The following is a 72089-nucleotide window of genomic DNA, read 5'->3' on the forward strand; positions in this document are numbered from 1 at the left end:
GGTTTACTTGAAAAAGTCTAAAGCAAAAATGTTTGGAAGACAAAAACTGATTAAAAAGCAAAATAAATAAGGAAAGCAGCGATAGCAAGCGGAGCGAGCAAAAAAGCATGTGCACTCTTCGGAAGCAGGATATATTGCACCGCGTGTCGTCTCTTTGTCGGCGCCATCGCATGTCCGTGTGCCACGTGTCGTTTCTTTGAGGGCGCCATCGCATGCCCGTGTGCCACGTGTCGTCTCTTTGAGGGCGCCATCGCATGCCTGTGTGCCACGTGTCGTCTCTTTGTGGACGCCATCGCATGCCTGTGTACCGCGTGTCGTCTCTTTGTCGGCGCCATCGCATGCCCGTGTGCCACGTGTCGTCTCTTTGAGGGCGCCATTGCATGCCCGTGTGCAGCGTGTCGTCTCTTTGTGGGCGCCATCGCATGCCCGTGTACCGCGCGTCGTCTCTTTGTGGACGCCATCGCAGGATTCCTCCACATCTGACGCCGAGGTTCTCAAGCAGACAGAATAGAGCATTGACGGTGATGAATGCCGGAGAGATGGAGCGAGGCGACGAGCGGCTGCAGTGCGCCGCAGAAGATGAAAATGAGCGAGAGCCGCCGAGGCCGAGTTGAAAAGAGTTCTTATCTGCAGCACCGTGATCGAAAGCTACAATCACCGAGAGAGGGCCGTTTATAGCAGGATCCTTCAAAGGAGCAGAGGATGTGACAACAGCAGGGGAGGCCATGGGAGCACTCTGGAGAACGCTTGAGTAAATTGGACTGGATTTTAAGTAAAATAAGTTATTTTAAGAGGATTATTTCAGATCAAAATGGCACAAAAAGGCATATGAATTTGAAATATCCCATTTGCAGACGATACGAAACAATTATTCCTGGTCATTATAGGGTTCATATTGGATTAAGTTTAGGAATGATCAAAATGTTCATGAAATATAGTAGAAAGACAAATTTGCCCTGTTTCCATGCCTAATAATTTGGTAATTTAAATCATTAGTACCAATTTTAGTCATTTGTAACACTTTTGATCATGCTCTTTCCCATAAACAAGTTGTTTAAGCATTTTTGAGTCGCAAAAAGTTGAGTAAAGTAAGAAAAAGAGATAAAAATAGTAAATACAATCAAAATAGTAAACAAAAATTGTACATTTTGATGAGCTGCTCATTTAAAACAAGAATCATCACGTTCAGAACATGTTTGTAAAGACCAAAACCACAGTATCAGCTGGTTTTATTTATTTTTTACATCGCAATTGAACTTATTTGAATAACATCTTTAAAACTCGCTCGTGTCCATTCGACTGGTCCAACCTCGCCCACATATTTCTTCTTTCAACCCTCTAAAACTACCAACCCTTAATGAGAGTACCGGGACTCGGAAACCCAGCTGGTGCGTAAAATCTTCTAATTTCCTTGAACATTCTTCCTCGCAGACACTTTAGCACCTGCGATCGTCTGGCATCTGTTTGCGTTATGCCCGTCGCCGCCGCCGCCACGCACCGTTCACTCAGCTGTGGAAAACATGATGGCATCTCCAAAAGCGCTCCGGGACCAACAGGCCGACCTCCCATCGGGACCCTCCGTAACCTACTTTTAACTGCCCCCCGGCCCCTCGCAAACACACACTGGAGCTAGGTGTGTTTGTTTGCCACCTCTCCAGCTGTAAGGCGCCCACACCCCGGCGGTTGGAGAACATTTGTTTGACTAACGCCGTCTCCAGATGCTCCGCAAAGCCGTTTCTGCCGTATCAGCTCACTAGTCAGCGATAAACCCACATCGTGAAAGCGAAAGAGCCGGTCGCCGTGACAGCCGTGCCCTTTGAAAACGGTTTTGTGACACGGCGAACGAGCAGGTAAATGATGAGGGAGCGCCGTGGCGTGGAGCTCGTCGTTTAGCAGACGGCGGAGAGGGTTATTTGTCTTTGCTGATGTGTTTATGAGTCAATGAACATCAGATAAGTTGACTTTTCAGAACATCGTGCTTCAAGTTTAGACAGTTAGCCTTTTCTTACCTGATCGATGCATTGTAGGGAAAAATGGTGGGTTGCTTGGTAATGAGCTAGCTTTTTACGACTCATGTTTCGTCGATGAAATACTGCTACATGGAGTACTTGTAATGATATGAAATACTTCTACATATTAGTGGCTGCCTAATGCCTGGAGAAACGGCCTCTACTTAATATGGACGGTTCTTCATCTGCCTCGAAATGTTTTTAAAATGTTTATAACTTGGCCTGATTTTGTCACCCGCTTGTCTTCATGGAGTTTTACCGTATTTTCCGGAGTATAAGTCGCACCTTTTTTCATAGTTTTGGCCAGGGTGCGACTTTTACTTATACTCCGGAGCGACTTATATGTGATATTATTTGTTATTTTCACACTTGCAAGCGCATTTCATACTCCAGTGCGACTTATATATGTTTTTTTCTTCTCTATTATGCATTTTTTTGGCTAGTGCGACTTATACTCCAGTGCGACTTATATATGTTTTTTTCTTCTCTATTATGCATTTTTTTGGCTAGTGCGACTTATACTCCAGTGCGACTTATTATGTTTTTTTCTTCTCTATTATGCATTTTTTTGGCTAGTGCGACTTATACTCCAGTGCGACTTATATATGTTTTTTTCTTCTCTATTATGCATTTTTTGGCTGGTGCGACTTATACTCCAGTGCGACTTATATATGTTTTTTTCTTCTCTATTATGCATTTTTTTGGCTAGTGCGACTTATACTCCAGTGCGACTTATATATGTTTTTTTCTTCTCTATTATGCATTTTTTGGCTGGTGCGACTTATACTCCAGTGCGACTTATATATGTTTTTTTCTTCTCTATTATGCATTTTTTGGCTGGTGCGACTTATACTCCAGTGCGACTTATATATGTTTTTTTCTTCTCTATTATGCATTTTTAGCTGGTGCGACTTATACTCCAGTGCGACTTATATATGTTTTTTTCTTCTCTATTATGCATTTTTTGGCTGGTGCGACTTATACTCCAGTGCGATTTTTCTATGTTTTTTTCTTCTCTATTATGCATTTTTTGGCTGGTGCGACTTATACTCCAGTGCGACTTATATATGTTTTTTTCTTCTCTATTATGCATTTTTAGCTGGTGCGACTTATACTCCAGTGCGACTTATATATGTTTTTTTCTTCTCTATTATGCATTTTTAGCTGGTGCGACTTATACTCCAGTGTAACTTATAGCCGGAAAATACTGTACAGTTCAATGCCATACTGTGGAACATTCTTGGTAAAACAACCCTACAGACACGCACACGTGGCAGAAAAGTTACTCAAAAATTACAATCATTTCATTCCAAAGCGCCACAGCGGAAACCAACCATGACTCCAAGTGGCTCATATGTTTACTGGCAGCGGACATATTTTCACTATTAGCATATTGAACGCTCATACGACGTGAACGGGCAGCGTTTCCTTTGCGGAGAGCGGCCCGTATAATCGTCCACATGTGTTTTACTGCAGCGTAAATCTCAGAACGCGCATCCTTCATTACGCCGGGCCCTTTCCCTCATGACGTCCCCGCTCATTTACTTTATTACAGCCCATAATTTTATCATCTCTCCATCCTGTTGTTAGGCCTGGGCATTAACGTCCTCGGCGCGCAGACACAAGGTTTTTAGTGTACAGCCGGGGGTAACTGCATATCACTATAAAAACAGATAGCTGGCTTCGTTTCAAGCTCTCTATCGCATCCAGGTTGGTCTTTGTAGTCGCCGCTTTGTAGTGCACTTCAATGCGCGCTGCTAAATATTAAACACGATACGGGTTTGATGAATACTGTAATAAAAGTGAGGAACAGAGGGATGAAGTCAGGAGGACGAGCAAGCGGATTTTATAGCACTAGAGTCGAGTAGATGTTAAATGTTACTAAATTATACAGAGGTTGGAAGTGGTCAGGGTACAAGAGTTATGCAGTAGGGGAGTACATGGTGGGTTTTGGGGGTTCTCATCTGGTGAATATCTGGAGGTCTTTGGAGTTGAACTAAAAAGCATCAATAATGGACTATTAACAGTAACAAAATATACAGAATTATGAAACATGCAGAAAATAAGCAAAAAATAACTGTGGATATGTTTTTAGTTATCAATGTTTTCAATGTTCATTTATTTTAATTTATTGAATTCGTTGAATTTATTTATTGAATTTATTGAATGTATTTATTAGTTTTATTTATTTATTTCATTTATTGACATGGAACTAGAGATCTAAAAGCTCATTTTCATTTGTAGTCCTTGGGCAGAGACAAAGTGAAAGCAGATTCACAGAGTGCAGGTAATCCATGAAAATACATTTAAAAAAGACAAAGAAATACCAATCACCATCCACCACCATCCAACTCACTTTCAGAACTATATGTATTCGGGCCTCAAAACTCCTGCCATGGACAAAATAAATGAATACTTTTGGAACCTACATCTGGCGACTGGGAAAAAGCAAATAACAAGAAAATGGACGACACAAACTGCACCGCCAACAAAGCACTGGACTGACACTAAAACTGGAAAGAAAACCCACAGACTCAAACTGGAAATGAACACATTTGAAAGAAACTGGACTAAATTGAACTTTTATTTTGAACCTTGTGTCCCTTAAACCTTTCTTTTCCTTAGATGCTTATTTTTCTCAACTCTTACTTTCAAATTTTACCCATTTCATGTATTTTATTACATAATCTGGGAAGGATCAGGGTCAGGTTGTACTCAAAAACCCACACCCACAAAAAAGTCCCTGATCCCTCATTTTAGTGATATTGGCTCTGAAAAAGGAATCGTCAAAACCCAACAGATGTTCAGTTTACTGTACTTTCTGTCCGTCCAAACCTCCCAACAGCAGCTTTTACTTCTACTACTTACATTTGTCCCTCAAAAAAAATCAGAGTGTTCTTACATCAGATGCCAAAAGAGTCTCAGCTTCATACAGAGCCCAGCCGTCTGTTTATTCTCCAAAGGATTCAGAAACAGCTTCAGCTTGAATCGAAGGTCATTTTAGTCATGCTTTTTATGGAAAATCAGACAGAATGCAGTTTTGCTAAGGCCAAAACTACGCTTTTGTTTGAATTCAGCCTGGAAGACCATCCCGTGGCCGCACCCACACATCCATCTTCGAGCTCACCTGCCCCTCGGCCATGCGTTCACCTTGTTTCCCCCTTCGCCCAGGTTTTTTCGCCAAAGCCTTTTCCTCATCTCCCCTCGACTTATCCTCTACCTACCACACTAACCCGGGGGGAAGTCGTCTCTTCAGTGTCTAATCTGCCCTTGCCCATCATCGCAAAGTCTGCTAATAAAGCTCTTCTGAAGCTTTATATCAGAGGTTCTTCAGGTCTAATGTAGGCTACGGTAAAGGTGTCGCTATTTTCTATTTTCATCAAATTACAAAGCAAAATCGTAACAACCGCTCGCTGCGCGCCGACCCAGACCGGCAGGCGTTTTGCATAATGATAGTGATTTTGATTTTAGCTCAAAATTGCCCGTCGATGGAGCAAACGTATCTGAAGCGCGTTCAAGTCTAGTGTGAGAGTTTGACCTACTAAAGTTGTCCAACACTCGAGACCGTTTTGAGAGTAACGACGGCGCTTTTGAGCAGCTTCTCTCCCGGGGCTGTGGAGGTCAAGGTCCTACAAGTCCAAAGGGGTTATGGGAAATTAAGTGTCTGGTTTTTGAAGCAGTTTGCACGGACTATAGTTCCTAACTTTCTCTGAATAAAAGAAGTATGAATTCTCTTTTTTACATGTTTTTGAATGTTTACAAATGTTAAAATGGCTGGAATGCAGGATTTTCTGGATTACAAAATGCACCTTTTTTCATAGTTTTGGCCGGGGTGCGACTTATACTTGATATTATTTGTTATTTTCACACTGGCGACCACAAGAGGGCGCTCTAAGCGACGCAGAAGAAGAATCTGCACTTCCTCTTCCTCTGGAGTTTGTGGAGTTGTTTAGAAGTGACACAGAGGAAGAAGAATTCAATGGATTCAGTGATTTGGGGTCAAACTGATGCTTTGGTAAACTTGTTAGCATGTTCTTTATGCTATAGTTATCTGAATAACTGTTCATATGTTACGTTAACATACCAGACACTTACCACAGTTCTGTCTGTGCCTCATGTAGCTGAAGGTGTTGGCGTTAGCATACGTACACCTATTCACCATGTTCTCTACCATGTTATTATTTTAAACTGCATTTCAAGATTAAATGTCTGTTCTTGGTCTTGGACTTTATCAAATCCATTTCCCCCAAACTTCTACTGCATTTCATACTCCAGTGTGACTTATATATATTTTTTTTCTTCTCTATTATGATTTTTTTGGCTGGTGCGATTTATAATCTGGAAAATACGCTACTTGAATTGAGTTGTTTTGACTATTTTTGATCAACTTAAATCATTGTAGCTGCTTTGTTTGATCATCTGCTGTAAGACAATTGCTCTTTAAAAAAAATTCTAAATCCTCTGTAAAATTGCATTGATTAGTTAAAACTACTCAAGATTTCGAAGTATTTTTGAGTATTTTTGACTGGACATTTTCTTACAAACCTGGCTCTCGTGACCACATGTTCCCACTTACACATCCCGCTCAGGTGTGGAGGTGCCCGGCTGTAGATGCACTGGCTCTGGACCGTGTTTAGCCTTCCATTCAAACATTCCCCTCATGTTTGTGCTCCTGAGGGGTCCAGATGGGAACGGGCTGTTATTTTTACGTGCACAGGTCCAGCTGGGGTCCACCGCAGACCCCCGCACCATCCCCGGGGTCAAGTACAAGGGCGTGGATTCTGTTATCCTGCACAGAACGGGATGGCTTTAGCACCGCGGCAAAACAAGCATTCCTCTGCCCCTTTGAAGCGCCGGGGGGGCACGTTCACCCACGGTTAAGGGTGGAGCGTCTGACAACACAGAGTTCTGGAAGAAGAAATGAAAGAGGTTTATCTAACTTGTGTTTTTTTTACCCATTAGAAGTGCAAAGTCTAAAAAAAGAAAATAATTGCCAACATAAATGTGCCGGTCAAAACATACAAACTGAACAAAGATGTTAAAATCGTAAAATCGTAAACTGGTTGGCTCATGACCAAAGTCTGTCTGAGATTCAAGGGCTGGATAACAAAAGGTATAAAAGTGTGTTTAGTTTTTTTTTGCCGGATTGTAAAATAGAATGAAATGAAAAGCTTTGATATGTTGAAGGAATTATTATAACCAAGAAATGAAACAAAGCAATGACCACTTTAACCCTCTGACTGAAATCTGTATTATTAATGCTTATCAATTACAACTAACAATAGGAGTAATATCTAAATTAAATCAATGAATTAATGATCAGGAAAATATATGCAAATCTCGGACCACAAATCACACGCTTGGAAGGGATTCTGTTGGACAAATGTGTCACGTTTCTTTATAACACCACGTCAAAGTGCTCAGTGTTCACAGGGATCTGATAACTGCTGGTGACACTGTGGCTGGAACGTCTAAAGAATAAAGTCCAAAGTTTAAGACGTACAACTAAAGTAGGTGGCGGTAATGTAACACTTGGATACCAACTGCCTTAAAACACCAAAGAAGAAGAAGACACTGGTTGTCAAGTGGCTCATCGTTATGGGACTGTCCTAATGTTCTCAAGTTCTGGACTGAGATTATGAGGTGCTGCTGATTGTCTTGGACACCGATTTTCCATTTGACTTTATAACAATGTATCGCGGACGTAGAACTCCAGCGATGGAGATGGTTCATGGTTCATGGTTCATGGATACATGTGGAGTGTGCTTATAGCTGCAGCAAAAATGGCAGAAACAAAGAAATAGATGGGCCGACTGTCGAGGACGGGACTGAGACAACGTTGGACATTTATGTTTTATAAATGTCCACCGTTGTCTCAGTCCCGTCCTCTATCAGACATTGGGGCAGGAAATGTGCATGTAACATTTTATTTCTTATTTCTTTTTGATTTATTATTTCACACTCTGGTATTGTTTTGTATGTTTTGCTGTTTTGATCTTATAATAATATATGTATAGAAAATAAAAAAAAATAACTTGACTTGAGTTGATCAACTTGACACTGCCACCACATAATCCAGTCATTTTCACCTTTTACAACATACATATACATACACATACACATACATATACATATACATACAAAACCATCTTTACAATACAATAATACTGTTCTGTGGCAAGAAAAACAAACTCGGCCAAAGCGCCTTTAATGCCACATGAATTAGGGATAAACACAAACCGAAGCAAAAAGGCAAAAAACCTGTACAACACCAAATAAAGATGAATAAGTCTAGTTCAGAATTATAACACACTTGACAAGCTCATTCAAGCCTTTTTCATGAGTCCTTTATTTTCTGTCTTATTGTCTCACTGACACTGCTTTATTATAAGAGGTGTGGCCTCCATTTTGTGCCAAAAACAAACACATTCGCCGTGTCTTGCCCATGAACACAACATCGGCGTGTTATTCCGGTGAATGAATCCTTCTACCATCTGCTGAGTAAACACAGATTTCTTTTGGGAAAACCCCCTGCAAACGTAACCGTCTTACCCCTAAAAACCCTCTGCACTTTTGTCTCCATTTCTGTTGACACAAGCACTACGAGAGCCTCGTATCACTCCGGACATGCTACATCACGTCTTTTTGGGGAACAGCTGCCAGGACCGAGCCCCGACACGACTCCAGATGTCGTCGGCATTACCTCAGTGACAGGCGGTCGAGAGAGGAAAGTCCAAACTCTTTTATTGAACGTAAAGGGAACGTACAGGGCGCTGGCTTCGAATGTGCGCGTATACGTTCACCATGATGTCATAGCCTTACCCAAAAGTCCCAATTCGGCTGTTACACTTTACTCCTTACAAGCTTTTTAAATCTCTGCCGCTGCACACGCGCTATTAAAGTTCCATCTCATTTCATCGCTTTGTGTAAATACAAAGTGTAAAGCCTTGAAATTCCAAGTAATGGTACGTTTATGGGTCGTTAGCGTGTTAGCGTGTGGGGTTTGGATTTGTCCGAGTTTATTGTCAAAGTCTCGTTGGAGAGAAGGAGAATTTCACAGTTGCAATTAAGCACGTCACACCCTCTTACGACTGACCAGGATATGGACTGTTAAAGGTTTATCTGCTCGTGTTTTACAATATGCACCTGTAAAGTGTCCGGCACCACCCGCGCACTAAAGAGCTGCTGGATTCAGAGGGGAACTGCTGTAGACTCTGAACATCCATCCGTGAAATACGTTTAACGCTGGAAATGTTTGCGTGGAAAACACCTGGTTTTATTCCTTGTGTCAGTTTGATTTTTAACACTTCAGACCTGGTTTGGTGAATTGTTGCAATGCAAACATCCATAAGACTTTATAATAACTACACTTTTGATTTAATAACATGTAGTTTGTTGAGAATGTTTCAGAGTTAGAGAAACACCTTAACTCCTGACACGTTAATTCATTGTTTTTAAGCCTGAATCATGCTTAATAAACTGTTTGTTCGATTTTTTTGGCATTAATTTCAGTCTTATTTCCTCGTGGACTGCCGATTAGTCCTGCCACGTGTCAATCATAAAACGCACCTATCGCTCACCTGCAGCCGCGTCAGGCTCGTCCCCACGTTTCCGCGTGCCTAAGCGCATGGATCTATCATAATATAGTTCCCTCAGTGTACGGGACAAAATGAAGACGGAGAAAGACAGTTCGAGCTGACGCAGAAGTGGACAGAAATCTACGGGAGACGAGCGATGTGATGCGCTCCGTTGCGCTAATAAACAAACGCACATGTGTGTTGTATCAGTCCGCACGGGGGAGTGGCATGTGCACGGGGGAGTGGCATGTGCACGGGGGAGTGGCATGTGCACGGGGGAGTGGCATGTGCACGGGGGAGTGGCATGTGCACGGGGGAGTGGCATGCACACTTCCGCCTGCGTTCTCAAATCACCGAAAAATCGTCCATTGCGCCTTTAAGACTTTGTCCATGCTTTATTAAGTCATTATTAAGTCATTATTAAGTCATTATGCCATGTTTCTCTATCTCATACCTACTGACCACACCTATGAGGAGAGGGAAGTTTAATTCCCATCCAATTTATTTATGTAAAGCACCAAAATTGCAGCAGAGATTCTCAAAATTGTCGATTTTACCCACAGAAAGTTAGAAAATGAACGATAAAGCTGTCAATAATAGGCAAGGCAAGGCAAGGCAAGTTTATTTGTAGAGCACATTTCATACACAAGGCAATTCAAAGTGCTTCACACAGCAGGAAAAATGCATTCAAATCACAAAGAAATTACAGAAATACAATAAAATTAACTAAATTAAAAATTATCAATCCAACTGATTTTCTAAACTAATAAAATCACAAACAAAAGAGAAGAGTGCAAAGAAAAAATCCTTTCAGTCATATGCGCAGCTAAACAAAACTGTTTTTAGCTTAGATTTGAACATTGTCAGAGTAGAAGCCTGTCTCACATCTTCAGGAAGACTGTTCCAGATTTTAGCTGCATAAAACTGAAACGCAGATTCCCCATGTTTTGTCCTGACTCTGGGCACCCGCAGGAGGCCGGTCCCTGAGGTCCTCAGAGTCCGAGATGGTTCATATGGCACTAACATATCCAAGATGTACTTTGGTGCTAGGCCATGGAGAGACTTGTACACAAGCAGAGCTGCTTTAAAGTCTATTCTCTGAGCCACAGGGAGCCAGTGCAGAGACCTGAGAACAGGACTAATGTGATCATACTTCCTGGTTCTAGTCAGGACCCGAGCAGCAGCGTTCTGGATGTACTGCAGCTGTTTTACAGCTCGTTTGGAGAGGCCAGTGAGCAGGCCGTTACAGTAGTCTAATCTACTGGAGACAAACGCATGGATAAGTCTCTCTAAATCTGGTTTTGACACTATATTTTTGATTTTGGCAATGTTTTTTAGATGGTAAAAAGCTGCTGATGTTATTGATTTGACGTGGCTATTAAAGTTCAAGTCTGAGTCCATTATTACCCCCAGATTTCTAATTTGGTTTGTAGGTTTTAGAGCGAGACTCTGGAGGTGACCACTAACACTTTCTCTTTGTTTCTGTGGGCCAAAAACGATTATTTCAGTCTTGTCTGAGTTCAGCTGGAGAAAGTTGTTTTGCATCCACACACTGATCTGTTGGAGGCAGTGACAGAGTGAATCTACTGGTCCATAGTCACCTGCCGATAGTGAAACATAGATCTGAGTGTCGTCTGCATAATTGTGATAGGACACATTTTCACTGCGTATCAACTGACCTAACGGCAGCATGTAGAGGTTGAACAGAAGGGGACCCAGGACTGACCCTTGGGGCACTCCACAGGTCAGGGTCATGTGGTCTGAGACACAGCTACCAATTTCAACAAAGTACTTCCTGTCTTCCAGATAGGACCTTAACCAGTTTAGGGCAGTGCCAGTGATGCCCACCCAGTCCTCTAGTCTCTGTAAGAGGATCCCATGATCGACAGTGTCAAAAGCAGCACTCAGATCTAACAGAATTAAGACTGAGGCTTTGCCCGTGTCAGTGTTCAGGCGGATGTCATTTGTCACCTTGACAAGAGCAGTCTCAGTGCTGTGATGAGGTCTAAAACCTGACTGAAAAACATCAAATGAGTTGTTTATTAAGAGGAAATCTGTGAGCTGTTGGTAAACAACCTTTTCAAGGACTTTGCCCCAAAATGGCAGATTAGAGATGGGCCGGTAATGACTCAGTACTGCGGCATCAAGACTGCTCTTCTTTAGGAGAGGCTTTATGACCGCAGTTTTCAAAGACATTGGGAAAGTTCCAGATTGAAGCGACATGTTAACTATGTGAGTGAATGGTGCTAACAAACTGTTCAGCACAGACTTTAGAAATCTGGTGGGTAACACATCAAGGCAGCATGTAGATGAACTCAGACTGGTGATGATCTCATGGACAGTTTTGTCAGTTACTGGTGCAAAGTGTGTTAGCTCTAAGTGTCTTGGTGGTTTTAGGGCAAGTTTTTGCATTGTGGGATTTATAGCATTTTTAATGCCCTGAACTTTGTCATTAAAGAATAATGCAAACTCATTACACTTGGATGTGGAAATGAGTTCTAACAGCAGCTGAGCTGGAGGGTTTGTTCATCTGTTTACTGTGGCAAACAGGACACGCGAGTTGTTACTGCAGCTTCCAATTATTTCAGAAAAATATCTTTCCCTAGTTCTACATAAAATTAGGTTGTACATGTTCAGCTTTTCTTTGTAAATCTCTTTTTGAACCTGGAGCTTTGACTTGCGCCATTTCCGTTCGGCCCTGCGGCACTCCCTTTTCTGTGCCCTGACCGAATCATCATTTCTCCACGGCGCCTTCTGCTTATTTTTAACCATTTTAGCCTTTATAGGGGCGATGGTGTCTAGAACATTCAAAACACTAGATGTAACAGAGTTCAACAAATCATTTACATTAGAACATGAGACATTTTCAAAGTTTATCATTTCCATAAACAGTGCACCTGTGCCATCACTTATGTGTCTCCTCTGAACAACTGCAGGACCAACCGGTGGTTTGGGAGAAACAGACAGGTCAAAGAAGACACAGAAATGATCAGACAGAGCAACATCGATCACATTAACATTTGAAATATTTACCCCCTTTGTAATTATGAGATCTAGAGTGTGTCCTTTGCTGTGGGTGGGGCCTCTCACATGCTGAGTAAGACTGAAGGTTTCAAGGACAGCATCAAGCTCTTTAGCGTTATTGACACAAATATTATCAACATGCACATTGAAATCACCTGTAATGACCAAACCATCAAAGTCTGTGCATATGACTGAAAGCATCTCAGTAAAATCATCAATAAAACTTTGGCAGTGCTGGGGAGGCTTGTATAAAACAATGAAGAGAATGGATGGAGACCGTTTTAGCTCCATTTTAAAGGATACATACTCAAATGATGAAAACACCCCAAAAGACAACCTGCGGGTAATTATTTCATCTCTAAAGACAGCACAGACTCCACCCCCTTTTTTGTTTTCTCGTGTTTCAGATTCAAACTTAAAGTTGGGTGGAGCAGATTCTATCAGAACTACATTTCCTGTGTTTTTGTCAAGCCATGTTTCAGTTAAAAACATAAAATCAAGATTATAAGAAGAAATAAAATTATTAATTAAGAGAGATTTGTTACATAAGGATCTGACATTTAGCACAGCAAGTTTCAGACTAGTTTCAGTGGGACTGGGCTTTATCTTTTCACAGGGAATATGAATCACATTTCTCAGATTGGGCCTGACTCGCATTTTGTTTTTCCATCTCTGTGATGATGTGACTACAGAAATAGCACTAGGGGGGGCTCTTTTTACATAGGGCCCCGGGTTGGTTTGATTTTTAATGTGACAATAAGTCCCGGCAACGCTGAGACCCAGTGCATCCTAGCTATGGGAGATACCAGGTGAAAGGCGAGGTTGGATGGGTGGTGGGGCTTTTGTAGCCAAGGAGAGTTTGGGACCAGGTGAGAGGCGAGGGGGGATGGGTGGTGGGGCTTTTGTTGGTGTAGTCGGTACTGACATAGCCCTTGCTATATTGGGCGTGAGTGGAGCCATCTTAATGCCTGATTTGATCAGACTTTCAAAATGCCTGGGAAGGCCCATGGGTGAGAGTGGAGATGAGAAGGAGAATGATGAATCTTTAGTGGGAGTAGATGTTGCAGGGGGAACCCAGGGCTGGTGTGAAGGCAGGGGCGATGACAGGGATGTTGTTGGGCTTGTCACAGATGGGTCCAAGGCTTTTGAAGATTGTTCCTTTGCTGGAGGCGGTGGAGGTGAATGTGGAGCAGCTGGAGCTGAATCCTTTGCTGGTGGTGGTGGAGCAGCTGCTGATGAATCCTTTGGTGGAGGCTGAGGTTGTGGTGCTTTTGATGTTGAAACATTGGCTCGGTCTCTGGCTGATGGAGCAGGAATTCTTCTCTCATTCCTCTCTTCTCTAACTATCTGCCCAGGACCCTGTCCAGGCCCAGTCCAATGCCTCAGGGCGTGGAGCAGGTTCTCTGTCAGCACCCTCACTCCACCTCTGCATAGGTGGGGGCCATTTCTCTTAAACAGGTCCTCTCGTTTCCAGAATAGATAGAAGTTCTCAATGTAGTGTAGTCCTCTAGGGGTACACTCTTTGGACAGCCATGTGTTCAGCTGAAGAAGCCGGCTAAACTTGTTTATCCTCCTGTCGATGTTTGGAAGAGGTCCACTTATGAAAGTTTTGATTTCCATTTTATCAAGCACGTCGAATAACTTCAAGAAGTCTTTTTTCAAAACTTCAGTCTGTTCCCGCCGCATGTCCACTGCACCCACGTGCACAATCAGCTGTTTAGCTCCTCCATGCTTAGCCATAATATTTGGAAGGAGTGACGTTATCTCAGAAACAGTGGCGCTTGGAAAAGAATGTGTGTTTATCTTTTCATGCGTCACGTGACTTATCGCGTCGTAATAGAGAAGCAGATTAACCAATGTTGACAGGGAATATGCAAATGGGTCGCTGTCCCAGAGCATCCTCTGTCCTCACACTGTCCCCACACTGTCCCGGAGCATCCCCTGTCCTCACACTGTCCCCACACTGTCCCGGAGCATCCCCTGTCCTCACACTGTCCCCACACTGTCCCGGAGCATCCTCTGTCCTCACACTGTCCCCACACTGTCCCGGAGCATCCCCTGTCCTCACACTGTCCCCACACTGTCCCGGAGCATCCCCTGTCCTCACACTGTCCCCACACTGTCCCGGAGCATCCTCTGTCCTCACACTGACCTCACACTGTCCCCACACTGTCCCAGTGCATCCCCTGTCCTCACACTGTCCCCACACTGTCCCAAAGCATCCTCTGTCCTCACACTGTCCCCACACTGTCCCGGAGCATCCTCTGTCCTCACACTGTCCCCACACTGTCCCAGAGCATCCCCTGTCCTCACACTGTCTTCACACTGTCCTCACACTGTCCCGGAGCATCCTGTCCTCACACTATCCCCACACTGTCCCGGAGCATCCTCTGTCCTCACACTGTCCCGGAGCATCCTCTGTCCTCACACTGTCCCCACACTGTCCCAGAGCATCCCCTGTCCTCACACTGTCCCAGAGCATCCCCTGTCCTCACACTGTCCCGGAGCATCCCCTGTCCTCACACTGTCCCCACACTGTCCCAGAGCATCCCCTGTCCTCACACTGTCCCGGAGCATCCTCTGTCCTCACACTGTCCCGGAGCATCCTCTGTCCTCACACTGTCCCCACACTGTCCCAGAGCATCCTCTGTCCTCACACTGTCCCAGAGCATCCTCTGTCACATCCCCTGTGTGAAGGGGTGAGTGAAGGGGTGAGTGAAGGGGCGAGTGAAGGGGCGAGTGAAGGGGCGAGTGAAGGGGCGAGTGAAGGAGTGAGTGAAGGGGTGAGTGAAGGGGTGAGTGAAGGGGTGAGTGAAGAGGTGAGTGAAGGGGGGAGTGAAGGGGCGAGTGAAGGGGCGAGTGAAGGGGCGAGTGAAGGAGCGAGTGAAGGAGTGTGTGAAGGAGTGTGTGAAGGAGTGAGTGAAGGAGTGTGAAGGGGTGAGTGAAGGGGTGAGTGAAGGGGTGAGTGAAGAGGTGAGTGAAGGGGGGAGTGAAGGGGTGAGTGAAGGAGTGAGTGAAGGAGTGAGTGAAGGGGTGAGTGAAGGAGTGAGTGAAGGAGTGTGTGAAGGAGTGTGTGAAGGGGCGAGTGAAGGGGCGAGTGAAGGGGCGAGTGAAGGAGTGAGTGAAGGAGTGAGTGAAGGAGTGAGTGAAGGAGCGAGTGAAGGGGCGAGTGAAGGGGCGAGTGAAGGGGCGAGTGAAGGGGTGAGTGAAGGGGTGAGTGAAGGAGTGAGTGAAGGGGTGAGTGAAGGAGTGAGTGAAGGAGTGAGTGAAGGGGTGAGTGAAGGGGTGAGTGAAGGGGGGAGTGAAGGGGTGAGTGAAGGGGCGAGTGAAGGGGTGAGTGAAGGGGGGAGTGAAGGGGTGAGTGAAGGGGTGAGTGAAGGGGGGAGTGAAGGAGTGTGTGAAGGAGTGAGTGAAGGAGTGTGAAGGGGTGAGTGAAGGGGTGAGTGAAGGGGTGAGTGAAGAGGTAAGTGAAGGGGGGAGTGAAGGGGTGAGTGAAGGAGTGAGTGAAGGAGTGAGTGAAGGGGTGAGTGAAGGAGTGAGTGAAGGAGTGTGTGAAGGAGTGTGTGAAGGGGCGAGTGAAGGGGCGAGTGAAGGGGCGAGTGAAGGGGCGAGTGAAGGAGCGAGTGAAGGAGTGAGTGAAGGAGTGAGTGAAGGAGCGAGTGAAGGGGCGAGTGAAGGGGCGAGTGAAGGGGCGAGTGAAGGGGTGAGTGAAGGGGTGAGTGAAGGAGTGAGTGAAGGGGTGAGTGAAGGAGTGAGTGAAGGAGTGAGTGAAGGGGTGAGTGAAGGGGTGAGTGAAGGGGGGAGTGAAGGGGTGAGTGAAGGGGCGAGTGAAGGGGTGAGTGAAGGGGCGAGTGAAGGGGTGAGTGAAGGGGCGAGTGAAGGGGTGAGTGAAGGGGGGAGTGAAGGGGTGAGTGAAGGGGTGAGTGAAGGGGTGAGTGGTCCGCTTTGAGTGACTCGAAGGTGGAAAATGTGACCACTGATACTCCTGAATATAAACAGCTAGTTTGTGTTAGTCTCAGTGAAGTTAGCTCCATGTCAGTGACTCAGAGGAACTGAAGAAGCGACGAGTGGAAACATTTATTCACTTTTGTTCTTTTCCTTTTTAAGTAAGGTGTAGTTATTATAAAGTGGTTCCCAAACACAACAAAATCTGACTTACTTTACACGAGGTGGGCAGCTGTCTGACAGTGGGGGTCCCGGGCCATGTGGTCCGTCAGGGGCCTCGTCCATGTTATCTGGGATCTGGTTTACATGAGCGAGCAGCCGGCCCCTCATTATGACAGCTTGAGATAAGTTTTAACGGGGGTAATGTCTTTATAATGAGTGTGATTTTCACATTCTGAGATCTTGTGTGTTCTACTGATTAGAATCCTGACTCAAGATCCTGCAGAAAGGTCTGTGAGTGGTGCATTGTGGTCGCTACAGGAACATGTGATTTATTTATACATATTTTTTCCACACGTTTACACAAAAAAAAGCGTGGTCTTAAGGAGAAGCTGCAGTTCAACAATGATAACGACAATATTACCATGTTCTACCGCTGCTTTATTGAATCGGTCTTCTCCTTCAGCCTGGTGTCTTGGTTCAGCAACCTACCCCTAAAAAATAAGAACTCCCTCAACCAAATTGTGATGTGGGCTAGGCAGCTGAACCCAGAATCCCTCCTCACTGGGCAGCTACAAAGGCTCGTTGGGTCCATCTTAGAAGACGGATCCCATCCACTAAATGGTGAATTTCAGCTTCTTCCATCCGGCCGCAGGTACATAATGCCTCTGTGCAAAACGAAGAGATACAGGGGCAGTTTTGTTCCCTCAGCTATTAAAATACTAAATAGCCAGACTGCACAGACTTCTTAATCTATTTATTTATTTATTTATTCTGGACTAGTTGTTTGTATCTATGATGGCTGTATACGTGTTATCCATGTCTCTATGTCTGGAGCACTAGTCGTCTCTGTTGTGTCACTGTCCGTTTTCTGTCAATGTCATTAATGTTGTCTATGTGTGTGTGAGCAGCCCACTCTGTTGTACCTGCAACCAAATCTACCCTCGGGTACAAATAAAGTTACCTCACCTTAGCTCGAAATTGTGACCTGAACCGTTTCTTTTCTCGTTCTCACAGACCCAATCTCATGTTTCGTTTCATCGTGTAAGAATTGCGTCCTGCGTCGTGACCCATTCCTGCACCTTCTAGTCGCAAACGTGGGACGAGTCAAATACCCTGGACAATATCCCGTTCAGTTCTACTTTTACTCAGCAACCTTCAAAGTAAAAGCTTAAAAAACCCCTCATTCCACATCGCCCGCGGACCAGTTTCACTCCTCATGCTTGTACTGAGCTCAACCTGGTGACCAATTACCGCATGACTCCATTAAATTCTTACCTCGCAGCACGTTAACAACGCAGGGAAATGCCCCACAGGTGTTTCACTGCGAAGGTGTTCCCAAAACAGGTGGTAAACTGCGGCGCATTCTGCAAGCCATTACCCTACGTTCATTCACTGTACGCGATGGTGCCAAATGCTTGAAAAGTCAGTTATTTATAAGCGCAAAGAGAAGACTGTGAATAATTACTTGACTCTGCAGGGTTTGCAGAGTGATAAGTGCAACGTATAGGTTTAACAAGCCATCAAACACTGTCGCGCAGCGGGCCGACGGTATATAAAGAGCGCGTGTAAATTAAACAGCGAGATTAGCGGGAATGGCATTTGCGAAACATCACGCGCAAGCACGATATCGCTATTAAAGTTGTTTGTTTTTACGAAGCGCGCCGAGGTATGGCCGAGGCGGGATAATGGTTGACAGCAACGAGCAAAAAAGTAGGTCAATGTTGAGTGTGTTTGCGCAATCGGGTTTGGGGGAACACAGGGCGCGCCCGGGAGAATTAAATGTGTTTCGACAATATTATAAATAATCCATCAGCTTTGACACGAGAGACTAGCAAAGCGATGGGAAACGGTAATGCGGAGGAATGGCTAACGGACTTATTTGTGTCGTGTTGTTGTGTAAGAAGGAAAAACCTGAATCTGCCACAGGCTACTTGGTTTTTTGGGGACTTCAATGCAAGGATTTTTTGGCCCGCTGGTTTTAAATGACAGGACAGTGAAGTGTGAAATGGGAAACAGAGATAATGTATTTGATCTTATTTCTGAAACGGTTCCTGCATCTTCGCCAAATAATGTATTTATTTCATATAAATTGAAGCGACAGCTCGTCCAACAACAGGACAGAGGTCAGAGCGTTGGTGATCGGAGGGACGGGTGGCGCAGACTGGCAGCCTCGCTTCTGCCAGGGCAGCTGTGGCTACACAAGCACCAGCAGTAGCACTAGGAGCCTGGAGAAGCCTGTAAAGTGCATTAGAAGTGTAAGGCATTATCTATTATTACAATTATGGCAGTTGAAGGTGTAATTGAGGCTTTAAGTGAATTTCCTGAACACATCTGCCTCAAAACAGACTTGCCCAGAACAAGTAAAATGTTTAAATCAATTACTGCCTAGATATGTATACCATAATGAAATAGATAAGGGGAAAAAAGAAAAACTAGTGGCATAGCTGAGATTGTACGAGATTCGTCCTTCAGCCAAAGTGGTACATGCAGTGCATATGTGTCCTTGAGCAAGACGTTTCGCTAAAAAAACTGTAGCGGTATTATGGTTTTATATTTCTTTATATGACACAGACCACATATAGGGACATAATGCAGACCATCAAATAACACGAGGCTTAAAAGGCACTATCCAGTACCGCTTTTTGCATGGGCGTTTCACATATTTATTTCCACACAACTCATCCAGATTTTATTTGGCAAGTGCGATGTCTCTGGTCTCCTGCTCTGACACCTGCAACACATACAATATACAGTATGTATATTATTGTCTTCAGTTTGAACCCTGTTAATTGATTATACTAATGCCATGGATACGTTTTATGCTATATTGTGGAATATTGGCTCCTCTAGACTAAGAAAGAGTCAGGTTTGTGGAGATGCTCTAAGTAAAGACAAGGTTTTATGTTCCCCCAAAAAACACACGTTATTTTTGTCTAATTCTTTATATTTTTGCCTAGTTGTAAATTGCACCAACAAATATCCAATCGCCTTAATGGAAGTCACTAATTGTGGAAGGCCGTGCTACATATTCCAATGACGCCTCCTGTACGTGTCCACATTTTAAAAAACTTTACAAACAAAAAAAAAAAAAAGCATCGAATAAGAAACCCGGCGCTCTCCTCGCCCATTTGTCTCACACATAAAACTATCAGGCCTGTATTTATGGGTGTAATGTCAATGCTTCGCTTCCTCCATCGCTCATGTGGCTTCCTGGCACCCGGCCAAAGTCCCCTCCCATTGGCCGGCCGGTCCCGTGTGAGACAGGAAGTGGGATGACCTCAGCGCAGGAAGCCGCTGGAGTGTGGACACACAGTAGATGTGTGCGCGGCCGCTCTCTTTGTTTGAACGGAGACGATTGTGCTGCGGTTGCAATAAGAAAAGGAAAACGCCACTTTTGGAAATGTTTTAGATTTTTTTTTGTTTTTAATGTGTACATGTCCAGCATGGCTCGTTAACACACTCAACTAGAGGTGATCACACAACACAAATGTATAAAATCTTAAATCTTCTACGCCAAAAAAAAATGGAATGTTACAAACAAAACCAACGAATCAAGTTCAGAAAGAATAAAATGCACAAAATCAACCAAAATAAGACAAATCAATACACAAAAAAAACACCTCTCTTCATTAATTGTTGCTTTTTCCCCCCCCGAAATGGGATAAAATCTAAAATAAGCATAACTCGAGTCGTTCAAGAGAGCACTGTGTGAGATGCAATAAGTTAGACACTTGAATGCCGGTGCTCACTCAAGTTTGTTAAATTAAAAAAATATACACTCGATTCTAGGCCGTCTACCTCTACTGTAGCTGCAGTTAATGGATAGACAGTGTTTTGTCGGCAGTTCCGCTCGACAGCTTTCCCACCGTTTGTCTTTTAGTCACACGAAAGTCACGGCAGAATGAGCGCTCGCCGGCGATAGGTCCGAAAAGTCACTCGCTCGCTCCGTTTATCGAGATTCCGACGTGTGTGAAAAGTGAGTGGTTCTCCAGAGGGCTCAGTATAAGCACGGACGGTGAGATGCACTGTGGGAAACGTAGGCAGAGAATCCACGGTCTATTGTTGAAGGTCGTTGCAGTGTCGCAGATGTGAAACTCAAACAGTCCCGAGTTTTGTCCAACTCTCGTTTCCTCGTTCGTTTTTTGTCGCTGTTCGATGCAATTACCGTGTTTTCTGTCTTTTTTTTGTTTTTGGCAGTGTCGTTGGTACATGTATAACTCCAAAATATGAGCAACAAAGATCAAAACATGTGTCGTACTTGGCGATACGGTGAAGTGACCACACCCGATCGTAGCGTTAGCTGAGGACCAACATTATATTGTCTTCAAATACAGCTGTGTACTTGAAAAAGTGAAAATATCGAACCGATATTACCAATTTGCCCAACAATGCAAGGCAGCGGCACAGATTGAACATTATGATAGTTTAGGGTTGATTTAGTCACATACTTAAACAATGACATCACTTTTGACAGAGCATCATAATGATCGAGTGCAGTTATTGTGTTACCGAGCACGTTTCTTCCCCCCCGAACTCAAAACGACAACTTTATAACCACTGAAAACAAACTAGGAAGGCAGAAAGTGAGTATTTAGGAGGCTTAAGTTTATGGGAACGCAATCTGGCAGAGATGAAAGCCTCCGACAAGCTGAGCGATGCCTTAACCTTGCCAAATTCTTCAGGCATGAGGGCACAAAGAAGATGAAGAAGGGGGAAAAGGAACAAAAAATCTACCTCTGCAGCTTTAAACGTAAAAAGTGTCACGCTGTCTGCTTTTTTCAGCTGAGACGGTTCTGAAGTGGCTAGACTTCGTCCTGCGGAGGCGGGAGACGGAGGGGGAGGGGCTGAGGTGAGGCCGAGGGAAGACAATAAAATGTTTGTGTGTTTGAGAATGAGGGGGAGGAGGGAGAAAGGCCATTGTTGGTGTTATGATGCCCCCGGGCGCTCGGAGGGGCCGGTCCCAGGTCTGCGTATGCGCCGGGAGATTTACTGTCTGAAAGGATCGCTGACAGAGAGAGAGAGGGAGGGAGAGGGAGGGGCTTGATTAAGTGATTGGCGGCTGTCGGTTTGTGTTCATCACCAAGCGCTCAATCAACTCAAGGAGATCACTTAGCAGAGACTGATTTTTGGGAGTAAATTCCAAGTTGTAATGGATTTTTTCCTCTGAAGCCTTTAGCGGTTCTACAGTTGTGGCACAGATGCAACGTTTGACGCATTTGATTCACATTTAATTTGTGTGATTGTTACAGTTGTTTTTTTGTTCTGTTTTAAACGCCAGAAAGAAAAAAAGAACAAAAGAAGCTAACCTTGCGGGAAATTACAAAGATTTTAATCAGGAATTGATTGTGTGACGTAAAGTTTTCCACGAGTTTTAAGGCATTTCTGGTTTCGCTTAAAAAAAGAAAGAAAATAAAATGCATTTGTTCATGGGGATAGTCACATTTTCTCATCCAATCGGCAAAATATTTCGTGAAGGATTGAATTAAACATTGAAACAAGTCAGAAATCTTTTGAAACAAGCCAAAATAATCCAGGCGCATCAAGTACATAAATTGCAATTGGGCAAAACTTCTTCTAAAATAATGTTCCTGGTTCACACCTTGTTTAGTGACAGAACAATATGGATTTATGCCTACATTTCACCTCTTCTAGGTTAGATTTGGAAAGCCACATGGCACTTTGGCGTTAACAGTTTGAAATCGATCAAAACAACTTGGTAAAAAGGGGGTTTTCCGCATAGGTTTAGTCTTGTTTTGCTGTCAGTTAACTTGATGAATTAAAACCACGTAAAGGAAGAATGGCTGAGTCTGTTCATCTGTCTCTAAATGCCGTTGAATAACCCGCCATTGTCCGGGACACACCCTGCTCCAGGCTAAAGGAACAGGCAGTACCAGCACCTTCTCATTTCAGCACTACACAAGCCTCCATTGATTATCCTCCTCTTCATTCTCAATATATATAATCAGGAGTGACAAAAACAGCTGCTGCTTTGGGCTAAAACATGAGATAAGATAAAGAACTTTATTAATGATACAGGGGACAGTCTTAGTCGCCTGGTTAATGGCGGGGCCCATTGATTCACATGATTCAACTTCTTTTGCCTGAGGATGCTCCAATTATAACTCTATATAGGTTGTGTGGCTAATTACTTTCATTGATTGTTCATATTTGTGTCTGCAAAGCCCTTTACTCAGAAGTTTAACTCATGAAACTAGAAAAGCACCAAATGAACTATCCAGAGCTGAACTTAAAGGACACATATTAGACATTGTTTGTATTGTTATTAGCATTTAAACATGCTCTAGCGTACCTGTTTTGGCATGTTTAGAACTACTAAACTACTAAAAGCATACGTTAGTTTATATCTGCGAGGCGATCCCGCAGCAAAATCTGTGTCAGAACTCAGAGTGAATTACCATGAGGAAATAAACTAAAGCTAGCTTGCCCTTGACATGCTAGCTTTAAATGAACACAATTTGATTGAGTCTGGTGATGATTTATGGCCACCGCGCTACATCACAACACTGCGAAATGTGAGTTTTTGCTGAGGCTCAGAGGAGAGGACTTAAAGCTTTCTATAAGTTATCTGTTTTTTTTACTTCTGTTGCAACACTGAAATTGCCCCATTGTGTGGACAAATAAAGGCTTATCTTATCTTACGAAACAGGACTCATCGAACAAGCGTGAATGCAGCTAAACACAACTCCAGGCATGTTTTTGATGAAGGAAGAATGGTACAATATGGTTAAAACCTAAAAAAAAAGAAGTATATTTAGCCTTATATGTGTCCTTTAACATTTGTTTTGAACCTGCAGATCCGCTTCACTTCCAAGCCTGCGGCGCGCTTAGGTAATGCTTTAAGTGGTAACCTGAGCTGGGAAACCTAACCTCCCTGTAGCCTTTAGCGTTCACCCACTGGAGACGCCTGACAATGCCGTATGAGTCGACATTTTCCCCCTGAGCTTGTCCAGACACAAAGCTGTCCAAGCACTGATGTTCCAACAGCGGGAGATAACACCGGACCACGTGGGGGCCGGGGAGCTTTTAACGCTGATTAGCCGACTCTACCCGCCCCCCACCCAGCCTCCACTCCCATCACCCCACACCACCGGGGCGCAGATGTGGACGAGGCGAGTGATGGACGCCGGACACAGTTTCCCGGCAACCATTATCGACTGCGCTGGCCGGGATCAATGGCCAGACAGCTTGTGATGGGCGATTATGCGTTAGCTCCTCATCCTTTCACGTACTTTTCCTGTCTTGTTTGGAGTGTTGGCTGTGCGGCGGGCGGCCATGGCCCGTCTTCGCCCGCCAGAGTGGAATACATTACCAAACATAAGCTGTCTTAAGCCACTTTCGATGACTTAACCTCTCAGTGAATGACTATAGACTTGTCGTGCTGTATAAATGAAGTTAGAAATATTACGGAAGAACTTTGCCCTCCAAGACACGTGTACTATCTCTTGTAATATAAAAATAGCCCTGACCTGAAAAACAAATACCGATACCGTATTTTCCGGAGTATAAGTCGCACCAGCCCAAAAAATGCATAATAGAGAAGAAAAAAACATATATAAGTCGCACTGGAGTATGAAATGCAGTTGCAAGTGTGAGAATAACAAATAATATCACATATAAGTCGCTCGGGAGTATAAGTAAACAAGTATAAATGTAAGTAAAAGTAGCACCAAAGTCGGGCAAAAATATATATGAAAAAAGGTGCAACTTATAGTCCAGAAAATACAGTATCTTTAAAATAGTGATAAATACAGAGATTCCGTTGTGTAAAACAAGTTTACACAGTTTCCTTTCAACATATTGTCGATGTAAAGAAAAGTTCCACATCTACTCTATGGTCCATTGTTTCTTCCTACACAAACGGAGTGTGGGAACCTTGAAGTGAACTCCTTTCCAGTCACTAGATATTCAAACACCACTTCAAAATCGTCTTAATCGTTAGCGCACTATAGTAATTAGCAAGTGGCTTCAAACACACAGCCCTCAGACAATAGACGACCGAGTATCGTGCAACTCGATCGCTACGTAGGACGTTAAAAAGGTGTAACACGGTAAGTGCGGCTCATAAAGGAGGCCTGTCACCTACTGTTAGCTTAGGTTTCTTTTTTGGCCCGCGCTGTTGCTAAGCTAACAACAGAATCTGGGTCAAATGGGCCGCTGCCAGTTCCAGCTCCAGCCATCAAAGCCCGCTGGTTCTCCCCGAGTTTCCCACCCCTCCTTATTCCTCAGCAGCCGTCGTCACCGTGCCAGCGCTGGGACGGAGGGGTCAGTCCTTCCTCTAACCCCCCCTCGCTCTCTTTGTGGTCGTCTGAGCTTCAGGAAATGCGACTTCTCCTCACATCCGTCCACATGTGTGTAACGTGAGCTTGGCCGGCCTGACCTGCTCTGGCCAGGCTGGCAGCTCACATTGTTTATGCCGGAGCAGATAGAACTTTCTCTGGCATTGATTTCCTATTGACCCCTCCACGCTTTCAAATTGGGCAAATCTGCACGAACAACCGTAATCCGAGTGAATCCAAGTAAAACATATCGTACTGTCACTGACAGAGCTGGGCGAATATCAAATTACTAGTGTGAATTTTGTTTTGAAGATATCGTATTTTCTGGATTATAAATTGTACCTTTTTTCATAGTTTGGCCGATTTATATGTGATATTATTCGTTATTGTTGATGTTACATGTTGATTACTTTCACATGACAACAGCAAGAGGGCGCTCTAGGCTCTAAGCGACGCAGAAGAAGAATCTGCACTTCCTCTTCCTCTGGAGTTTGTGGAGTTGTTTAGAAGTGACACAGAGGAAGAAGAATTCAATGGATTTAGTAATTTGGGGTAAAACTGATGCTTTGGTAAACTTGTTAGCATGTTCTTTATGCTATAGTTATCTGAATAACTGTTCATATGTTACGTTAACATACCAGACACTTACCACAGTTCTGTCTGTGCGTCATGTAGCTGAAGGTGTTAGCGTTAGCATACGTACACCAATTATTTTAACTTGTACTTAAAGATTAAATGTCTGCTCTTGGATTTGATCAAATAAATTTCTCCCAAAAATGCAACTTATATTCCAGTGCGACTTATATACGTTTTTTTCTTCTCTATTTAGCATTTTTGGTGATTGATACTCCTGAGCCACTTATAATCCGGAAAATACGTTATATTCAGGACATTTCTGACCACAGAGGCAAGCCTATTGTACATGTTTTTAGTGTTAGAGGAAACCAAAGTACTCAACATACGCCGACATGGAGAGAAGATGCAAACTCTAAACAGAAAGGCACTGCACCGCTTAAGTCATGTTTTGGCCCATTTCTGTTGGATTTCCTGAATATCTTCCTGTTATTGTAATTGGAATATACCTTTTTGTCACTACCACCCACTCTTAGTTACTGATATCAACCAAAATGCCTAATAACTAATCGGCTAAATCAATCCGTATTATTGCAATCCTCTCAAAAGGATGTTTAAAAGTCTCTACAATGTGCGGATGAGCCCAATCCGAGAAACTCAAGACACAGTCACAAGAAACAATCCCGAATGATTGCCCAAGTGTGGTCACACATTTCACGCTGCAGTAAAAGCCCCGTCAGTGCCTGCACAACAGTGGACTCAATGGTGAAGACTTTCGGACACTAAACATGTGTGTCCGAAATTAATGTCCACTAGACTCCACAAAAAGAGCTCATTGTGCCTGGATCCCTGCAGCCATCAGCAAAACCATTATATTCTAATACAAACTATGTGACCACAATGTATCATGGGAAACTGCAGAAACTACATAGAACATGGGAGGAAATAAGGAATTGTTTTGGGTTCAGTGTTTGCGAATCCATCGGAGTTTGTGAAAAGGCCCGACACAAACTGAAAATCACATAAAGTGGGCTTTTAGAGAGAGAATTTAAATCAGAAATAGATTGTTTTTTACTCTTGTGGTTATGAGTATTGATCCTTTTGTTGCGTTCCAAGCCACTGAGAGCTCTGTTATTTCCCACTTGAGCGTTCCAGCTGAAGTAATTCTCATGTAAACAATATCATGCTAAACCACAGGCTAAATAACAGAATATTGTCATTTCTCTGGCAATTACATTGTTGTTACTATTTCGGGACGTTCTGAGATCACAAGTAGGAATAACCAGTTCGAGCTCCAATGCATTTTCTCAACTGGGAGGTGGGAAGAACCTCAGTTAGCAGTTGTCTGGAACGCACCGTTAGCTTCAAATCGCGACGACATAAGTTTGACGATGAGTTAGATTTGTTTATTTTCTTTTTTTGAATCAAATCATCTGGATTCTTCCTTTATCCCCAAAACAACACTTCAAATATGTGTTTTAAATGTTTCAGAAACCCTACTCTTCTCTTCTGAAACTTCTTTAATTAAAGCGAAGCCTACAAACAGTGGCTAATCTCCTGCGCGGCTAATGCAGACATAGCACACTCCCTTTCATCCTTCCTCTGGCCCGTGAGATAAAAAAGAAACAGGGAGTTTTTAGTTCCTCCCGAGTTCAAGGTTTGCTTTCGGGGGTCGCGGGGGTCAACGGCATTTGCGCACACCTGCTGTTTTTTAATGAAGCGGATTAGCTTTAGCCCACACCAATTTAGCCTCCATCCTGCCCCGCTAGGACATCACACAGCCACGGGTCACGGGTGAGGTCACTGGAAATGTAACTTAAAAAACATGAGCAGTAAAAAGTCCATTAGTCGCTGCACGCTACATTAGCCGCTTCGGTATCTTTAGTTTTTTCTTTTACCCTAGGAGGAGATGAATGGGATTTCACATTTTGAGCTAGCTTCTTAAATGAACTATTAGCCCGAGCTGTGCAAAACAAAACGGATCTAAACGTCGCCGTGACGGAAGTATGCAAAGAATCAGTCGGTTAATGGAACGAGTTCTTGTGATATCGGTTTACTTTACCCGTCAAAGAGCTTCGGAATGGGTTGCCAAATAAGGGAAGGAAAGAAAACTTTGCTGTCGACGTTTTGACGGCCATTAACTACACGCATGAAAGTAGAATATAGTACTTTTTAGATCGTTTAGTCTGTGAATAGCAGTAAATAGCTTGGCCAGCCAAACCGAACACACTTTGCAAAGTAAAACGGCAGCTAATTCTGACTCATTTTAACACTGGATGAAGCTTTTTGACCAATTTGAACATGTTATGCTACATTAGAGGGGCAATCGCTCATTTTTAATTGCTGTGAGTGAAATAATTGAACTAATCTGTAATCAAAATGCGTATTCAAGCCTATAAGGATTGTGCACACTACTGTAAGTTTCTTTGGAGAGTCACTTCTCTCTCGCTGGGGTAAAATGACCCAACGAATGACATGAAACTGCTAGAAGATGCAACATTTCTGCAGCGCCCCGAGGGATCAAGAGTGTACTCAATTTGTAGAGATAGGAAAGAGACAGTGGATAAGATAATAAGGTTTACAGTATCGCTCAGCTCCTCGAATTCCCTCATTTCTCTACAACGTGTAATATTATACGCCTCTGTTGAGATTGGAGAATGCATGTGGGGCGGGGGAAATCATCCAATAAAATAAAAATAAAATAACAAAGCGATCACGCAAGACAAAGAAAAGAAACATGTGCAAACGGCTCTCACGTACAGTAAATAGACTGTGTTGTAGCACCATGAAATATGAGAGTGTGTGTTTTTGATTGGTATTTGCACGGATCAGCTACCACGTTTATGAAATGTTGAGCCACTGAACAGAGATTGGTGTGGACCACTGCGAGGAAATCTGATTAGGCAAGTGCGCAGGGCGGGGCTGTGTTCGTTTGAAGGTTTGAACGTTGTATAAATGTGGTTGTATGAGGTACTTACGGTATTTACAGGTCTTTTAACTGTTTGATAACTATAACAAATATTTTAATTATCTTTATGTCATCAGCATATTTTATTTTACTTTTTAGGAGGAAGTCTGACCCCTTACAGCTCATTGAAAAAAAATAAAATAATAATAATAGTTTTTGGGGAAATTTTAGTCAACAAGAGCCTGACTAATGAATATGTAAAAAAAAGAAAGAAAGAATTTGCTTAATATTTTAATATACGTTATCTTTATGTCATCTGCACATTTTCTTATTTTTTAGGAGTAGGTCCTTACTTAGCTCATTGAAAAAAAACATAATAATAATAATATTTTTTGGGGCAATATTGTCAACAAGAGCCTGACTAATTATGTAAAAAAAGAAAAAAAAATAATAATAATTTGGATGAGTGTTCAGGCCAACATTAAAGTGCCTGCTTAAATATTTGAATGTATGGAAAAAACACTATATTTCTTGGTTATATGAGGCTGGGGTCAGAATTCCATGGTAAAATTCACTGTTTAACCTTCAGATTGCAGATTTGTCGACCTGATGTATCTTCGTAATGACTGATCCTATCCACATGAAACAAAAACTGGCACAAAGTTCCGCATCTTCCCTGTCCAGCGCAACCAAACGACACATTCTAGAACGTGGACGCGCAACTTTCTACCGTTCCAAAGTAGCTCGTAAAACCACATTTACACAACGCCGCACCCTTTTCCGAGTCCGCCGCCCGCCGGGTCCCAGCGGTCAGACCCAGTCCTGTAGCGAGCGCTTGCAGTGGACCAGCAGGCGCGGCGCTCCTTTGCTCTGTAGCGTGTTGATGATGGCGTAGATGAGTCCCAGGATGCACAGCACCAGCACCAGGGGAATAGTCACCATGAGGATATTCATGGTCCGCTGCTCACTGTCGTCCACCTTCAGAACCACGTCCACCTCGTTCGTCTCCTCTTCCCGTCCCTCCCGCTCCTCCTCCCCTCTGTCCTTATCCGTTCCCCGTCCCGCGTCCTTCTCCTTGTCCGGCCGGTCGCGGTCCTTGCCCTTGTCCCCGTCCCGGCCCCCGTCCGGGTTGAAGGGCGGCCGGTTCACGTCGGGGTGCTTGCGCTCGGTGTCGGCGTCCGTGGTTCTGTCCGGGTCCAGGTCCACGCTGCAGCCCATGAAGTCCCGCAGGATGGACTTGGGGAAGCCGGGCTCGCTCTTCATCCGGTGGTTGTCGAACTTCCAGTACTTTGAGCCCTTGTAGAAGTAGGTGTAGGCTGCGGACAGACGAGGAAGGAGGGAAAATAAGGTGTTAGATAGAAATAAAGTGTATTGTATAGTATTTGCCCCAAAATTCTGCAGTGAAATCGAGTGTCTTCTTGACAAATTACATTCATTATTACGTCAATAAAACAAACTAAACAATTTGGAGAGTAATTTAAACCTGGACACATTGAAGCAAAAGAGAAAATAGAGAGAAATGAAGCCGTGTTCAAGGGTTTTTCTTATTCTTTTTGGGTTTAATATCTTTCTGCACCTTTCCGTTAATCAATAATTTAATTAGAATAACAAAACTGATGTATAATAGATACCGATCTTATAATAAATATCATAAAAAATTCCCTTTAATACAATTTCGAAGTAATTCCAAAAATGTTCTATTCTTAATACATCAATAACTTGTTATCTAAGGCCACTTTTTTCACCCTGGTACACATTTTTTTCCAGTAGTTCTTTTCCCAACACTGCTACTTTTAAACAATACGCAGCCACTAAAGCTACAAACCATTAAACTAAAATTGCTTAATCCGTCTGCTTGAAATCTTTATTAAGTCACTCAAGACGCACAATGCAACAACACTCTCTCCTCGCAATCAATATTTTGGCAGCGCAAAACAGTTGTCACGGCCGCTTTGCGCGTTCCGTTTTCTCTAATCAGCTCGTATTTCCGTCTTTATTATGACATTTCCGAACCTCAATGTACCGTAACTTCAAACCATTTCAGAGTCCCACGGCTACGATACAAGAAACGAGCTCTGATATCCAACAAAAACCGTCTCGGGAACTGGAAATCCAAACAAAACGCCTCGTCTGTTTCACATCTCTCCACCGGCTCATCTCCAAACCCCCATTTCCCCCCCCGACGGAGCCGACAGCCACGCCCGTATCCTTTTGTTTCACGGCCCCAACCTCCCGCGCATCACGGCTCACCTCCATCATCGCTGAGGAAGGCCCCCTTGGGAGACTGGGGCACGGACGAGCCCCACACGCTGATGGGTTTCGGGTAGCCGCTGTCGGCCGCTCGGCTCTGCTCGTTGAAGCGCCAGTACCTGTGGCAGAAGGAGACGGTTATTTTTTGGGAGTTTATTTTGTCCCGAACTCGCACGACACAAAGCAATTTCTCTCGCGGCCTTCGTAAACCTTTGAACGACATCATGTGGAAAACACGCACAACTTTGTGGATAAAGTGAAACATCTCCAACTGGACCCAGATGACCTCATGGTTTCATATGATGTTGTGTCCCTGTTCACCTGCATCCCGACCTCTGATGCAGTAGCAGCAGTGAGGATCAGACTGCAGGAAGACACCACCTACAGGAAAGGACCAAACTGACACCTGAACACATATGTAAACTGTTGGACATCTGTCTGAACACCACTTACTTTCAATTCCGGGGACAATTTTACAGACAGATTCATGGCTGTGCCATGGGCTCGCCCGTCTCTCCCATAGTGGCCAACCTGTACATGGAGCACTTTGAGAAGAAGGCACTGTCCTCATTCTCAGGCATAGCTCCAAAACTGTGGCTCCGCTATGTCGATGATACTTTTGTAACAATCAAGAAACAAGAGCTGGAAACCTTCTCTGATCACATCAATGCTGTGGACCCACATATTAGGTTTACAAGAGAAGACGCTAAGGAGAATCGCTTGGCCTTTCTTGATTGTTCCACGATCAGAGGAGAGGACGGGAAACTCCAAATAGAAGTATATAGGAAACCTACACACACGGACCAGTATCTGCTCTTTGGTTCCAACCACCCACTACAGCACAAGCTGGGTGTGATCAGAACCTTACAACACAGAGCTCAAGGTGTGCCCACCAGCTCAGAGGGCAAGAAGAAAGAGGAAAAACATGTCCGAAATGCCCTCTCAGCCTGTGGTTACCCCGCTTGGGCCCTCAACAGAGTGAAGAGAACCAAGAAGCAGGACAAAAGGGAAACTGAACAGAGAAGGAAGGGTGTTTCTATCCCTTATGTGTCTGGCCTGTCGGAAAAACTGCAGAGAATTTTTAGACAACACGAAGTCCCTGTTTATTTTAAACCAGGAAACACTTTAAGACAAAAACTGGTTCACCCAAAGGACAAGTTGCCGACTCAAAAACAGAGCAATGTAGTTTATTCGATCCAATGCAGTGAAGAAAGTTGTAAAGAACGGTACATAGGTGAGACGAAACAGCCTCTACACAAGAGGCTTTATCAGCACAGAAGAAATACTAGTTCAGGACCTCAGAGTGCCGTGCATCTCCATCTTGAAGCCTCTAATCACTCGTTTGAAGACGGTGAGGTGAAGGTTTTAAGCAGGGAGAAAAGATGGTTTGAAAGAGGAGTCAAGGAAGCTATTTTTGTTAAAAAAGAAAGACCTTCTTTAAACAGAAATGGAGGGCTTAGGTTTCATCTTCCTGTTATTTATAATGGGATTCTGAACCCCTGGAAAGGTAAAGGACATTCAGATGCTAATCAGGTACTCAGGGTGGTTGAGCCAGGGTCTCACAAAGACAAAGAGGATTCTAATAGCCCATTAAGATTCTGAATAGGCTAGCTCGGTAGATACAAGGGGGAGTTTCTGTTGAAACAAACAACTCTTTCTACTTCAGGAAGGCTCCGCCCAATGGGCGGGTCTTACCACAGAACAGTATTAATATCGGAGTTCTCGATCTAAATTATTTTATTGACAATGACTCTTGGATGAGAGTCGAAACGTCTATTTTTTCAAACTGAGTCCAGATGACTACAACTGAAGCTTTTTCTACTATGGAACACGCCTGGACGAATGAGGGATTACACCGACCTTTGAACGATACAAACGAATAAATTCAAATGGAGTTGGAGCTCGCTCACCTCATTTCTTTCAGTCTGTTTATTCGTATATTTATGTCAGCTCAGATTTGCGGCAGTGTAAATATTGTTTAATGAGTTTTGTTCGCAGCGTGAAACACACGGCGTACTGCATTCTCCAGCTATATTTTTATAGTCTGATATGAATTGGCCTGTGAATAACTTCCAGCGCTTGTTGTTGGAGTCTGTAAGTTTCCAGAGATTGGCTCGTGCAGTCCGACTCCAACCATAAATAATGTAACTAACAGAGTGACCTTTGCTGTTTCCATTGTATTTAAAAATAACTTGTGTGTATTTTTCTATGTACATATACTGGGATAATGGGCATTTGGAGGTGTAATGGCTTATTTTTTGCGGTGCGATTTAAAAAAAAGTCAGTTCTCCAACACATTTCACAAACACTACGTAATTTAGTGTGAAGCTATTTTACTTTGAGATATTTTATGTTAATATTATAAATGGCCGGTTTAATGATTATGTAAATGTCCCATCTTAAGTGAATTTTTTAACTATTAGAATGCTATTTTTGTAAGGAAATAAAGCAGTCACACCGCATCAGTCAAACACATCTTCACAGTTTTCAGAAAAGTTGGATTTTTGATAATATTATAATTTTGACCTGTAGCTTAAACCCTGAACCCCATTACTATTTTTTCTGTGCATTTTTGTGTATTTTTTGCATCACACCCATTAGATTACAGCATTTTTTATTATTTAAAGTAGATATAAAGGTGTGATTTTTACTGTTTACATTCTTATTGTCATGCCAACACATTTACTACTAACTGTCCCTGACACAATTGACTTGTCCAGGACCTTTTAGTAGATTTAGTTAATTTATAACTATGTGTAAAATATATAAGAAACATTATTTAGAACGTAATTTAACATGATAATGCCAAAAATTGACATCACGCCAACAAGACATTGGACAAAATAGATCACAAATACAGTGCTAAAGCTTTGTTTGGTTTAAACTTGAATTGAATTGTTTAAAACACCACGGTTATGCTTTTGTTATAACTTTTTAAAAATAGCGCTATGTAACTGATTAAGGAGATAGAGCCATGACTTTAAGACTGTGTTGTTAATTAGCCAAAAAACGGAAATTCTGCAAACAAAACCTCTATTCGCAAAGTTTTTAGTACAAAACTTTCTTAATCTCATAAATAGCATTACATTTCCTGACAAAAATATAGCTGTCAACAAGATTTGTTAAGGAAGAACGCCCGATAATAGAAAGAAATGTTGCATCCTCAAAAACATGACAAACAACGATGCTCGTTATAGTCTCTCTTAGAAAATAAACCCAAACGCTAACGCTAAAATGCAAAAATAGTTCAAAAAGCCTTCGTAAAAATGTATGTATATGTATTTTTGTTACCGGTCTCCTTGGAAGAAATAGGTGTAGCCCGACGGCTCCCACCAGATCGCTGCGTCTATTCTGTCGTACGGAATGTCTGACCCGTAGTGGACGAGCTCTTGAGGATAGCCCGGCTCCAGATTGGCCTCCCTGAAAACCCAGTATCTCGTCCCTGCGAAGAAGAAAAGAAGAAAAAGTACAGTATTAGCTAAAAAAATCCTTGGACATCCCCTTCTACTGCAGCTCATTCTCCCTCAGGACTGTGGAGAATGCGAGCAACACGCCCAAATACATATACGATCCTTTACGGTCCACGAAATGGGGCTATAAACAATAATCACAGACACTTATATTTCTGCTGGCATGGAATGAAACAAGTTAATATGGGGCGAACGGACAATAATCAGAACAATCAGCGCAGCGTTCGCGCACACTTGTAAATTACACCGATGCAATAATGATTTGTTGGCCGGCGATAAAGAAAAGCGAGCAGAGAAACGAGCGAGGCGGCTCCGTTGCTCGTTGCTCGTGGACTTGGGGAGCTTTGGCGCGTAATGAGCTATTAGCAGCGGCTCGTGTTATGTCAGAGGCGAGAGGAATTCTTCAGGTTTTTATTGTTTTCGCGAGTCCGCTCTTTCTGGGACACAATTACGCGTCAGATCTTGGCGTGGAGCCTTCCTTCAATCCCCTGCCTCGATCCCGCGCCCCTTTATCTGTCCGCCCACCTCCTCTGGGCCCTTTGCGCTGCGCTCGGAATCTGGAGAGGGCAGGGGTGTCGACGCAACGATTCCCAGGGATCCCGCTGTGCCAAGTTAAAATCCCCATGACTACGGCCGCGGCTTTGCAACTCTGGGAAGTGCACGTTCCTGCGAACTTAGAGTTTGATTCTTTCCTGCTGTGAGACACTGAGAACATGTATGTTTTTTTGTTATTCTTAGGACTGTTGTGAGCTAGCAGTCGAGCAACGTATAGATGATGAATTCCCAGTTTGTTATCTGTCTGACATGATTACAAATATATTATGCATTTTGATCTTTGAAGATTAGCAGACAACACCCAGCTATTATCAATTATGTTTGCCATTTTAAAAGCAATATAATGTCTTTTTGCATTTTACAAACTAGCAATACTGTTCAATGACTAGATTACCGTAATTTCCGGAGTATAAGTCGCCCAAAAAAAAATGCATGATAGAGAAGGACAAAAAAAAACACACGTAAGACGCACTGGAGTATAAGTTGCATTTTTGTGGGAAATTTCTTTCAGAAAATCCAAAACCAAGAACAGACATTTCATCTTGAAATGCAATTTAAAATAATAAGAGATTAGAGAACATGGTGAATAGGTGTACGTATGCTAACGCTAACACCTTCAGCTACATGAGGCACAGACAGAACTGTGGTGTCTGGTATGTTAACGTAACATATGAACAGTTATTCAGATAACTATAGCATAAAGAACATGCTAACAAGTTTACCAAAGCATCAGTTTTACCCCAAATCACTAAATCCATTGAATTCTTCTTCCTCTGTGTCACTTCTAAACAACTCCACAAACTCCAGAGGAAGAGGAAGTGCAGATTCTTCTTCTGCGTCGCTTAGAACCTAGAGCGCCCTCTTGAGGTTGTCAGTGTGAAAACTAACGAATAATATCACATATAAGTCGCTCTGGAGTATAAGTCGCACCCCGGCCAAACTATGAAAAACGGTGCGACTTATAGTCCGGAAAATACGGTACAAATGGGATGTGGGCAATTTCAGGTATTGCTTGCATACCAAATTTAACAGGTATTTGCTAAACGCTAACACCTAACGCTATATTTCACAAAAAGTCAAACGCTAAGATGCAGAAATCCTTTACCCTTATATGGAAGAGCAGTTTCTGATATTTTTTTTTTTAAATACAAGCTGTTTAGATGATAAAAATATTGCATATAGCATTCCTTCAAAACAACTATTCTGATATGATCCTTTACTAGCTACTATTGACCCGTAGTGCAGTACAACACTGAAAGTCATACCATTATTCACTGTAAACTTTGCATTTAATATGCTATGAAGCCCACGTCAAAACTTGTAACTATTCTGTCACCAATGCTAGTACTATGACTAAATGAATTATACAACGTCAGCAATCGCGAGGCTAAACACGTAGCACTCTGCTTCTCGTGCGCCGCTATCCACTCGTTTCTCCCTCTCACTTCTTCCTCTCTTCCTTCGCTAATGGCACGCCGCCAAGTGTCGCGCTGACAGGCTTCGAGATGACATCATCCCACCCATCATCCCCAGCTGCCCGGAGCCCGGAGTCTGGAGCCCGCGCCCGGATTGCATCAAAGGCTGAGTGCGTTCTTTTTCATTCAACGGCAACAACTTTATCCGCCGTTGTAAAAGACAAGCTGCTCTCACTGGCGGAGTATAAATAACGAGTCGCACTAAAATAGATTTACACTTGGCACAAAGAATACATTATGTGGATCTACTTTCTTTAAGAGGTGGGGGGGCGTATGGATACCTGAAATCATCTGAGAGATATGAAAAAAGCTCACATTAGAACAATATGACTTCAAGGAAAAGTCCAGACGGTGGACGGTTTCCAAAAGCACCTAAACTTCTCTATCAAACTTATCTGGCTGTAAAGATGAAGAGATGAGCATATTTTAACCTTAAACAGCAGGCGGCGTTCACATGTGGACACTTTCTATACATGTCCTATCGTCCGGGGCTCTAAACCCAACTATGGCTTTGCGCTGGCAGAGCTGAGTAAATACTGAGGATTCCCGGGAAAGGAAATCCAAACAATAACCTTCTTTGTCAAATCTGGTGTTTCAGCAAAGAGCAAAGCATTTCTACAGTGTATTGTGAGGTGTGCAGAGGACAGAGGAGCTGAGTTTAAGTCTGCACATTCCAAATTTGAGACAAAACCCTAACAAACTGTAAGGAAATAAAGTGGAAACATTTCAAACTTTTTTTTCTAATATTGTACAGTATTTTCTGTACTATAAAGCGCACTTAAAAGCCTTTAATTGTATTTTTTTTTAAAAACTACAGTGCGCCTTACATATGGATTCATTCTGGTTGTGCTTATTGACCTTGAAGCGATTTTGTGTGGTGCACGTTTTGTTTTGCCTTATACTGTATTTTCCGGACAATAAGTCGCACCTTTTTAAAAAGTTTTGGCCGGGGTGCGACTTAAACTTATATTTATACTTATATACTTATACTCCGGAGCGACTTATAGGTGATATTATTTGTTATTTTCACACTTGCAACTGCATTTCATACTCCAGTGCAACTTATATATGTTTTTTTCTTCTCTATTATGCATTTTTTTGGCTTATATTCTGGAAAATACGGTAAATGAAAAATGATCAAAAAAAGACCATTCATTGACTATTGCCTTATAGAGCGGAAAATACGGTAGTGTACTCGTAGTCCAGATTATGTTACCTTTTACCCTGGAACACGCTTTGTTAGCACATTTTAATGGCCCAATTAGCAAGAAAATGCAACGTGAAGCTTTTATGGTCTCTAAACTGAACTGAACTGATCTTATACAGAGCCACCGCACAAGAAAATAAAAACACAGAACACTGAACCAATTGTAAAAAAATGACAACTTACCTTTGAAAAAGACAAACTTTCCGTCATGTCGCTCATAAGCAGAGTCTATATCCCCGGGCAGACCTCTCCAGAAGTGACCGATGGGCATGGGGTAGTTATCCAGAACCCTGTTTCTGCGAACACGCCAGAACCACCGGCCCTGTGAACCGAGAACCAAGTCAGAATATGTCTTACTTATCTTGTGTGAGGTCATATTTCTGACCCGTGAGACAAATTCAGAGCAGCATCACGAATAACAAATCCAAGGGGAAACAGGAAGTGCAAGAAACACCCCCTCCTCCAAAAAAAGAACATCAAACGGAACGCGAAAAACCACCAAATCATCCACATGAGCTCAAGTCCGCCATTTCTGACCACTACAAGAAGGACAATGCTAAGGTCATGGGCAAAGAGAGCGACAAGGACCATCAGTGTGTACCATCGAGAGCCGTAAACACGCTCGCCAGACTGTGAATCAGATCGAGGGGGCTTAACAACTGTCTCACATCTGCGATACAGTTCTGAAGAAGTCGAACTGCAGAGAATCCATTTGACTCAACATTTCTGAGGAAGGCGGCCGGAGTGCAGCCAAACTAAACATATTAAAACATGAGGCGCTGTATAATCTATCTTTATTGCTGTATCGACAAAGACCTTATGGCAAGCATCAATTAGAGTAACACTAAAAGTCATATTAGACACACATTAAACACATTACATTAACAGTTTCACAGTGCTATACAAAAATAAGTGGATAATTGATATTCCTGTTCAAGATGCAACTGACAAAAAGCCTTTGTTTCACCCCGACTATTTAATATTTAAGTGCCAATGCGGAAAATACGGTAGTGTACTCGTAGTCTGTATTATGTTACCTTTTACTCTGGAACAAGCTTTGTTAGCACATTTTAATGGCCCAATTAGCAAGAAAATGCAACGTGAAGCTTTTATGGTCTCTAAACTGCACTGATCTTACATAGAGCCACTGCACACGAAAAGAAAGACAAATAATTGATATTCCTATTCAAGATGCAACTCACTCATGACAAACAACCAAGGCGCTCGAAAAGTTAAAAAGCCTTTGTTTCACCTCAACTATTTAATATTTAAGCTCTCCGAAGAGAACCTGTCTACCAGAGTCATACATGTGCAGCTCTTCTATCCTTTTTGAGATCAGTTTAGCCATTGTTCGCCCAAAACTCGATCTACTGACAGTCTTTGTTTAATAGATATAATAGACTTTCCGGTTTCCAATCTCCATGCAACTATAATCCCTCTCAAAATCACTACACGTTTCAAAAGCCTTTTCGAAAACTCACGTCACCACAAGGGCAACGCGGAGACAAATCAGCAAAGCACAGAGGTTGCTCTTGCACTGGAGCCGGCGGGACAGATTTACACCGCATTCGTTCAGAGGCGGTGAGTCAGTGGCCCGTCCCAGATAATGTAACGGTAAAACGCCGCGCTTCTTTTTTTTTGGCAAGCTCGGGGAGTTTTGCCCTTCACTCCGGACGATTTAGCATCGCGGTGCGGCACAAGATGGGAACAGGGGCTCGTCCGTCTACGGGACTGGAGGGGCGTTTTTCCATTTGTGCGGTCTGCCGGCCCCCCCTCTCAGAATGAGCAGATTGAGCTTGAACTGATCGTATTGGCTGTCTGGAGAACTCCATCTCGCAGTGGGAGATTGAAGACGGCTCCACGTGAGTTCTAAGACATATTTCGAGTAATTCCATCCCCCGACTCCACTGTCTATGAAGTGGTGTTGTTGGCGCGTCAAACCCTGGCCAAAAGTGTAAGCGTAGAAAGCTGGGAGTGGGATTTTCTTGTAAATTAACAAGCGCTTTATCCGAATAAAGAAGTCTGCGAGTGCCAAGATTCCAATAACTACCGAGCTTTTCAAAGTCTTTCTCCGCCGCTGACATGTTTGTATTAAAAAACCCATCGCGCGTGCCGGGGCTTCGTTTGATTTCAAAAGCCGGTTAATGGCATTTGAGAGAACTTGCGCGCGAAAGCCGTAATGTCATTTTAGAGATATGACACAATGCTTTTCCAGACCATGTCCAGGCCCGAAGGGGAAAAAACCTGAGGATGGAGATGTTACAGGCGGACGTGAAACCCAAGAGCGCAAATATAATTTGCGGGCGGTGCGCACGTCCGGACAGCTGGACGTCTCTGCTACAGATCACAAGCCGGGTCACTTATTGCACTCGCGCTATTTGCGGACCAAGTGGGCGTGTCCGTCTCGGGCCTTTGATACGGCAGCGTTTGGGATTCCACTCGTCTGCGCTCGATTAAGTCACATCCGTCAAAATCGTCAAAGCGTGTTTCTGTGCGGGTCATTTTCAACAGTTCAAAATATGTGTTGAGTTTAAATGAGTATGTCTTGTGTATTGGAAACTATTTTGAGTTTTTTTTATTTTTTTAACTAGGGATGGGCGATATATCGGTTCCAGTATTGGTATCGTACAATCTTTGATACCATTATTTTTGGCCAAGTATCTGTGCGCTATTCCCAGTTTGTCATCAGTGCATTTTTTAAGTACTAAAAATGGAAATAAAATCGCTTTTAGACTAAAAACAAAGATCTGAATGTTTAACACAATCATGCAACGAATGATTGTATTTTCCAGATTAAAAAAAACACTCTTTATTTATGTTTTGAATTTATGAACGTCAATTTAACTTAAGATAGATGTGTACACCTTGCTATACGTTTTAAAATCTAAATATGAATCCTTTGTTTTATTTTATTCATTCGTTATCGGCCACAAAAGCAAAGTCAAATATTGGACACTGGCATTTTGTGAGATTTTTTTGGAATTGAGCAGTACAATACGTGAAATAGTGGTGACAAACAGGGCGAGACATTTGGCAAAGTGTTCACAACATCAGAATCAGAATCAGAAAGGGTTTATTGCCAACAAACAAAATTCACAAACAAAGGAACTTGTCTTGGTGCAACGTAAAACCAACAATGATTAAGTCAAAAAGAGAAACAATTTAAATCTACTATGGAATAAAAATAACAATAAGCTATCAGATGAAAAATAAGAATAAACTACTACTTTTTAAAGATTATTTTTGTGAGAAAGTATTTCCCTGTAACCGCAGTGGCAGACGCAGCGCGCTCCCTGCAGTGGAAACGGGACGTGTCAGGATATCACGATAACACTGGAGACGCAGGACTAATGCCAAACGGCTCTTTCGCATGTTCCGTGTCTCGTATCTCGGAGCCTCTTCAGAGCCAGAGTCAGACGCCCCCTCTGACCTCTCCCCGCTCTCACACTCACCCAACAGCCTGGCCCATCCCTTTACACTCAGAGATACCAGGCGTGCACTGTGTGAACGCTTTTTACATTCAAATTATGTTTTCTCCACTCTCAGTCACGTGTTGACCCTGCCTTTTGTTGAGTAAAAGGTTAGCTGCATGGAACGTAGAATACAAAAGTAATGTTTTGTTTGAGTGCAGGAGCCTATCCCAGTATCTATGGATATAAAGAAAAAACATGCAGGTCCTTAAATACAGTACTCTTTCTCATATTAACACAGTGTGAATAACTATCTTTTTTACATTTACATATTTTTTTCCACGTTGTTTTCAGTCAAATTCCTATCCAGTTATTTCCATCTCACATACAAGAGCGTGTCGTTGTTGTATAACTGAGGCTGGGCAATCAATCAAATTTAGAACTAATTCAAGAACTAATTCAATCGCAATTATTGGCTTTGTGTTTTTTAATATGTCGGTAAAAGTTCTGACATGTTCTGTGTGAAATCTTAGGTTTATTTAAGCAAGTCTGCCTTTTCTTATTATTAATATGCCTATATTTCTGTCTATAGGAGTTTTTGTTTATGTTTTGGTTTATAAGAGTTCTTCTTATCTTATTATGTTTCTATTTGTGTGTTGTTTGTATTCTGTGTGTTTTCATTGTTTTATAAGTATCGCTTTTGAGTCTGAAAAAGTCCCATTTATTTGTTTCTACATAAGACGCAGTAAAATCGAAAAACACTTATTGTAAAATCGCTCAGCCGTGTGTCTAACCATTTACTAATTTGGCTCCTTTCCCTGCAGCAAACTGAACACCGCAGGAAACCTGCAGCGTCAGCCCTTGTTAATGTTTCGCTGGACCAGAGGCTGTCTGAGGCCAACACCTGATCACGCGCCGCGCCCTTTCACCAGTGTTCTGCCTCATAAAACCCAGGCTGTATTGGTTTACAGTCCGCGCGAGCTGATTGAAAACAGAGCCGGCACGTGGCATTAATCTTGTAATTCCATAAAAGCGTAACCGATTTATCTACGCGGTTAACGTGTCGCGACGCGGCGAGCGGCCGGTCGAAAGTCCAAACGAGGAGAGTGCAAAAAACGTCAAAGAAAAGCTGCACTGACCTTGAAGACAAACATTTCCCCTCGGAGCATGGCGACCGTGTCAAAGTTGCCTTCGCAGATGTTCGGTCCGTAGTGGTCCGGCCGGTCTGTGGTCCTGGGCCGGTCCGGGTGGCGAGGGGGGTTCTGCGGAGGGTTCTGCGGAGGGTTCTGCGGCGGTCTGGGATCCGGGCGGCGAGGCGTGACGGTGGGCAGTGCTTGTGTGGGGCCGCTGTCCGGTTGACCTATAAAAGGAGGAGTTTGTGTTCATAGTGCGATTGTCATAAAAGTTTTCCCGCGGTCAGAGGAGAGCGACGCTACCGTATATTTGCTGGATGCCGCGGCGGTCGTCGTCAGGGAGCTGGAAGTTCTCCGTCTCCATCCACTGGTAGAAAGGAGCCATGATGGCCAGGGGGTTGTTGGAGTGCTCTAAACCTAACGCGTGGCCCAACTCATGGACCGCTACGAGGAAGAGGTCATTGCCTGCAATCAGAGAGAGGATACATGTTCAGTCAATGTGTACGATATGGTTCTGTATTACAACATTTTCAAAAAACATCCAACTATAAATGATTTTGAAGTTCATCTGTCTATTCCATGTAAGATCAATGCATAAATATCTCATAATATACTATCCAAATTGACTTCGGTTCGACTCAATGTAGGAAAAGTCCCCTGGCTGATTTACTCATTTCCTTGGGAGTCTGTGCTTGCATTATTGCAGTATTGATTATGATGATGACACTACTGGGCGACAGAGTCATTTATGTGAAGTATATTTGAGCTGCCACTAACAATTATTTTAGTAGTCGACTGGCCCGTCATTATGTCTTTTGATTAGTCTACAAATCAAAGCATTATTTCCATTGTAGGTAGAACATTTTTAACCAAATAAAGGTGGGAAAATGATGACTGACGGCTTTTATATAAAGAACATTTATAAATACATTATTCTATTGATGAAAGTAAGAAATTGTCAATTATTGTTTTACATTTTGATTTAATAATGCAGATGTTTTTTTTTTATTTGAGGTCTTTGTGTGTTTTAGAGTCTGTATAGTCCAGATAGGATTACAATAAAATAAAATACGATTATGATTTTTTTGGTTTTTAAATCGGAACTAGTCACAATTAGCCTATTAATTGTTCCAATCTTAAGCAAAATTGTGAAAAAAAGCTGTTCAATATATTACAATAAATTAAATACAAAGAGGAATCATTATTTATAATTTATTTCAGCAAAGCAATATTAGTATAGCAAGTTCCTATGTTTGTGAATTTTGTTCATTGACAATTGCAATTTTCTTTTTTTTTTCTTCATAAAAAGCACATTGGTAACTATTCATTGGAACCAAAAAGACCCTTCATGGCACATGTCACATAACTTAACTCAATCTAATAATCAGCACACGTCTTAAACCAGTGTCCCGTCCAACACGTGTCCCGCTGACCACGTCAGCCACTTATGGACGCTTTACCACACACAGCTCACTTCTGTGGCTCTTATCAGGGAAGTGAGCCCCCCTCGCCGTTGGTGACTTCCCCTTTGAAGCCTGGTTACTCTCTGAACTCTGCGATGCCCCGTGCTGATTGGTCAGATTTTTGGCAGTGACATCATCCCACTGTGGGTTTGGTATTTGGGAATGTCCTTGTGATATATAAGCATCACGCGCGCACACACACACACACACACACACACACACACACTTCCTCCTGTCTTTCATTTGAGTCACATGAATGTCCTCATGCTATGCTAAGTTGCAACAAAAACTCGAGAGGGAGAAGTCAAGGGGAGCGAGATAGAACCGACAAAATAAAGAGGCCTCTGTGAAGTCGCCGTGACAACCATTCAGCTGGACAAAAAGAGAGAGTGAACTTCTAATGCTTTACACTACCAGCAGACTGTTCAGCAATGATTATGTTTACGTCAAACCACTTCTGTCAGTGGTCAAGAGAAATACGGCCTTTAATTGGAAGCGTCGTAAAGATGTTTTCGTCAGAAGTGATTAATCACACTGTGCATCACAAGGTTTTCAAGTAATTATTATTTCTTTAACACATGACATTGAGGTCAGGCATTTCTATTCACCACTTCTTTCCTTCCTTTTTGTCACTGCATTGATAAAGAGAAAGAATTAAAAACAAATTCACAACTTCCTTTGGTGACAATAATACAAACATTTTCCAAGCAGAGTTGTCAAAAATATAAAAATCAGATATTAAACTAGATATTCATGTGAACAATGAATGATAAAGTGAATCACTGAACGATCTTGAGCTTTCTCAGAACGACTGTAAGACTACAAGGAAACATAAAAAGTACTATTATTCTGACTATGAGAGAGCGTCTTCTTTTTATCATTGTGGTATTGAAATAGATAAAGAACCTTTTCCTTAGAATCAAAATTGAGTTTTTGTATTAAGTATCTTTAGCAAAAGAAAATGTAGCGAAGAAGCTAATGGATGAGTGGTGAACTGTCTTAACTTCAGTTGTCTGTTGCCATGGAACCTGGACGATATATTTAATTATATATGGTGAATATATGGCCTACTATAACATATTGAAATACTAGTTTGTTTTTTCTTCTCCTTTTTAATGTGTTTTTAGTTTGTTTTATTTTTTGTGAGTTTTTGTGTGTGAATGTGAGATGGAGGGTGGGGCATGTTTTTATTTTGTTTGTGACTGTATTTTTGTTCATTTTTGTAATAATTTTATTGTTGTTAATTAAAAAAGACAACAAAAAAAAAACATTTAATTATCGCGATGATACTAGAAACAAGAATTTCTTCACTAAAAACAAATCAAAGCCTGGTCCCAGTTGTATCACTCCTCGTACAAGATGCTCTTTGGTGGAAAACAACAATAAAATGGCGAGAGCGTTAATGGCCCCGGCTTGAACGGCCCCGACTTAAATGGCCCCTGGTGTGGGAGATATCGAGACATTTCACACTGTTCCATTGGCGGGGGCATGTCTGGGTACAGCTGCGAGACAGTAAATTGGTTGCACTTTGCCTCTGGGCAGCTCAAACGCTGTCGGGCAACAAAAAAAAGGGCCGGGTCTGCGGAACCTGTGGAGTGGAATGCGCTGGAGCCACTTACAGGGCATTCCACTGTCTCTGTGAAGTGTCCTGCAACACATCCTCCACTCGACTGACCGCGCACACAACACAGCTGTCTGAGGGCCACTCCATCCACGCAGATTACAGAGCAGGAAGCAGCATTGTTGTAAAAAACCCCTCTGGTCAGCAGGGTTAATCGGTGCACAGCAAGACTCCCCTGCAGGCCACTTAAGCTCTTATTTACACATGCAGTTGGTTCAAGATGTTTTACGACTTTTCGGATCGCGACTAGGCCGTTTTATTGAACTCGTGAACATGCAGTAGTAGGAAAACTATCAAAAGGCTGAATAAAGATCAAAATTAATGGAGAATAAAGCGTCGGTGCAATATTTCAAACGTGGATAATATAAACTGATATTCTTTGCAATACACTTGTGTTTCATTATACAATCCGTTCAAATTTGTGCAATGCAAACCTCAATCACGATGTTAACACCCATTTTAAATACCTTTCTGGTGGAATGCACGAATATCTGAATGTCAAAAAGTCAATATATTAATTGTCATTGTTAAATCCAACTTCCAAACGCTGTCTAATGAGGAGACGTCACTAAACCGTGTTAAACGATTACTAGTGACTATTGTTTTGATTAATAGTTAATCATTTAGATTGCAAAAAGCTTATCAATATGAGATTCTTACAAGTTTGTCCCTGACAAAGCTTAAGTGAAGCCAAACTTATATTTACAGATGATTTTGATGTACTATTTTCTGGAGTATAAGTCGCACCAGCCAAAAAATGTATAATAGAGAAGAAAAAAACATATATAAGTTGCACTGGAGTATGAAATGCGGTTGCAAGTGTGAAAATAACAAATAATATCACATATAAGTCGCTCTGGAGTATAAGTATATAAGTATAAATATACGTATAAGTCGCACCCCGGCCAAAACTATGAAAAAAGGTGCGGAAAATACGGTAATTACGGCTCTATCTGAGTCATAAAACATCTTCTCTCTGTCAATAACATGCTTTAGAGTCTGTGTATAGTCCACACAACAATTGTTCAAACACTACATTAGTTGACAATTACTATTAACAAGTTTCAGCTCTAAATCTTGTTGAAAATGAACGTGAATTGTAACGTTTTGGTGCAGATTGAGACACTTAATTGGAAGGAATTCAAAGGAAGATGAGACGTCCTAACAACACCATAACAACCGAGTCATACCTGATTTCAAATTTTGCGCCAGACATAAATCCAGCAGCATCAACATCAAAAACACGCTCTCACCTTGTAGATTTTGGTTTCCTATTGTCCAGGGTTCGTCCGAGTCGAAGTGAGTGTCTCCCCCCATTCCCGGGCCGGGGAAATAAGCGTGCGCCAGGAAGCCTCCCTCTCCATCGAAAGGGGAGCTGTCGCCGTGGAAACCCGAGGCAAAGAAGATCATGATGTCAGGCTCCTTGCGGCGGCCGTATTTGATCTCCTGGTAGGGGATTTCGTCGAAGGTTAGAGGCGTGACCTTCTCCCAGACTTTGAAAGCTCGCCGGATGGCCTCGAACGAGTTGTATTCGCCGATCTTTGGTGTGTAGTTCTGGATGCTACCGGAACGAGAAAACAAAGAGCGTGAAGCGGGACGGATGCAGCGGGACGGATGCAGCGGGACGGATGCAGCGGGGCGTTATCGTGACATCTACCTGTATGTGAGGTGGCTTTTGTTCCACTTGTGTCCGGTGAGGGCGTAGCGTTTCCGCCGCACGTTGGTTTTGATCTGGCCTCCGAATTTGTCGGGCACGCCGCATCGAGGCCGTCTCATCGCCCTGAAGGAATTACAGAAGTCAACGACAGGAAGCAGAGAACGTGGTAAAGAATAAACCACCCAAGGGATACGTTTTCTTTTCTCTCTTTAATCATGGGACGAGGAACACACCACAGACAGCCTCAGCAAGAATAGAGACACTTGACCGATAAAGTGCTTTTAGATATTTAAAAAAGGAATTTATTCAATACTACTAAATATTGCAATAAATGTCTAGCTATGATTTAAAATGCATATAATTTAATGTTTTTTTTTTCATTGTCTTTTTTTTTTAAACAAATTATTATTTAATGGTTAGCTGACGTTTATTATTATTTTTTTAATGAGACAATTGTTCATAAACTCCATTTGAAAAGTTTAGATATAGGCAAGTTAACAGCTAATCCAGCTTTTTTTTTCTTCTTTTACTCATTTTTTATGTTTTTTTTTTAATAAACAACTAAACACAGAACACAACACAAAATGACCAGGAGTGTAAATAACAACACAAACAGATATACTCTAGTGTAGTTGTGCTTACAGTATGGTCTGGTCATCCATGTGGCCGGTCACCTCCAGGCCGTAGAACCTCTGCATGTCACTGACGGCCCCGGACAGGGTTTGAGCTGACCTCATGGTGGACATCTGCCTGCTGGCCTGGGGCAGGTACCCGTACATCCTCAGCCAGGCCTGTGGTAAAGGGAATTAGAAGGTGAGACAGTTGCAAATGGGATTGAATCTGTTGGAATTAGAGATGGATCGATATTATATTTGTAGTGGAGCGACTATCGGCCTTTGGGTCAACCAGCTGGAACTCTGTCAACTGGACGAACGTGAAGCTGTTTTGACACTCATCCAAGTGGCATCTTCAGCTCCACTGAAATTGAAGAAGCTGCTTGGATGTTTTTCCCACTTAAAACCTTTGTCTGTTGACAGTTGACACAGTTCCATGTCCAGTTCGAAGAAGAAGAAGAAGAAGAAGAAGAAGAAGAAGAAGAAGAAGAAGAAGAAGAAGAAGAAGAAGAAGAAGAAGAAGAAGAAGAAGAAGAAGAAGAAGAAGAAGAAGAAGAAGAAGAAGAAGAAGAAGAAGAAGAAGAAGAAGAAGAAGAAGAAGAAGAAGAAGAAGAAGAAGAAGCTATTATTCATGACCAAAGTACAGATTTAGTGGCGTTAAAAGCCCTTTATTGCCGCTTGCGGGTGTAAGTGCGAAGAGGGTACTGCAAAAAATGTGACTACACTTCCCTAGTTTGTTATTGTAAAACAGGGTTAGAGGAGTTTGTAGTAAATTCAAATGATAAAATTTGAAGAAAACCATCAACATATCAGATCAAAAATCTATACTATTGTACGCAGTGAATTCTAAACAACTCAGATGAGCATTTGAAAAGCATGAGAAAATGTGTGGCGGTCTGAGCGTGGCATGTGTTGGGTCTCGTTCAGGGAGGCCGGGGAGGAGAAACCCACTGACAGACTTGTGAAAATGTGCAACTTGACCCGATCCCCGATGACGCAAAGTCTATCCCACCTGTTATGTAGAAATCCAATACCGACTGCGCCACATGCAGCGTGCACTTTACTCCGAGCTCGTCTGAGATACGCCTTTGCTTCTCGGGCTGCGGAGCGTGTGCACGTCCCAGCCTGTGTTTAGTGCCGTAGCTCACGCCCACCTCCTACAATCGAAACCTCCGCTTGATAAAGAGCTCTATTTACTTACCCACTCCCTAAGAGCCCGTGAAAACAAACTGCTTCTGAGTCTTTTCCTTTCAGCGAGCGGCGATTACAACATAGCTCAGACTACTACGAGCTTCTACTTGCCCCTTTTAATAACTGCATGTTCTAATCAGTGCTGTCAATCGATTGAAACGGCGAATAAGATTGATCACACATTTAAAATATTATTTATCATAATCAACCACATGTTAAGGTCATTTTTTAAATAAATAAAATGTTCTTAATTTGAATTTCCGCATAGTTTCTTTCATAGTTTTATAATACCCTATTATTCATGACCAAAGTACAGGTTTAGTTGCGTTAAAAGACCTTTAATGCCGCTTGTGGGTGTAGCTGGCTCTCATGTTGACAGATGTGAGCTGTAATGGTTGCCCTGGCATCTTCCAGTGTTCTGTAATAGTTTGGTGTAATAGTTGGCTCGTTTTAACTTTATTTTCCCCACGGATGCACATCAGCTGGTGAGTGATCTGAGCTCGTCCACGTGAGGACTGATGGATTTAAAGTGTGCATGACTCTCTCCATGCCTTCCTCATCTAAAACAGTGCATTTGGTCAAAACAAGCCGTATAATTATTCCTGATTATCGGGTAAATGCTGCATGATTAATCGTGTGAGTTGAAGCATTCATTTTGACATCCCTAGTTGTAGTAATAGTCTAATCCAGCCAGTGTGAACAAAACTGGATGTTGTGGTGAAAACATCTGGCTTGTTTGCCAAATCAATATGCAAATCACTGCAGATGATAGAAAATTGTTTTTGCTGTTTAAAATTTCTGACGAATTGCTGAGTATTAAAATCACTTTTCAGTATTACACAAAAGTACTGCATTTTAGTTGTCTGGACTGCATCGGTGCTGTTTTTGTGGAGGGTTTGGGCAGAACAGGACATGGCACTGACCCTTCTCTGCCTGAGATTAAAAGGGCTAAAATGTGACGAAATAAACATTATAAACATATACAGCTTGATTTTATTATAATCAACAAACTGCTCTTTATTTAGCTGCTGCAATACAGTCAGTTCTGTGGTAAGTTCTGTTTATATGTTCTGTTCTGTTGTAGCAATGTGTTTTAAACAGTGCGACCGGAAATAGCCATATTTTCTCATAAAAGTACAATTTAGAAAACCAGATCCAAACCTACAAGTCTATGATAGGATTATTTCAAGTCCAAATGACCGCTAAACCAGGTATAAAACAGAACTAGGCCACACACTTAAGAAGTTGATTAGTAGCTAAAAATATGTCAAAGATGTTTATTTTACACTCTACAGCTCAACTCTTATCGCATAAATGTACACAAAATAAACATTGAGCCCCAAAATGATTGTTCCATTTTGAATTTATTGAACAATATAGTCATTTTTTCGACAGATACCTATCCAAGGGTAAGGCTTGTAGGGCTGCATGATTAATTACAATCGAATCAAAATCACAATTTGATCATTTGAATAGCGACAGGAGAACTTTTCCAAACATTACATGCATAAACTTGTATTTTGCCTCTGGATGAATTAAAAAATGTGTTTTGTGAATTCTATTTATTGGCAAATCAATTGCAATACATCAGGAAATCACCATAGCATCAATAGGATCATTTCCCTACCGTATTTTCCGGACTATAAGTTTTGGCCAGGGTGCTACTTTTACTTATATTTATGTTTATAATTATATACTTATACTCCAGAGCGACTTATATGTGATATTATTTGTTATTTTCACACTTGCAACTGCATTTCATACTACAGTGCAACTTACATATGTTTTTTTCTTCTCTGTTATGCATTTTTTGGCTGCGACTTATGTATGTTTTTTTCTTTCTTCTCTATTATGCATTTTTTGGCTGCGGCTTATATTCCAGTGCGACTTATATATGTTTTTTTCTTACTTCTCTATTATGCATTTTTTGGCTGGTGCGACTTATACTCCAGTGCATATATGTTTTTTTCTTCTCTATTGTGCATTTTTTGGCTGCGACTTATACTCCGGTGCGACTTATATATGTTTTTTTTTTCTTTCTTCTCTATTATGCATTTTTTGGCCGGTGCGACTTATACTCCGGAAAATACGGTATTAAAAATAAAAATGAAATAGCAGATTAACCATACAGATTGATGTAGCATTTGGTGATCTGAATACGTACACGAGAGCGTATGCTGTGAATGAACCTTCATCCAAACGAGCCGCTCGCCCTTCCCTCGTCAGCCCGCCCGCATACTAAACAACATCTAGGACTTGGACAGGAGTTATGTGCCTGTGTGTACGTTAGCTCGTCTATTAAATAGCCTTTCAGAGAGAGTCCTTGAGCGTACCTGCCAAGAGTGGACTCGGCCGTACAAACGAAGTAGTAAAAGCTGCCAGAAGTGCGCGAGTGTCGTTTGTGTGTGTGTGTGTGTGTGTGTGTGTCCACTGCAATGTCAGCCAAGGTACTAACAGAGCTTTTATTCCCAGGCTTGGTCCGTGGCCAGCGTGCCCTCCTCTAAGTCGGGACAACTGGATAAGGTAAAAGACGGGGGGAAATGAGAAGATGCGGAGGGAGATTTTAATGTGCGTCGATCAAGAAAGACGTTTCGGAAATAATATTCACTTTTTGATTGCAGAACAATAACTCAACGGCGCGGTGATTAGCTCGTAAAAGGTGGTTCACGCAGCAGGAAGTAATAATAATAATAATGAGGGAGGGGGATGTTAATCGCTTTGTAGATTATCAAGACATCTGAACGATCGCCCGACTATATCACATCTGACAATGCAAAATAAACTCGTAAATGATTCGATTTTTATTGGGGATTGATTTTTCTTATTGGATTTTTGTTCTCAACATAGTCAAATTAAATTAAATTGAATTATTTTTGGTGGATTGCAGCTGTTCAAAACTTCATTTAAGTCAATTTGCGCCAATGTGTTTGTTCTCGTGATGCTATAAATTTAGCGCTTATGCTAGCTGTTTATACCTCGCTTATTCATGATATAAACCAGGTTTTTCTACTTCTAGACCTAGTCCAAATGTGGGCTTTGTCTTGATGCTAAAGAACAAATGTATCATGTCGTGGTGCTTGGATGTGAAACGTTTGAGAATCACTGGATGAAATAAACTAATCCAACTGTGATTCTGTCGCACAATTTAACAAATCAAGTCTTAAAAGGTCTTGTACCATTTTTATTGTATGAAAAAACGTAACACGGAATCAGTTCCTTTTAAACTGTTTGCAGCAATCCGAACGTATTCCTCACTTTCTGAACATGTTTCTCGACTTTCAGAGGCCAGAACGGAGATTTGCCATCGCGTCAATGCTAACAACAACTGCTAGCATGTTAACAGTAGTGAAACTTCCTGGTTTGCGACCTGTAAAACGCTTCATAATTTGAGGCAGACAGCACAAAGCAGTTTTATTTTTGACCCTATGGCTTCTTTTACATTATATCTATACTATATCTAAATAAATTGTACTTGTACTACATGGAAAAAAACTTGTACTACATGGAAAAAAATTCGGTTGTTGACAGCCAACCACGGGACAACAGTTTGAATACCAAGAGCCAGCACGATGCAGATTACACGGACACTATAAGCGAGAATATGAAGTTAAGAAGTCAATACTGTGCCGTGCCGCCGCGTCAATGCTAACAATACCCGCTAGCATTTTAACAGCGCGCACTAGTGAAACTTCCTGGTTTACTTACACGGACACTATAAGCGAGCATATGAAGTTAAGAAGTCAATACTGTGCCGTGCCGCCGCGTCAATGCTAACAACAACTGCTAGCATGTCAACAGCGCGCACTAGGGAAACTTTCTGGTTTGCGGAGGGTAAAACGCTTCATAATTTGAGGCAGACAGCACACAGCAGTTTTATTTTTGACCCTATGGCTTTTTTTTTTACATTATATCTTACTGGGGCCAAACAAATTGTGCTTAACATGGAAGAAATTCGGTATACTTCCACTTCTGACCGAGTTGTTGACAGCCAACCACGAGACAACAGTTTAAATACCAAGAGCCAGCACGATGCAGATTACACGGACACTATAATAAGCCATCATACGAAGTTAAGAAGTGAATACTGTGCCGCGCCTCGTCTTTTACTATTATCTTTAGCTTCTCCGCTTCCTCCCGGCGCTACCTTGCTTATCATGTTTCTTCCTGTGTTCTCCTCTCGCTTATTCACAACTCCTTGGCTTTTTTTCCTCTTCTCTCCAGCGCTCCTTTCGCAGACAAGCGAGCCCATTGTACTTTGTCAGATGCCTCGGAGTGCCGGGCCCAGCGTTGTGTGCCGTGTGAGTCTGTCCCAGTTAGAGAACAGCTGTCATATTCAGCCATCACATGTTGTACACAGCTGAGATTTAGAACCCACTTCAACTTTTCTGTGTCTTCTTTTTTACAACTTAAGTCTTGTCGTGTATATTTGAATTCTAATTTAAGCCATACTGATGTCAAATTTTAGTGATATGGTTGTTGTGACAAAAAAACAACACAATTTAATGATTTAATTATATTTTCTTTCATTCACGATGTCTAATAAATACCAGTCCTCTAGGATGTGATCACCTTAATGAGCTTTCAGAGTGATTCAAGTTCTGTTAAGGTGACAAAAATGTCAGATATAACAGCGCTTTACCTTTTAATTAGAGTATTTTGGATTGAAATGACATATAAAAAATATTTTTTTTATATTATTTTTGAGGTCCTATGATTGTATTGTCACCTGAATAATGACAATCATTGATTAATCTTGACATCCCCTTTAGGCAGAGAAGAAAAGTTGTTTTAGAAATTATCATGTAAAAGAATTTTGCTTTTGGTAATTAGTATTTTTGAACTATAAGTAAAACATTTTTTGTTCACTTTTTGTTCATTGTAAACTACAAAATTTATTTAAAATGGCTTGATTATAGAAATGAGACAATTGACTTCATGTTCAAAACTGCAGAACTGATAGTGGGAGATTTTCACTGTAACACTTAGTGATCTTCATGATTGTGGGCACACTTCCCTGTTTCAGCCCATCCTGCAGGAAGCCCTCTGTACCTGTAACACGCCCCCCTGTAGCGGTGCACTCCTCTGTTTACACCGCCACCATCTCCTCTCTAGGCTACGTCCTTGGGGTGGGGGGGACGCACGCTCACGCTGAGACTACATCACAGGGTGGGCAGGGGACGCACGCTCACGCTGAGACTACATCACAGGGTGGGCAGGGGACGCACGCTCACGCTGAGACTACATCACAGGGTGGGCAGGGGACGCACGCTCACGCTGAGACTACATCACAGGGTGGGCAGGGGACACGCGCTCACGCTGAGACTACATCACAGGGTGGGCGGGGGACGCACGCTCACGCTGAGACTACATCACAGGGTGGGCGGGGGACGCACGCTCACGCTGAGACTACATCACAGGGTGGGCAGGGGACACGCGCTCACGCTGAGACTACATCACAGGGTGGGCGGGGGACGCACGCTCACGCTGAGACTACATCACAGGGTGGGCGGGGGACACACACTCACGCTGAGACTACATCACAGGGTGGGCGGGGGACGCACACTCACGCTGAGACTACATCACAGGGTGGGCAGGGGACACACACTCACGCTGAGACTACATCACAGGGTGGGCGGGGGACACACGCTCACGCTGAGACTACATCACAGGGTGGGCGGGGGACACACGCTCACGCTGAGACTACATCACAGGGTGGGCGGGGGACACACACTTACGCTGAGACTACATCACAGGGTGGGCGGGGGACACACGCTCACGCTGAGACTACATCACAGGGTGGGCAGGGGACACACGCTCACGCTGAGACTACATCACAGGGTGGGCGGGGGACACACGCTCACGCTGAGACTACATCACAGGGTGGGCAGGGGACACACACTCACGCTGAGACTACATCACAGGGTGGGCGGGGGACACACGCTCACGCTGAGACTACATCACAGGGTGGGCGGGGGACACACGCTCACGCTGAGACTACATCACAGGGTGGGCGGGGGACACACACTCACGCTGAGACTACATCACAGGGTGGGCAGGGGACACACGCTCACGCTGAGACTACATCACAGGGTGGGCAGGGGACACACGCTCACGCTGAGACTACATCACAGGGTGGGCGGGGGACACACACTCACGCTGAGACTACATCACAGGGTGGGCAGGGGACACACGCTCACGCTGAGACTACATCACAGGGTGGGCGGGGGACACACGCTCACGCTGAGACTACATCACAGGGTGGGCAGGGGACACGCGCTCACGCTGAGACTACATCACAGGGTGGGCGGGGGACGCACGCTCACGCTGAGACTACATCACAGGGTGGGCGGGGGACACACACTCACGCTGAGACTACATCACAGGGTGGGCGGGGGACGCACACTCACGCTGAGACTACATCACAGGGTGGGCAGGGGACACACGCTCACGCTGAGACTACATCACAGGGTGGGCGGGGGACACACGCTCACGCTGAGACTACATCACAGGGTGGGCGGGGGACACACACTTACGCTGAGACTACATCACAGGGTGGGCAGGGGACACACACTCACGCTGAGACTACATCACAGGGTGGGCGGGGGACACACGCTCACGCTGAGACTACATCACAGGGTGGGCGGGGGACACACGCTCACGCTGAGACTACATCACAGGGTGGGCGGGGGACACACACTTACGCTGAGACTACATCACAGGGTGGGCGGGGGACACACGCTCACGCTGAGACTACATCACAGGGTGGGCGGGGGACACACGCTCACGCTGAGACTACATCACAGGGTGGGCAGGGGACACACGCTCACGCTGAGACTACATCACAGGGTGGGCGGGGGACACACACTCACGCTGAGACTACATCACAGGGTGGGCAGGGGACACACGCTCACGCTGAGACTACATCACAGGGTGGGCGGGGGACACACACTCACGCTGAGACTACATCACAGGGTGGGCAGGGGACACACGCTCACGCTGAGACTACATCACAGGGTGGGCGGGGCGGATCGCTCTTCGCGAGGGCGGGGGCAAGTCTCAAACTAAGTTTGCATGTCCGGGTTTGTGAGCGGGTCCAAGATATGGGGGATATTTTATAACTATTATGTTAGTGTTGCACAACACTGATTATCATCAACTAGGACCTTAGGGTAGACAACGAAACGGGAAAAATAGCATGATATAGGATCTTTAAACATGCATGAAAAATAATCAGAATACAACTTTGTGTAAAGTAATGAGGAGGGAACACTGTTATAACACGGCCATAAAAGTCTATTTTAAATCAATAATGTCTCCTTTAACTACAAAGCATATTTCCAATGCCATTAATAAAGTTGCATATTGGGCTTTATCAAACACCAACTAGCTCACTGTCACTGGCTCTTTCCTAGTACAAAATGTGAGATAAATCTGTTCCTTGATCCTATCACGCTGTGTCATTTAAATCCACCAATTTAAAACCACGATGTCAGTTGGCCTCAGTTAGTTCAAAGATTTTCCCTGACACTGGGACAACAACATAAGTTCTATGTGAATCCTTCTTTTGTGTCAACGTTGTAGCTTGTACAGGTCAATGACACAGCGGGTAAACCAGTGCAAGGTCACTTCTTGTGACTCAATAGAAGGGATACATCAGATCTGAGAGTTTTTTCATGTTTAGTCTCTTATTTTATGTGGATGACAATATATCTAAAAGGTTAAATGTTTCTCTGGAGAAGACTATGACATTAGTATCTCATCCTCAATAAAAGGTATATATGTTTTTTAATTGACAAAAATAACATTCACAGTGGAATCTTCCAAGCAAAGGTTTTATATTTCTGCATGTTGTAATTCATTTACAGTCCAATCACTTCCTGTGGGATACTCACTGAGATAATTACAGGCATAAAGCATGTCTGTAAATATCTCAGTGAGCTTCAAGTACAAACCTTGGCCCAATAGTTTGCCTTTATGCCAGTTTTCAAACCATCCAGTCATTTTTAAAAGTAAACCTATTAATAATTAAGCATGTTTACAGGCTGTTTCCTTGCTAATTAACCTCTCTAATAAGATAAGATATAAGATAAGATAAGATATTCCTTTATTATCCCACATGGGGAAATTGCATTGGTGCAACGCAGGTAGATACAGAGGTAGATACAGAAGAACAGATCACTTATAGGAAGTCTGAAAAACACTTTCAGTAGAAGATCTCCTATAAATAAATAAAAACTCCCATAGACAAATAAATAAATAAATACATAAATACCATTGCATGTGATCACGACAGTAATAGGGTGATTAGTAGTAGTAGTAGTAGTAGTAGTAGTAGTAGTAGTAATAGTAGTAGTAGTAGAAGTAGTAGTAGTAGTAGTAGTAGTAGTAAAGCAAAACTATTTCTTGTATCAGTATCATTCTAGTCAGGGCTGTAAAATGTACGTATTAAGACAATGTTGGCCCAGAAACTCTAAAAAAAATATTTTATGCTTTTATTCATACAAAGCTGCTCTGTTTTGACACGAAGGACGAATATAACCACCCGATCAGATCTAATACGTTAATTGCGTTTAAGGAAATGAATGCTTCCTTCAGTCTTTGCACCGGTATTGGTCTGTAATGGCATCGGCAGATACGTAAAGCAGACAAATACTTACAGATTAAGAAAATGCCATCTTTAAACCCCAACTTGAGTTCTTGTTTGAGTATTTTGTACGTGATCTGAGAAAAACCTCTGTATCCTGTACCTCTAAATGTTGGCGTATTTTGATTGAGTTTGTATGCATGCGGCCGTGTACTTTAATGTACTTTGTAATTACCATGCAACACTTGTACCTGTTCGCCGCTATTACCTTTTTCCATTCGCCGACTTCAAAAACGTGTGTCAGAAAGTTGATTATCATATTATACATGACTAAAAGCATCGTTTTACTAGTTACCAGCTCACTACTTCATGTTTTCACCGCCTCATTCAACGCTCACACTCAAGAGTAAGACGCCGTCCATTAGCGCTGTAAAGAGTAAAGCCATTAGCGCACACGAGCGGGGGCCACACACCGCGGCTATGCTAATACCCTGCAGAATGCGTTGTGACCCGACGGAGGATTTCGTAACCTCTGCCTCAGCTCGCCTTGCGCAGCAAACAAAAACACGCAAATAAAACGCTGCCGCTAATCACTCTCCCCAAAGCTAATAAGACAATCCGTTAGTGTTATCTCCTTAATGGACTCTCCAAGCAAACGAGCGGGCGAGCATCTGGAGCGGCTGATTGGTCTTCTCGTAGAATAACAGGCCGATTTGTGAATGAATTGGCTTAGTTTGGTGGCTAATTATTTGACCAGCGTTACCTTGGTTTATCCTGAGGTGACCCTTCAGTGTGTATTTGAAATGCTCTCACTTTGTACTGCAGTTTAACGTCATTTTGTGGTCGTGATACTGACTACAGCAACATAATAACACACACACACACACACACACAGCTGATGTTACTGAATTTTAAAGGAGGCATACTGTAAGATGCTTTTTCAGGTACTCAGTAGTTTTGAACCTTCAGTAGATCATAATTGTACATTTCCGTCATTGTAATATTGAACTGAAACGGAACTTAACGGCTTAATAATGAATGAAATGGTCCATTGACTTCCTGTTCAAAAGGTCAGAACTGATAAGCCTCTTCATCGTGACATGTCACTGTGGTAACAAGCAGCAGATTGTCATTTCTGTGTTTTAATTTTTAAGTATTATGTATGTATGTAAGTGTGACCCATAGTCTTAACTTTTCTAAATAATTGCAAGTACAGTACAGGGATGTGGGTGGGGATAGGGGATAGGTGAAAACGTGAATTCTCTGAGCAGTCAAGCCTCATTTGCAGGACAATGCAGGATTACTCAAACATGTATACACAAGTCAATCAAAAATACAACTTTGAGAGAACTAATAATGAGGGGAAACCATTGTCACCAGGTTCACAGATAAGTTGATGTAGCATGATATGTCTCCTTTAATATTACATAAATTATTATTATATTATTATAAGTGAATATAATTAATCTGGGTTGAAATTGTTGCATCAAAAGCAATTCTCTTTTATTCTTGCCCTTTTACACATTCATAAACTATCATTTATAAAACTACATTACATCTTAATAATCCGTCATTACACTTACTTCCGCATTGAACGCGCCGTCATCCTCCGTCCCGCGCGCCCCCAGAGCCGCGCACAGCCAGAGCACGAGGAGGCTCCGTCTCCAGAGCAACCGGAGGCAGCCGTCTCGTGAGCGGGGGGCCATGGCGGAGGCGGAGGGGCTTTTCTTCTGTCCGGTCCCGTCTGCTTCACGGCCCGTTAGCTCGTCTTCACGCCGCCTTGTTGACAAAAAGCTGCCGTCGAAACGCTCGAATAAAGTTTCCCCGTCGCAGTGGCGTCTTCAGAGGTACGTTTCCATGGTGAAGTGAAGAGGCGCGAGCCCGGGTTTGTCATAGAGAAGCGGCGGGGCTCGTGGCGCTCGCACAAAAAACACGCAAGAAACACACAAAAAAACACAAAAAACACTATTCTAACGCAGGAAAAAACAGGATGAAAAAGTGCAGTTAATGTCGCGCACTTCTTTTCCAAATGAAGCCTTCGTTACTCATGAAGCATCGGTGCACCTGACGCGCGAAACACACGACAAACTCTTTAGCAAAGCACGTACTGGTGTCATCTTTTTGATACGTACGTTGTTTCCTCGTGTGGAAACGGAAAAGTGGCGAGTATAAACCGTCCGCAGAGCCCTGAGGTAAAAGTTGGCAAGTGGCAAAGTTCACCATCGGGCGACTCCGTCAGTGACCGGCGGCGAGTGGGCAGCGAGTGCGCGCATTTCCCGAATCACGGTATTGTATGGACCAAAATCTTCCGTTATGTTTGAATCCCGAGGTGAAGCCGGCGAGTTGCAGTTATAAACCCGTGTTGTTGTTGTTGTTGTTGTTGTTGTTGTTGTTGTCGTGTGCTACTGGCGCGTGTGATGTTCTCTCCTCGCGGTGCAAGACTTTGTGGTCGGCTCCTCGGGTCTGTTTGAGCAGCTAACGTGCTTACGCCGCGAAGTCAAGTAGCGGAGCGTCACCGGAAGTGGAACGGATTCAGGTAATATGAATCGCTGTGGATTTGAAGCTGCGTCAAAATGACAGCGAGTGAGTTGTTGCGTGAAAGTGAAATGCACATTGAATACTGGGATTACACTTAAAGTGCGTGTGACAAGACGACTTATTTTACTAAAGGACAAGGACCATTTTAAGATTATGTTAATATATTTTCCAATTGTACTTCTTGATTTGAAATTTAGGCTTTAAGATAAGATAGGATAACTTTATTTGTCTCTCATAGGGGACGATTCCAGTGTTGCAACACAGATTAGGCACAGAAGTATAGATAGTACAAACAGATTAACACTTGGTAATTCTGTATCTACCTCTGTATCTTCCTGCCTTGCACCAATGAAATTTCCCCATGTGGGACAATAAAGGATTATCTTAATTCCTTAACTGTTTAGGTATAATACACTGAGGCGAAACTTCTGGGCCTGTTTTTTGACAAAATACCAAATTTTGTTAAATGCGTTCCATTAAAATTGCGATCCTTGCATGTAAAAACGCCCTGAATTCTAAGGATGGAATTCTATGTCTGCCTAGTGTGAAATGTCATCGACACGTTTTACAGAACTCAGCACCACTTTGTCATTTTCTACTCTTTATCGCTTTATAGCTCACATATTTACTACAGACAAGTTACTGTTCATCAAAACTAAGTAACTAGATAAACATAAAGTCGGTCATGTGCACTTTAATAACACTGGTCATCGAGGCCAAATAGAAATGACTTTTTGTTCTGTTTTATTTTGTAGAGGATCTTCAGTGTGGTTTGTCCTCACTCACAGAACTCACTTCATGTCCAGTTAAAGGTCTTATCAACTCTGATGGAGGTTGAAGTGGGACATCAGCAAAGAAAGACTTCCTCCATGTGTTCTGTGCAGTTCAGCCACACACACACAGACACACGCACACTCACACACACTCACAACACAACACAACACACGCACACACACACACACAACACAGCACACACACACACACACACACACACACACACACCACACACACACACACACACTCACACACACACTACACACACACACAACACACACACTCACACACACACACACACACACTCACACACAACACACACACACACACACACACACACACACACACACACACACACACACACACACACACACACACACAACACACTCACACACACCACACACACAACACACACACACACACACACTCACACACACTGACTGCACAGATGGTCAGGGGCCCATTGCCCTCTGCTGGGCATTGAACAGTAATGCATGGTGCTGCCCGGTGGTTGAGTGGTTAAGGCACAGTGCACATATGCCAGGCTCCTAATGCAGCCGTCTGCAGTGTCGTGAGTTTGAATCTGGCACAGACTATTTCTGCATGTCCTCTTCTCTCATCTCCCATTTCACTCTATGGCCACAAAAAAAAGGACAGTAATGCTGATGACATTTTTTATCATAAGTACAAATAATTACTAAATAAATCATGTCAAATATAGTATTTATAAAGAGCATAAGAAGAATTAAAAAAAAAAAAAGTCCATTGGTCACTTGCATGAGCAGTGGGTTTTCCATCTCGGCAAAATGAGTTTCAACATCTACTGGATGTGAATCGTTCTGCTTAACTGAGCGCTTCATCCAGGTGAGCGAACTCCAGTGTTTTCCTCTTGGTGTTTTTCATCAAGATAATATAGATATTCCTTTATTGTCCCACACATGGGGAAATTTTGTTGTTGCAACGCAGGTAGATACAGAGGAAAAGGACAGATAACTTATAGGAAGTTTAACAACAATCTCCTAGAGAACTCTCATTTCTTAATAAGGAATAGGATGGGGAAAAATAAAAATAAACAGCTAGCGTAAGACAAAATAATACTAATTACTTATTTTATGCTTATTTACATCAGTTATATGCACATGAATGTGACATTATTGCGTGTGAGTACGACAGTAATTGCACATGAAGATGATGGGTATTTCACAGGGTTAAGTCGTATTGCACATGTTCAGGGCTAACAGTGTTGTTATAAAGTCTGACAGCAGCAGGAAGGAAAGACCTGCGAAACATTTCCTTCACACAGCGAGGGTGGATCAGTCTCTCACTGAAGCTGCTCTCCAGAGCGGACAGAGTGTCCTGCAGGGGGGCGACACTCATGGTCCAGCATAGATGTGAATCTAGCCAGGACCCTTCTGTCCCCCGCCTCCTGCACCGAGTCCAGAGCACAGCCCCACGGACGGAGCTGGACTTCTTGATGACTTTGTCCAGCCTCCTCCTCTCCCTCTCTGTGATGCTGCTGCTCCAGCAGGCCACACCCTACAGGAGCTGATGCCCCACCACAGAGTCGTAGAAGGTCTTCAGGAGTGGCCCTGTCACTCCAAAAGACCTGAGTCTCCTCAGGAGGTAGAGCCGACTCTGGCTCTTCGCTGTACAGTGCGTCTGTGTTATGAGTCCAGTCCAGTTTGTGGTTCAGATGAACATCAGGTACTTGTATGAGTCACTCTCTCAATGTCCCATCCCTGGATGTTCACTGGTGAGGGGGCAGTGGGGTGGCGTCTGCGGAAATCCACCACCATCTCCTTGGTCTACCCCGCGTTGATGAGGAGGTGGTTCCGCTGACACCAGTCCACAAAGTCCTGCGCCAGTCCTCTGTACTCCGCATCATCGTCGTCCGTGATGAGTCCGATGATGGCAGAGTCGTCAGAGAACTTCTGCAGGACACAGGTGTCCGTGTCGTGTCTGAGGTCTGCAGTGTAGAGGGTGAAGAGAATAGGGTGCGAGGACAGTGCCCTGGGGCGCCCCCACACTCTCTCACACTCTCTACACTGGCAGCTTGGCTTTCCTCAGCTGCAGCAGGAAGTACATCCTCTGCTGGCCCTTCTTGTTAAGGGAGCTGATGGTGAGCTCCCACTTGAGGTCCTGGGTGATGGTGGTGCCGAGAAAGCAGGAGGAATCTACAGTGGTGACGGGGGAGTCTGTAATAGTGAAGGGGGGCTGTGACCTTCCTGAAGTCCACGATCATCTCCACTGTCTTCTGGTGTTGAACTCCAGGTTGTTACCCGGCTGCACCAGGACAAGAGCCGGTCCACCTCCCTCCTGTAGACAGACTCATCCCTCGTCCGAGATGAGCCCGATGAGGGTGGTGTAAAACTTGATCAGTTTTACAGAGTCGTGGCTGATGGTTTGTGTTACAGGGAGAAGAGCAGTGGGGAAAGTACACAGCGCTGTGGAGCTCCTGTGCTGATAGTCTCGAGTGTCTTAGACATTCTTCTTGCCTCCTTCAGGAAGTCAGAGCTCCCCCTGCAGGTGGAGTCAGGCACGTTGAGCTGGGAGAGTTTGTCCTGGAGCAGAGCAGGGAGGATGGTGTTGAAAGCAGCTGAAGTCCACAACCAGGATCCTGGCATCGGTTCCCGGGGAGTCCAGATGCTGCAAGATGAAGTGGAGTGTCAGGTTAATGGTGTAGAGCACAATTCGTACACAAGGCAATGCAAAGCTCTTCACAAAGACATGACAGAAATTACAAAACAGTTTAAGACATAAAAGAGAAGAGTTCAAATCATTTCAGTCACATGCACAGCTAAACAAAACTGTTTTTATCTTAGATTTGAACATTGCCAGAGCAGAACCTGTCTCACATCTTCAGGAAGGACTGTTCCTGTGTCTTTCAGGACATCTTTCTCCAAATTATGAGCAATCACCCTAAAACACTTCAATGGTTTGTATTTCATTAAACTATGTCCACCAAATGGAGACCACCGTTGATCATTCTGTTTACTTCACATCCATCACTAGAAGAGAAGAAGGAATCAACATTAGTTTGGCAGAACATGGTCATTACAAGGCCAAATACAAGAAAAGTCAAATCATCAAAACATTTGTCACAAAATTATGATGAAAAAAGAAGAATTTGAAGAATTGTCCGACACGTCATGGCAGCCGTAACCGGAGGCTGGTTACAGTAGGTTGCCATAGTGACGTATGGCCTGTATTATAACTTATTGATGTGATTTCTGTTCCTATCTGGCCGGACTATAAACTATTTCACAGAGTCACACTCCAGTTTCACAAGCAGATGTAAAACAGGCCTGATCGGTGCTGCTGTGCTGATCTGTTACCGCCCTCTGCTGTTTGGTAAAGTTACATCTCTAAATATAGCTTTTGTTTTCTGCCTGGAGTAGGAATGATGTCATTTTTTAATTCAGAAAGCAGGAAATACAGAACATTTATATATCAGTCAGAGTGCTCTCTGACATGTTCAACTGTAACATTTGCATGTTCATTCGTATATGTCTGTTTGGAATAGAAAGTTTTCTCAGTTGCTCTTGCTTTTCGGTCGACTCACAAACTAGATATTACAATCAACATTTGGCGACTTTTTAAGGTAGGTGAGTTTAGTTGAAAGAATGCATTAATTTGTTACAATTGCTTTTCAACATATTTAGATTTTTTGTCTGAAACAGCAGGATGATCTGGTTCTTGTTCTGCATCCTGAGTGTGAATGTGCCAAAGTCCCAGCTTTGTCCACAAGATAACCGTAAGTTGTTTTCTCTGTTAAACATATATGTCTTTAACATATTTTGAAAAATTGAATTACATTTTTCCAAATATATACATTTCTAAGCCAAGAGGCATTATTAATACACACTTAATTTGGCCGATCTGTTTTGTTTTATTTTGAAGGTGTGATATGGGCCGGAGTATCTCTCATTAGTTAACATGTTACAATGATGGGTAAATGAGTATTTAATGGTGAACTCATGATGATGTCATGGTGAAGTCACATTTGTAGTCGAATATTAAATATTTCAATGAAATGTGTAGACTAACCTGTCATATGTACTTAAAGTGTGCGGATTATATACATATTACAGAGTATCATCATGAATAATGATGAATTCATGATTGTTCATGGACCATTATTATAAAGTTTTACCAACGTCTTGATAATGTACAGTATTAATGCAATAATAGCTACAAATAAAAGGTCAAATATGTCTCTAAAACGTTCCAGAGACCCTAGACTGCATGAAGAATACTAGCAGGTATTTGGAAGATGGCAGAATAAGGTATGTCAGCAGACTTTTGGTAACATTCTAGTTCCACAATCTTAATACAGAATATTATGTTGTCGAGTAAGACAAATGTATTTGACTATTGTTGTTATTTTACATAGGGTGTTGCAAGACTTTGAGATGGCATTGCTAAAGACATATATAAAAGAACCCGAGCAGTACGCTGTGGGCGATTTTGTTGCTTATCTTTACCGAAAACCCCGGTCCCCACAACCGGTAGATTTTATAGGTTTAAGTTTGTTTGCCAATAAGAGCCAGGTAAGCTTTATTTTGCAAAACAAGTCCTTTGGGGTCATGCAACACAGTAACACAGTAATTAAATACAACTTTTCTGTCTCATGTAGGTATCAACAGAGTGGATTCCAAATACTATTGTAACTGTTCAATTACCAAAGGAACTGCCTGTTAATGGATTCCACCAATTGGCTTTCATTGTGGTTTCTTTACCTCAGAAAGCTGCAGTAAGTCATGTTTATGTATATTTTATCTTGAACTTCGTAACTACTCAGACTTCTTTACTTCTCAGAGTGTGTTGTTGAACTCGAGTGAAGTCTACCTGAGCAATAATAGACTGGTGGGCTTGAGTGTGAAGGACCACCACGTATCCGGGCTACAAGAAAGAGTCAACATCAGCATGAATGTCACCTCAGACTCAATGGTATAATAAATACACGTCATGTATTAAATTATGTATTTTTGTTATTGAAATATCAACATTGTCTTTTCAGAAAACCCACAGTCCCCAGTGTGTGTTTCTGAATGACTCAACTCAAAGTTAGTGCCCTAATTTAGAAACATATATCACATATACATTGTACAACTTTACCTTCATAACCTTCTGTACATTGTTCTATGTTTACTGACCGACTCATTTAAATGTCCATTTGACCAGCGTTAGACACTGATGGCTGTTTGACCCTGTGGGAGCCTGGGCAAAGTCATGTGGTCTGCTCCTGTGACCATCTCACCTTTTTTGCTGTGCTAATGGTATGATATATTATTTTTGAGCAATAAGTAATCTTTAGTTTAATATTGATATCAAACTTATTTAAACATAAATATATGTTAATGTCCTGTCAGATATCCAATAAGGAAACCACTCAAGTCTCACCAGAAGATCAAGAAAATCTGACTTACATCACATTTATCGGCTGCAGCATTTCCTTTTGTGCCCTCGTTGTTGCTGTTGTGCTCTTCATCACAAACAGGTTTGGCCTATGATGCAATGAATACTGTTAAATTATATTTTATGACGGAATACCTGTGTTTTGTAATATATTCTGTTACATGGTCCAATCAGAGTACTGTATTCCGAGTACTTGGATGCTCTCATAGTAGGTGTAAAAATGCAACATAAGATTTAAAAAAAAAGCTTTGTTTGTTACACTATTTGTTATGCATTTAATCATAACTATTTAGAGGCTGAAAAACCCTCATGCACAGAAGCAGGAGCTGTGTTTTCATGCTAACGCGGGTCAAAGCATCATAAATCAAATCCCACCTTGTACTTTATATTGTGACACATAAGTTACTTTATTCTGAATACTATCAAAGTAAAGGGTAACTGTACTGGAGTTACTCTACGCAGCAGCTTCTTCCCAACATTGGGTATAGTACAGTGATCTTTACTGTCACATGTGCTCTTTTCTTTCACTGCTCCGCTTCACAGAAACATCAGAGCAGACGTCTCCATGACGATCCACGTGAACCTTGCCATTGCACTGCTCCTGCTCAACCTGCACTTCCTCCCAAATACAGCCATGGGAATCTGGAGCTTCTCTTGGCCTTCCCCGTGGTTCTGCTTCTACCTGGCCATTGCTCTGCACTTCTCTCTGCTCACCTCCTTCTGCTGGATGGCCGTAGAAGGATTCCATCTCTATCTTCTCCTGGTCAAAGTGTTCAACATCTATGTCAAGCATTACCTGCTCAAAGTCAGCATCGTGGGATGGGGTAAGATTAGAAACATGAGTCCATTTTCTCTACTTATGTACTGAGAATAGGAATAAAACCATATTCATTGGCTATTACGAAATAGAGAGAAAAACACACACGTAGATCATTATTTGGATTTTTATTCATTCGTAGAGTGCAATAATAATAGACATTGGCTTCATAATAGAAGCAGGTTCATTGACTTCCTGTGCTGGGAGAGCTTGTCCTGGAGCAGAGCAGGAGGATGGTGTTGAATGCAGAGCTGAAGTCCACAAACAGGATCCTGGCGTAGGTGCATGAGGTGGGGCAAGACCAGGTGTTTAAATGACTTCAAGACGACAGACGTCAGTGCCACAGGTCTGTGGTCATTATCCGGGGCTTCTTGGGGACAGGGACGATGATGGACGACTTGAAGCAGGCTGGGACATGGCATGACTCCAGGGAGGACAGTCTGAGCACTCAAGCCACAAACGCCCCACAAAACAAGATTACTCAAACATGCATGAATAAATGTGCATTTTACATCATTTTAAACATTGGAAAACAAATGAACTCATACACTCAGACATCTTCATCCATAGGCGTTCCTGTGGTGGTCGTGTCGATCGTGGCCATCGTAAACAGAGACGTGTACGGCTCTGTGTCTATGGACCAGACTAATTCCACTTCTATGTAAGTGATATCTGAATTTTGTAATAGTGTGTTAAGTTGTATTTTAAAATGACCAAAACTAAAAAAAAGAAAAAAATATAATAAAATGACAAAAATGTACATATATTTTGTAGTTTTTTCATCTTTTCAGTAAAATGAATAAGCTCACATTATTATCATTATTATGACTATATTTCAGCTGCTTCATTCGCGATGACGTGGTTAAAGTAGTGACTGTAATGGGGCTGTTTGGTCTGGTGTTCCTCTTCAACTTGAGCCTGTTAACGGTGACTGTCAGAAATATGTTGAGAATGCGCAAGAGCAAGAGCAATCAGGTGAGAACAAATATATTGACATTTTTTTAAGAATAAAGCCAGAGGTGCATTCATTATTCTTTTAATTTGTTGTTAGTTTGGGCCGAATGATTGTGACCGAACTAAGAAGGACATCTGCACCCTGTTGGGGGTCATGACTTTGCTTGGTACCACCTGGGGCCTGATCTTTTTCTCTTTCGGCAAACTCACCATTGTTGGACTCTACGCCTTTTCCATCCTGAATCCTCTACAAGGTGTGTCATGGATATTCATTCAAAAACTTCCCCTTCAATTCAAATGAGATCATAATGGCCTGTTTGTTCCTGCTAAAGCTGCAATGTGTATCTGCATCTGTGTTACCTTTTTATACCTGCTGTTTTGTCACTGATATTTGTATAATTTCATGGTCATTTCCTTGTGATTCTGTTTTTTTTCCACAGGTTTGTTCATCCTCGTGTGGTTTGTGATGGCCGTGTTAAAGACAAATAAAGCCTCAAGAACAAGCACCGAAACAACACTGAGTTCACAAGGCAACAAGCCTCAAGTAAAGAAGTCTTAATTGTCACAATTGTACATTTTGTACATTTCAAATATAGCCCTTAGATAAACTGAAAGGTTCTAACTTGACTTTACTGTTACATTAAAAAATGTGTTAATTTTTTTAAATGTTGTACATTTTTTTGCAAAAAATCTAATAATAATAAAATCTACTAAGACCAGAAGAGTGGACTGTCCAAGCTTTTTGTAACCTATAAAAGAAGTTGCTGACATGTGTAATTATTAATCTAGTTGAGGTTATAAATGTATAAAGTTTATAATACAGGTGCAAAAAGCAAACATTTTACAGACAGAAAAGGTTCAGGCTAAAGATGAACAGTTATTTTGCCTAATCCTATTAATATAATATATGATGTTTTTGATCCATGTACAGAAGCACATGGAATACCTTTCCATATACATTTTCCCAAAACTTTCCAAACTGTTCAAATTGTCACTGCAAATTGTTATTAAAAACACAACAGTTAACCTGAATTCTGACATACACAATCATACATCTGTATGTTGTATGTGGTTTAAAGCAGGTCATAATATGATAAGATAGTAGACATTTGTTAAGCCTTGACTTCATATATTTACATTGGGATATGTCACTGGTTCGTTTTAGCTTCCGAGAAAAAAAGATGGCTCAGTCAAAACATTTATGAGGTGATTTTTATTCACACTCAGTCTCCAAAGCAGTGGTAGAATATTAACAGTGAGCAAATGACGACAAACAAAGTATGTACAGGATCAGAACACTTACAGCAACAACAGGGTCTCACAGCAGACACGCTCTCCTTGGCGCTCCCTCCAACATTCTTCTTCTTCTTCTCATGGGGTTTTATGGCGGTTGGCAAACATTTAAAACATGCATTACCGCCACCATCTGGAACTTGTATTACTTCTTTGTACTTTGTATTCACAGTGACTTAAAGTGTATTGTGCCCCCTAAAAACCCTACTCTACCCTAATTTCCCCTTTATCCACTGTTCTACACAAATCCCTCCAGTGCAATTCTCTCTAATTCCTCCCCGGTCACATTCCCTACACCTAAAAATCATTTGCAGCATCCACTATCACCTTGACCCGTTCAGATGTATCGTTCAACTCCACAAATTTTCACGATCACAACTGCTATAAAAGCTTGGAAACTCTGCTTCTCAGTCATTAGAAATGGTGAATCTGGCTGTACTTCAGCTGGTTTGTATCCGATTGTTTTGTCTCTGTTTGCTTCTTTACAGTTTTAACAGCTTCTGCATAAGAAACCCGATCCTCCATTCTCACCCGGTTAACTTCCTCTTCCCTTTTCTGTCTCGTGTACTCCTGAGCTCCAGACCGATGTCCTCCAGAGCAATGCAGACATTTGGGGTCCATGTCTTTGTGGCATGTCCCGGTGTTTTAACTTTAGCTGTTACTGTTAAAACCCAATCAGAGGACCAACAACACCACCTGGGCATTAATGGGCCCAGGACCATATTGAAACCATTAAAAGAAAGACGCACAGATTCGTTGTTGACAAGAGGCACATTTTTAATACAGAATATGATTCATTTATAAATTAGTTCTTTGTTTTTATGAACGATAAGTTCCTTAATACGAAAAGAAAAACACAGGTCTCAGTAAAATGGACATAAAATGGACATTCATTGTTGTCCATAAATACAATCCCATTTTTGCTGAGCATTGTCCAAAAATTCATCCCTGAATGTCAAGACGGTGGCAGAACATGCTTGTCCCATCCCCCATGACCTAAAAGGTAAAGATTTAGTTTTAAAGATGGAGCAGATCAGACGGGCCTAAGATGCATCTTTCCTTTCACCTACCGCTGGGAAACTTCTGCTGCGCAGCCTCGACGGGCAGCGGACGTGGCTAGTTCAGCCGGCTACACACACACGGGACCCCAGATTCCAAAACTACCAGTCGCCAAAGCACAATCCAGGAGTTTCCCATAGCACGGCGTGTCATGGGGCGTGAGCCTCACCACTGCACTAGAGTAAAACATACATTAGTAGCAGTAGAGTTAAATGATTGAAGCGGAAAATGCAGAAACTACCTTAGGACAGGAGAACAGGGGCGTGGACAACAACCCAATCTGAGGCGGAAGTGGGAGTAGCAGAGAAAGAAGTAGTAGAGGGGGGTTTTATACTGAGTGGAGTGACACCTGCTGGCCAATTTGATTAAAAAACATCCACACTATCACATCTTCATTCACACACTGTCCACTCTCACACTCTCACACTCAGATCCTCCACAGCTTCCACACTTTCACACTCCTTTACACACAGCAGCTACATGTCCATACTCCTGGCATGAGAAGCACCTCAGGAGAAACGTCTCACCCTGTAACAAACATAATCTAGGAACACTTGTTGTGGTAAATCCCCCTCAAAGGTTATGCACAATTATGTACTCTCTTCTGATGTTTCTGCCACAAACTGAATCAGTCTCTGAGCACCACACGCCCCAGGAACAACCAGAAACTCCTCCTCGTCAATATCCACTGGTACACCACTAATTACACCTTTATTCTTTGTTTTTCCTGAAATCAGGAAATATCAGACACTCAAAAAGTTACCAAAAACATACATTTTCAGAGCTTTATCTCGTTGTTTCTTAGAAGCACAATCGATAACCACCATGCCACTTCTGGTAACTCGAACAGCTCTAAACCTGCCTAGCTTTTCTTCAACAAACTTCCCAACAACATGTGGATCCTTAAACATGCCGTCATATATAGTCACGGCAACCATGCCAACTGTAAACGGCTCTGATTTGTTTGAGCCACTTTATTCCTTTTCTTTCTCCCTCCTCTAGTTTCATCTTGCATTTCACTTTCTGGCTCCTTTAGTGACTCGGAGCTAGACGGCTCTAGCTGCATGGCTCTCATCCCTCTTGATGTCCGGCTGCTCCCCCCAACAATGAGCAGAGCTCCCATTTAAACCCCCAGCCCCTCCCCTGGGCAAACCAATTAACCAAAGATAGGGGTGAAACACAAAAATGTATAAATCAAATATTCATATTGCTCCTTTAACTTTGAATGAAATCCCTATAGCCCTCCATTTGGCTCAGACATTAATAACTAATGAAACAATCATACATAACAAAAACACACAATAAAAACAATGGTCGAGTCCTCTGGTCACGTGACCAGACCAAGCGCGGCAACTCACGCTTTAAACTGCGCCTCGGTAGTGCCTCTGGTTGGCCACCGGAGGCAGCAACAGCAGCAGCAGGTGAGTGTGGGAACGATCTACAGCGGGAAAAGTGTCCGGGCAGCAGGGAAACAGTTTGGGGAAGTGACAGGCCATGATGCAGTTAACCAGGCGATCCACAAACGCCAAGAATTCACCGCACGCCTCGGGGCCCGGCACTCTGGGGCCGTGAGAGAACTGGGGAAATGACGGGGCGGATAGGACCGTCACGTCAAACACTGCAGATGACTTAATATACGACATACGACACTGTGGCAGCATCAGCTGTGCTTTTCAGAGGCAAGACCGCTGTTAATGTGAAAATATAACATTTACATCACCGATGACATATTTTTTTTATTTTTTCACCTGTGGATGTTGTCTAGTTTGGCTTAGAGTTTAGTCAAAGTTTAACTACTTTGTTGTCAATCTGCAAGATTTGACTATTCAAATGCATTTGACTATTCAAAGTGAGCTGTGCTTGTTTCCCAAATTCCAACCATGTTGTCATTTTGACGTAAACCGCTTTTGCATCTCTACAATATAAGCTAATGTTATTTTTTTCCATTAAAATTGTTTATGGGGGCTTGAAAAAAATTCAAAAATCGAGTAGTAAACAAGGATGGATATGCTAGTGAGTGGAATCAAAAATACAGAAGGCTTAAAAGCGCCGCCTCAAAAATCTATTAACATGGGGCCAATGGGAGCCCGACGCCCAAAAAGTCGCAGTCG

General features: G+C 42.7%; 2 protein-coding genes across 2 annotated transcripts; one reads left to right on the top strand and one right to left on the bottom strand.

The window, feature by feature from the left end:
• Positions 1-28883: 28883 nt before the first annotated feature.
• On the bottom strand, positions 28884-58844 carry mmp15b (matrix metallopeptidase 15b). The gene is made up of 10 exons (XM_072464729.1): positions 58709-58844; positions 47379-47527; positions 46737-46859; positions 46333-46640; positions 42299-42460; positions 42002-42222; positions 37636-37774; positions 34037-34187; positions 30746-30864; positions 28884-29811 (listed from the first exon to the last, which is right to left on the bottom strand). Exons 1-10 carry the CDS (start codon positions 58829-58831, stop codon positions 29306-29308), a joined length of 2001 nt encoding a protein of 666 aa, XP_072320830.1. The 5' UTR covers positions 58832-58844; the 3' UTR covers positions 28884-29305.
• A 6205-nt stretch (positions 58845-65049) lies between these two features.
• LOC140380698 (adhesion G-protein coupled receptor G1-like) lies at positions 65050-67677 on the top strand. Its single transcript, XM_072464615.1, has 8 exons — positions 65050-65190; positions 65256-65387; positions 65458-65503; positions 65622-65716; positions 65810-65937; positions 66399-66679; positions 67243-67333; positions 67512-67677. Exons 2-8 carry the CDS (start codon positions 65364-65366, stop codon positions 67675-67677), a joined length of 831 nt encoding a protein of 276 aa, XP_072320716.1. The 5' UTR covers positions 65050-65190; positions 65256-65363.
• Positions 67678-72089: the final 4412 nt, after the last annotated feature.

Source organism: Eucyclogobius newberryi, unplaced genomic scaffold (genome assembly GCF_026437365.1).
Source record: "Eucyclogobius newberryi isolate DKJ021-1_F unplaced genomic scaffold, fEucNew1.0.hap1 SCAF_5, whole genome shotgun sequence".
Classification (NCBI taxonomy): Eukaryota; Metazoa; Chordata; class Actinopteri; order Gobiiformes; family Gobiidae; genus Eucyclogobius; species Eucyclogobius newberryi.

Excerpts from the sequence above, each read along its gene's own strand:
- mmp15b (XM_072464729.1), bottom strand. The coding sequence starts at position 58,831 with ATGGCCCCCCGCTCACGAGACGGCTGCCTCCGGTTGCTCTGGAGACGG. Across the intron at positions 42,223-42,298 it reads CGGCATCCAGCAAATATACG|GTCAACCGGACAGCGGCCCC; the intron begins GTAGCGTCGCTC and ends CTCCTTTTATAG. Across the intron at positions 37,775-42,001 it reads GGGAAATGTTTGTCTTCAAG|GGCCGGTGGTTCTGGCGTGT; the intron begins GTCAGTGCAGCT and ends CTCGGTTCACAG.
- LOC140380698 (XM_072464615.1), top strand. The coding sequence starts at position 65,364 with ATGAATGTCACCTCAGACTCAATG. Across the intron at positions 65,388-65,457 it reads ATGTCACCTCAGACTCAATG|AAAACCCACAGTCCCCAGTG; the intron begins GTATAATAAATA and ends TTGTCTTTTCAG. Across the intron at positions 66,680-67,242 it reads AGTCAGCATCGTGGGATGGG|GCGTTCCTGTGGTGGTCGTG; the intron begins GTAAGATTAGAA and ends CTTCATCCATAG.